The sequence below is a fragment of the Quercus suber genome, unplaced genomic scaffold, assembly GCF_002906115.3.
Source record: "Quercus suber isolate HL8 unplaced genomic scaffold, Cork oak 2.0 scaffold_141, whole genome shotgun sequence".
Taxonomy (NCBI): domain Eukaryota; kingdom Viridiplantae; phylum Streptophyta; class Magnoliopsida; order Fagales; family Fagaceae; genus Quercus; species Quercus suber.
This window is the reverse complement of record NW_027069602.1, coordinates 30,721-102,809: the sequence shown is the minus strand read 5'-3', so window position 1 is coordinate 102,809 and position 72,089 is coordinate 30,721. Positions and strand designations below refer to the sequence as shown.

The following is a 72,089-nucleotide window of genomic DNA, read 5'->3' as shown; positions in this document are numbered from 1 at the left end:
TCTATATTAGATTTTTTCCCATATAGTTCATATATCGCAGTGATTGTGTCAATTTTATTTTTAAATTGTATTTCGTTGGTATACACACACTTTGTAACGTAGAATGAGGTTTGCCATATTTGATCAATAAGGCTAAGATTGCAGACTTTGCATCTAAATTGGATTTTTGTTCCTATTTATTGATAACAGATGAAAACAAATACATATAAGACAGCCCTCAAATCCAATTACAGAGGAAAGAAGAAGCTGAAAACAGAAAGAACAAGAAGCTGAATACAGAGAGAAGTATAGACCAATAGGTATGCTTAGAGAAATTCAGAGCAACAAGTATGCAGATTACAGAAAATACAGACCAACAGGTATGTAGAGAAATACAGACAGTGACAAATATTTTTAGATGTCAAATATTTGAGCTTCAAGTCCCAATATTTATTTATTTCAAATATTTGTTTAATGATGTGCCCCACCTGTTTTTTAAAAGAATTGAATCAATAAAATTTTCAGAAATTGTTGATTCCTTTGAGACATGAGTTTAATAATATGAACAATTTCCCTTTACTCTTTAGCTATGGAATTGTTGTTTTAAATTTTAATGCGTTATCCTTTCTTATTTATTCATTCATATGCATTTAGTTTCTTGCTCTTTTCATGTTTGATGCATCTTAATTTGTTATAATATTTTGCTATCTTGGAGGGTTAGTCATGTTGTTCAAGTGTTTTCCACTAGAGTCACTAAGTACATTCTCATGTTTGTAAGATTTCAATTTAACTTTTCAAAGTACAGAATTTTAAGATCTTTCACTGGGTGAATTTCTAAATGCTGCTCAATGACATTTTGTGTTTGTAAGGGCATTCAAAAATCAAACAAAGAGGTACCTAAGAAGATTTTTGAAGGCGTGAGAAGGTTTATTTACACCAAGGACCGTGAGCAAGTCCAAGGATGAGGCTTTAGGCTTTTTTTTTTTGGAGTAATGTTTGAATTTCATAATTAATTGTTTTGTTTTGATGCTAAGCAAAAAAGTGAAGTTACCATGTCAGCTCTGTTTATATAAATTGATAGTTTTGTTTGATTGAGCTTAGATCATTTGAAGGTTTTTTTTTCCTTTTTTTGACAATTTTCTTTACTGGGATGTGGTACAATTCAAACTTTAATTTCCCTTTATCTCTGTTTTTACTTTTCACTATACTCAATTTTCTTTACTAAATTTGCTGTGAAAAAAATGTGTTTTTTTAAAACTTATATTGACATTGACTTGACTTAATTTCAATTCAATTTATTTTCCATTTTTATAATTATTCAATCTTTGCTGTGAAGTGTCATAGTCATTGGGTTTTTCCCCCCATTAATTTACATGTAAGGGTTTGTTATGGCTTGAGCCACATTGTCTAAGGAAGTTAAAACACTTTAGTGAGAGTTTTGTTTTTGTCTATGTGTCCATATGTATGTTTTATTGTTTGGTTGATTTATTAATTATTTACCTTAATGTGCTATATCATAATAGGTTGATGTGGTATATCATAACAGGTTGGTGGTTGCTTTTTCATCATGATCAGAAGGTGAAGATAGAAATTACCCTCATCAATACTTGCTGTGTCTTCATCATTATCACAATATATAAATAGACTTCTATTTTTTTCCAAACCTCATCTTGCTTGACAAACCTTATATTTATCCATTTGTACCACATATTTATCTATTGATTTTTTATGTATATAATTTTTATGTTAAGTTGTTCTATATAGCTATTTTAGAATTGTTATGAAATATTGTTTCTGTAATTAAAGTTTAACAGTTTAACGTTGGGTTATTTTAACAATCAGTTAACTTATACAACATGCCCTAGAAGAATTTTAATGTATTTCATTGTCTTCTAATAAGTAAAATATGGCATAAATTATTGTATTAGTCACATAACTATTATTGTATAAATTTGTTACAGGCATAGCCAGTTTTGTAGAAATTATTGTCCTGCTACTAAAAGATTTCTTAAAAAATTAGTTTACTCAAACATATAAATTTCAGCTGCTGCATAAAATAAATAAATAAATAAAATTCACAACTCCAAGAAAAACTCAGTGATGACACAATTTTTGCTCTAAGTAAATTGAGTCTAACTAAAATTCTACTACTCTGCTATTTGAGAATGCTAAAATCAATCTAAACTACTGAAGTAAAAAATGAAAGAAAAGACAAAAGAGAGAAAAGAAAAATCCAAGTGCTCACACAAATGAGTTCTATTGAAACTCTCTACTACTCTACTAACAAATAGATGAAAAGGAATTAGAATCAATGTGTTTAGAATATGCAACTACAACCAAAAGGCAAACCACAAAAAAAAAAAAAAAAAAAAAAAAAAAAAGAAAAAAGAAAAAGACATTATTTTAAACAAGGAGATGTCAATAATGTTTAACATGAGTTAAGTAATTACATATTTTGGACCTCAAACACACTAATATGTGTATGTTAGATTACATGTAAATAATATAAACGATGTTTTGAATTATATAAAAACACTTTATAGAAACAATATATTTTTTAATATTCTTTATATTAGACTTTAACTACAAAGATTAATGAAAAGGCTGGGCAATTGAGTTATCTTTAGAAAAATCATGTAAATGAGCAGTTTATCTGTATGTTTAGCTATCTGTTTTCATGAAATTTCAAGCCAATTTAGTCACAAGTGAAAGGAAAAGAGTTGAAAATATATATGATAAATTTAAGAAAAAAAGAAGATGAGAAATAGAAAAATATACCTTTGATTGGAAGTATTTCATCTTTTTGGTTAAAATTAGAGTGACAATTTCTTGAATACAATAATTTTTTTCATAATAGCTACTATTTAAGGATCTATTTTTCATTTTCTCATACATGTGGTGTGAATGTGGGAAAAAGGGATTTACTTTAACTGTGATATCAAATACTTCAGCTTCTTTCTCTTTCAGGTTTGTTTTCTTTTACTAATTTTTTTCCTGTTTTTTATTTTTATTTTTTTATTTCATTTTTTTGCCAGCGTTGTATATTATTGTCATTATTAACATGATGAAGCATCGTATTGAGGTTATCTAATATATGTTTTAGATGAAAATGACATTACCACTTTTATATTTGAGGAGCAATCGGTTATATGATTTTATTCTAAGGTCATAATTAAATTTTATGTCTTTGATTATTAATAAAGTGAAATTTTGCCCAAAAAATATGAAATAAAGGCAAAATAAAGGAAAGTCAAAGAAATTTCAAAAAAAAAATTAGACAAAATAATAGTTGTTATAGCAATTGCAAAAAAGATCTTGAGTTACGTCACATTTCTAGGTCTTGGAAGTATTTTATGTGTGTGGATATTCCTTCTCTAGCAAATGACAATTTAAAGATTATGAGAAATTTTATCATTAGCAGAATCTATATTATATTTTAGTTATTCACTAGCAAAAAAATAAACATATTTAGTGGTAGTTAAACAGTTGTTAGAAGTCACAAAAAATGTTGGCTAGAGTAAAAAATATGAGGAACCTTTGTTTCAACCTATATGCATTGATTTGAAGGATAAGACATACCGTTTCAAGTCTATCTTTTTTTTTGTTCTATACCTTTATGAAATTCTGTGTTTGGTACTTTATGCTTTTGTTAGTACTATAGGTTCAAAATGTGACAACATGAATGTGTAGACCTTTTGAACATTTGGATTTCTATATTAAAACCATGCCAGTTTAATAAGTATTTGAAATTTACGAGACGTGAAATGATTCCTTTTTTTTCTTTCTACACATTGTATAATACATTTGATTAAATCAAATTTATTATTATTCTCCTTTTTCTAATTTTTTTTTAAGGAAAGCATTCAAAGATGAAAAGTAACAAAAAAAAAAATTTGAAAGTGCAATATAAGTTGCTTTGTAAGGATTTTAAAGATAAAACATAACAAATAAATAAAATAAAAAATTCCCGCGCATTGCGCGGGTTAAAAGCTAGTTAACGATAAAGACATAGATTTGCTAGTTGCTTCTAGCGTTTCATCCAAAAAAAAATATTAAACAAATGCTGGGTTCTGTAATGTAATGAAAATGAGAATGGTGAGCTTCTCTTTTCTTCATGAGAATTCAGAGCATGGCTGAGTTTCAGTGAATGAGTTATGAATTACTATGAGATATATGGGAAAATGTTAAACCAAACAGCACCTCAGGTATTATCGTTGCTACGGAGTTTGGGCTATCAGAGATGGTCCGATCTAATAAGGCCCGGCCTTAGCCACAAAAATAAGAACAAAAAAGAGCTCCATATAAATACTGTGATGGTCGCACTGCTCACCTTAACACATAACACAAGACAATGGATTTCAGGTTAAGCTCTCATTTCTTTCCAAGTTTAACCCAAAAAACTTTTTTGTTTTAACTTAGTCGCAACCTTCAATCCACGAGACCACAAGTGATAATTAAAGTATAATTAAAAAATTATTTTGACTTATATACAATGTCCTAACACTTTTACATTTATTTGGTTAGTTTTGTCAAAATATATCAAAATTGAGATGATAAGAAGTTAGATGGAAGCATTTCAAGATGAGTCATCAGATCAAGCAGAGAGGCAGAGTATTGAAGTAAAGCACCTGTGCATTTTATCAGGCAAAGAGGCAGAGTATTGAAGCAGAGCATTTGTGGATGAATTTGCTATTTCACTAAACGACTATTGCATCAGATACGATCTATAGTTTTAGTCTTGGATTAGTCGGTTGTTATGTATGGACACGTGTAATGTGATGATTAGTGGTATAATGTGATGATCAATGGTAGTTGATCCGCATATTTTGGGATTAGTTTAGAATTAGTTATTTTATTTTCTGATTCTGCTATATAAACATTTTGTAATTCATTTTGTTAATTAATGAAATATCTCAGATCTTCTCAATATTGATTCTCCATCTTTCTCTCTCTAGCTTCATCGCACTGAGATACTATGTTCTTATTATATGGTATCAAAGCTTCATGCTTTCATCAATGGCGAATCAAGATGCAAAAAGCAAGCTAGGTTTTGTGGATGGATCTATCACAGCTTCCATGGCTATCACGCCTCTGGAGAAGATTGCTTGGTCAAAGAACAATTCCATGATTTCTTCATGGATCTTAAATTTCGTTTCACCTTATATTACTGCAAGTGTAATCAATAGAAACACTACAATGGAGGTTTGGAATTCACTCAGAAAGCATTTCTCCCAAGCTAATGGTCCACAGATTTCACAACTTCAGAAAATGATCTCAACAATTATGCAAGGAGTTGCAACAGTGACTACTTACTTCACTAATCTTCAAGCTTCTTGGGATCAATTGCTCAATCTCAGGCCTCTACCATCTTGTTCTTGTGGTAGATGTATCTGCGGAGTGAATGATAAAATCACACTCTTCAATCATCAAAATACATTGATGCAATTTCTCAATGGCTTGAATGAAGCATTCTCGCAAGTCAGGACACAGATCCTAATGATGGAGCCAAGTCCTTCAATTGACAAAGCCTTTTCTTTGGTGATACAAGAAGAAAGGCAGAGGGCTTTAGGTTTCAATGGCGGTGCTGTGTCAGTTGATTCAATAGCTCTTGCAGTCAAGACTCAAGGATTCAATCAAGGTCAGAAGAATAAAGGGAAGGGCAGACCCGTGTGCATCCATTGTGGCAAAATTGGTCATTTCATGGAAAAATGTTACAAACTAGTGGGATTTCCACCAGGTTACAAGCAAAAGGGCAAAGTTCCTGTGGCAAATCAAGTGACCTTTGATGGTGAGATTGATCAGTCCGAGGCTGCATCACAATCAGGCTCTTTTTCCTTCACACCTGAACAATGCCAGCAATTATTGTCAATGCTGAGTTCACATGCATCTTCTTCCAACGCTAAAGATGCTATTCATGCAGCCAATTCAGCTCTCTCAGGTATTGCTTGTGCCTCTTTCCAGGATTTTGTTAGCCTTAATTTGAAAATTTCAATTTTTGCTAAGAATCCTTCAAACAAAACAGCCCACAGTGCAGAAACTTGGGTTCTTGACACAGGAGCCATTGATCACATCATTCATTCCATATCCTTATTCACCAATATAACTAGTTCAATATCTTCTTTTGTACATTTACCTAATGGTGAAAAGGTTCTTGTCACACACATAGGCACAGTTTAACTCACTCCAACCTTGATTCTTGAAAATGTGATTTGTGTTCCAGCCTTTTCCTTTAATCTGATTTCAGTAAGCAAATTAACCAAATCCTTGTCCTATTGCTTGGTTTTTCTCTCAACATATTGTTTTATACAGGACCTTACCTATTGGAGAGTGATTGGATTGGGTAAGCTTCACAACAACTTATACCTGTTGCAAACTTTAGAAAATTGCAAGTATGCCTCAGAAGCCAAATCTGTCCTAGAGCCAGTTTTCAAATCTTTTGCTCATTCTGTTTCCAACACTTTTAATGTCAATAAGCCTTACTTATGGCATCTTAGATTAAGACATGTGTCTGATGACAAACTCCCATATTGTGTATCAGATGTATCCTCTTCTCATTCAAATAAAGAATGTGTTATTTGTCCTATTGCAAAGCTTAAAAGACTGCCATTTCCTAATTCTAATCATATATCTGAGCATGCCTTTGATTTAATACATTGTGATATATGGGGACCTTTTGCTAAAGCAACTCATGATGGTTTTAAATACTTTCTTACAATTGTAGATGATACTACAAGGTCCATATGGGTTTACCTCATGAAATCTAAAACAGAAACTAGGCCCATGTTAATCTCATTTTACAAAATGATCTTTACTCAATTTCAAACCAACATCAAAGTAATTAGAACTGACAATGCTCATGAATTTTTTCTCAAAAATTTTTATGCTCAACATGGTATTATCCATCAACACTCATGTGTTGCCACTCCACAACAAAATTCAGTTGTGGAGAGAAAGCATCAACATATTTTAAACATTGCTAGAGCATTAAAATTTCAGTCTAATATACCACTTTGCTATTTGGGGGATTGTGTTTTGACAACTGTCTACATCATTAACAGGCTGCCTAGTATTGTTTTGGACCATAAAACTCCTTTTAAGAAACTTTATTGCAAAATTCCCTCTTAGCATTATTTAAAAGTGTTTGGTTGTCTTTGTTTTGCATCTATACTTGCTCACAATAGGTCTAAGTTTGCTCCTAGACCCATTCCTTGTATCTTTCTTGGTTACCCTTTTGGTGTTAAATACTACAAATTGTTAAACTTGGTCACAAGGCAGATATTCATTTCAAGGGATGTTTCATTTCATGAAAATGTATTTCCCTTTATATCTTCTGTTACTTCACCTCAATCAACTTTTTCCTTTCCTCATATCTGTCCCAATGTGGCAATCCCAGTTGATAACATGTTCCTTGACCCTATTGTTTCCTCTTCAGGACTTCCTTCTCCCACTTGTAATCCTAATACAGTTTCTACCCAAATTTTAGATCCTATCCTACTTATTATTTTCTGATTCTGCAGTACTAGATTCTATCCCAGCAGATTCTACAGTACCCCAATCTGCCTTATCAGATTCTGCTAACATCAATTCTGCAGAACCTGATCCTTTCTCTTTTGATCATAGCCATATCATTGTTCCATATGATTCCATTCCTTCTTTAAGAAGATCATCTAGGCCTTCCAAATCTCCTGCATACTTGCAAGACTATAAGTGCAACATTATCACTTCAACTGAACTTTCACAGTCCACTTCACTCAACAACAAGTCAGGGACTTCCACCATTAACCCAGGTACTAAATATCCTCTTTCTAATTACATTGATTCTTCCCTTTTATCTTCTTTATATGCCAATTTTTGCTCTCTTATCACCTCAATTCCTGAACCAAGATTCTATCATGAGGCTATTAAGGATCCTAAATGGAAAGAGGTCATGAATGCTGAGATTGCAGCTTTGGTTTCCAATCATACTTGGACTCTTACCCCTTTACCTTCTAACGAAAAGGCTATTGGATGCAAATGGATCTATAGAGTAAAATACAAGGCAGATGGGTCTGTGGAGAGATATAAAGCAAGATTAGTTGCAAAGGGGTTCACTCAGCAAGAGGGATTGGATTTTACTGATACATTCTCACCAGTTGCCAAGTTGACTACTGTTAAGACTCTTCTTGCCATATCTACTGTGAAAGGTTGGCATTTAGTCCAATTAGATGTCAACAATGCTTTCTTAAATGGGGATTTACATGAGGAGGTCTATATGCAACTCCCTCAAGGCTTTCACAGCAAAGGGGGGAATGTTGTTTGCAAATTAAATAAGTCTCTATACGGACTTAAACAGGCCTCAAGACAATGTAATGCCAAATTCTGTTCTGTTCTTAAGCAGCTTGGTTTTAAGCAATCAAAGGCTGATTACTCATTGTTTACAAGGAAGTTTAATAATTCTTTCATAGCATTGGCAGTTTATGTTGATGATATACTCATAGCTAGCAACAATGTTTAAGAAGTTGAAGCACTCAAAGTTTCTTTAGATCAACACTTCAAACTTAAAGACCTTGGAGGTTTTAAGTATTTTCTTGGTCTTGAGATAGCCAGATCAATTAAAGGAATTAGCATATGCCAAAGAAAATATGCTTTGGAGATTTTAAAGGATGCAGGAATGTCAGCATGTAAGCCTAGTAAAATACCAATGGAACAAAATTTGAAGTTGAGCAAGCTTCAAGGTGCATTGTTACCTGATCCTGGATTCTACACAAGGTTAGTGGGTAGATTGTTATATCTAACCATCACTAGACCAGATATAGCATACTCGGTTTACAAGCTGAGTCAGTTCATGTCCAAACCTAGGAAACCTCATTTAGATGCAGCTTACAAAGTTTTTCAGTATGTGAGCTGACTTGGTTGCTAGCATTAGTGAAGGATTTGAAGATCTATCATCCTCAACCTGCTCTTTTATTTTGTGACAATCAAGCAGCCATTTATATTGGAGAAAATTCTGTATTCCATGAGCAAACCAAACACATAGAGGTTGACTGCCACGTTGTCAAAGATAAGGTACAAGACAATGTGGTTAGATTGTTCTTCACTCCTACACACACACAATTGGTAGATTTACTTACTAAGGCCCTCAACAGTTCACAGCTGAGATACTTGTTAAGTAAAATGAATGTTATGAACATTCACAGCTCAGCTTCTCATCCAAAGGGGGAATGCAAAAGTTTTGGGGATAAAGGGACAGATGCAAGCAATAGTTCAGATTCTCATCTTGAGGGGGAATATCAAAATTGAGATGATAAGAAGTTAGATGGAAGCATTTCAAGATGAGTCATCAGATCAAGCAGAGAGGCAGAGTATTAAAGCAGAGCATCTGTGCATTGCATCAGGCAGAGAGGCAGAGTATTGAAGCAGAGCATTTGTGGATGAATTTGCTATTTCACTAAACAACTATTGCATCAGATACGACTTATAGTTTTAGTCTTGGATTAGTTGGTTGTTATGTATGGACATGTGTAATGTGATGATTAGTGGTATGATGTGATGATCAATGGTAGTTAGTTAATCCGCATATTTTGGGATTAGTTTAGAATTAGTTATTTTATTTTCTGATTCTACTATATAAACATTTTGTAATTCATTTTGTTAATTAATGAAATATCTCAGATCTTCTCAATATTGATTCTCCATCTTTCTCTCTCTAGCTTCATCGCACTGAGATACTCTGTTCTTCTTATAAAATATTATAATATTATAGCATAAGGGATAATAAAAGTAGTCATTAGTNCCGTGGATTCGGAGCCTGCGCGTGGTCGTGTCAGGAAGTTCTACTGGTGGGTAGCATTAGGAAGTCGAGCGGGGAGCTTGTAGTCCTTTTGTACGAACTTCAATTCTTTCATAGTGAATTCAGGTTAGCCTTGAGGATCGGTGGGTCAAATCCTCCCCAGGTTTTTACCGTGTGGTTTCCTGGGTGATCATATCTTGTGTTATTTATTTTCCGCTGCATTATTATTCTTGATATGATTGTTTGATTGTTTTAACCTAGAATTGCTTAATTTGACTAAGTAACAACTTGGCTAATTAATCTAGGCTACGCAATCTGTGTGTGTTTAAGGGGTCTAAAAAACCGTTCAAGCGTAAATATAGATATTAAATTTATAAAACTAACAAAATTTACTAATATATCTATATATGTGAGTGAAATTTAATGATTTTCAAGTATATATTTAATAATTAAATAAGAAAGTTAATAAAATAAAATAATAACCATGAAAACATAAAAATTTATGATTAATTTTTTAAGTAAAGTTGACTATCTTTAAAGGATTTTAATTATAATTTTTTTTATTTCTTATAAGAGATGGACAATTTAATTAAGTAGAATAAAATTGTGTTAAATTGTTTTTATATAAAAAAAATTATAAAAAAAAATTGTTAAGCAGTTCGACTGCACGATTCTTGCCACCGATTTGTGTGGTACAACTCTGGTTTTAGGGGTTCATGGAATTAACAAAAAAATCCAGAGTTCTAAAAACCTTGATTTCAAGACAAAACCCAATCTCTTGTAGATTTTGTAAGTAAAGTAACATCTGCACACGAGTGCTTCGTTAATATGGGATTTCTCTTGAACTTTAATGTTATAACTTTGATGCTAGGTTTGTTTGCTACTTACTATCGACATGTTGCCTTTCCCTTGGTACACTTTTATGGTTTCTGATGAATCTGATCACACTTCTCTTATATAAGGTTTGACGAATTGATGTTTATCCTGTAATCTGGAAGTCAATTTAGTATGTTGATGCTTCAGCAATGAAAGTTGTATACATACAAGAGCCTATGCATAACCATCATGTGTATTCTACTTTTTTTCCCCTATAGAAAAAATAGAGGTACAATAAAAGAGAGATGGGACAAAAAAAAATAAAAGTTGAAAATTTTACAAAAATTTAGATGAAAGAATATTTTGATTTAACCTAGAAGTTGAAAGAACCAAAAACCCATTTGCCTTCAAAATGGGGTCACCAATGCTGCACAAAAGAGTTTAAAGCATCCCAACAAATTTAGTATTTAATCTTTTCTATTCCATTTGAATATTCTTTATTCTTTTTTTCCGTGGTCATATTTTCTTGTTGAATTTGAAGTTGCTTTTTAGCTCTGCTCAAGCTCTTCAGCACAGCTTTCTTAAGAAAAGAAATTCTACTCATTTAATTCTTTTTCTCTTTCTCTTCCATAATAACATTCAACGTGGTCATAATATTTGTACTCACGCCTTCTTTGCTCTTTTGTTTGTTCAGTTATTTATTTTTGGCCTCACCGTCTTCTACAACACAACACTTTGACCAAAATTAAAGTTCCTGTAAAAAGTTAGCATTGGAATGGTGTCTTTAGGATTATTCTACAATACTAGGAATAAAGTTATTTATTAATCCAACCCAGGGAGAATCATGTAAAAAATGGGTTTAGAACAAAAATATATAGTCAATAGCTTTGTAATTTAATTGACACCTCTCCATGTACAAAGTGTTTGGGAGTCTTGGGGGAGGATTCAAGCTGCGGAATTAACAACATTTTATAACTATCTCAAAAAAGAAAAAACAAAAACAAAAACAAAAATATAGACGTATATATTCTACATATATTTCATAATGGGAAAAATAATATTAACTGGTCCAAGTCCATGCAAAGTCCTAATAAATGATCCTTGATTTTGCATGTAGATTTACATATAGCATAATAGACTTCATAGTGCCATAAGGTCACAACATTCCTTGGTTACCTCCTAAAGCAGCAATTATTCTCTTTTTTCTAAGAATAATTGAAACTACAGAAGCTCAATCAAGTGTAAATGAGACATAATATTTGAGTCAAGTATCAAAATGCATGAAATTAAATCCGGTATAAGAATTGGAGATTAAGATGCACAACTTAAATTAAAGCCTCATTTTTCTTCTTAAATCCTACTTCAATACTTATGGAACCTGCTAAGATCAAATAGGTAACCCATTGCTTTTTATTAAGTCACTAGTGTTCTTCTTAATGTAGCTGCTTCAACCAAGGCCTACGAAATATAAAAATGCAGATTGCACATGTACCTGATGGGACTGCATGCCAAAAATATATGGATAAAACTAAAATATTCAAAGACCAAATTATTCAAAAAAGATCTTGATAAGTGTCAATAACATGCCAATATAGCAACAAAAAACAGATTTTCCAAGTTAGTTGACAACATTATTTAAGAATGCCATTCATTATTTAAGGCATATTGAAAAACAATTTACCTTATGCATTGTGTTAATGATTCATCGTGAAGTGGGGGAAAAAAGTGAGGTCTACTTTGGGTGTAGTGATGCACTGGAAACTAAAGCTATGTTTCATATTGTTATAGCTAGTTTCGATCAATCTTTTATATTTTTCAAAACCTTCACAATTTAGTCTTTAATTTACATTTTTGATGAAATTTTACAAAAGAAATAAGATAGCGAACACATAGGATAGTGTTCATTCTATATAGTATTTCTCTCAAGAACAAAACACCATATTGATCCAATGAGGTGTAATCCAATTTACTAATAAATCCAAATCGCCTACCAATATGCTTACCTAAATAATTCTGTCTACTTTTTGTCATCATTGAATCCATCTAGACCATAGAAAAGACCAACCTTCCAAGATTTTATAAACTCCGTCAAAGAGTGTTGAAGCAAGTAGGAAAATATTGTTTGACATATCATTTATATAGTAAACTCGACAAAGTAAGAAAAAAGAAAATGGAGTTCTTGTACCTCACAATCATCTCACACATAAACTTCCTTGTGCTCAAAAGGAGATATTGTTTTAGCATATCAAGGACAAAATGGGCTTCTGCCCTTTTTTGGAAAATTAAACATGCTTTTGCCCTCTTTCCCAAAGTAAATAGGGAAGTGCCCCTGTTTTATAGCTCGATAATACTAAAGCCGAGTTATAATGAAAAACTCGATATTACTATGATCGAGTTTTTCTGACCGTTGTGCCATGCTGGCGCAGCAGACGTTGGTCAGACGTTGGTTTTCCCCAATAAAAAAAGGAGTGTGTAGTACATTCATAACTCGGGAACCCTAAAATCGAGTTTTGTTTAGCGGTTTGAATCAATAGAACCTTAACGACTCACAACCCTTATTCACTCCCTCTCTCCCTGTACACTCTCTTTCCCTCGCTCTCTGCCATCACGCTCTCCCTCGCTCACTCTGCGATCAAGCTTCCCGACTCTTCCTCACTCTTCCTCACTTTCCTTCACTCTCACTCTCCCTATCCAGTCTCCCTCAGTCGTCGTTGCTTGCCGTCGTCGTTGCTTGCCGCCGCCGTTGAAGATAGGTATAGTCCTCTCCTTTGATATCTTTTCTGATCTTGGTTAATATTAGGTTGTGTTTTATGTGGGATTTTGATTATTTTGTTGAAACTTACTTAGAAAGTAGTAAATTTACTAATCAAGATGAGAATTTTGTTGTCTTTTATATGCTGCAATGATGATGATGTAAAGTATTTCTTGCTATATGGTTATGTCTGTGTGATTTTCTAATTAATGAGAAATTTGTTGTCTTTTAACATGCTACAATGATTATTTTCTCATTAACGAGTTTAAATGTGCTTGGGGTTTTGATGGGGGGTTTTGGCAAATCGAGTGGTGGTGTTTCAGTGATGTCTCTGGGTTTGTGTAAACTGTGTCTTATCGATTGTAGGCATGATTTTGTTATAGTTGTTGTAAATGGTGTTAAACTAATTACGTTTGAGTGTAAATAGTTGTTGTAAATGGTGAAAATGTGTCTGAAACTGAACCCATCTCGTAAAGATTGGTTTGGTTTGGACAAAGATTGGTTGTATTGGTTACGTGTTAAGAAAAAAAATGATGAAAATGATGAGACTCTGGTTAGGCCTAACAAGCAGGGAAATGGGCTGACTGAGTCATGGTATGCTTACATATCTAGTGGTAGAAATGTAGAATAGTTATTATAGGTTTCTAGATATTAAGTTGAGAACTCGAGCCCAAATGACCTATAGCTGTAGGGATTTTAGTGGTCCATCGTAAACGGGCAATTGTGTAGGACATAAAACGGGGAGCTGTCAAGGATGACCTTATAGAGAGTGTTACTTTGTTGAAAAGACCAAGTTTGATTGAACAGGTTTGAGAATAAAATACCTAAACATTAAGTTGTTGCAATTTATATTTATTATGTGACTGCATTGGTCATAAGCCATAGAGTTGAATTTAAATGTCCTTGGGGGAAGATCACATATTGTGTGTCGCATGGTCAAAATTAATATGTCTTCCCTCCTTAAATTTAATATGTCTTCCCTCCATATGCAACTCCTAATAATTGTAATTGATATTTTCCTTGTTAAAATCAATTTCAAAGACATCATACACCAAAAAGAACTCTCACATGTAAATATTGCTTAGATATTGAACATGCAGGTATCAATTAAGTTTCTAGCACATTAATTAGTCATTTGTTTGTTTTTTTACTTCAATTACAGATAATAGAAAAAAAAAAGTGTTTGTATGTAAAATTATGGCAAGTTGTTATTTATTTAAGCTTCATTTTGATTGCTTTTGGATTGCATGTTAAGTGGGGGTAATAAAAAGCAATGTTGACAATCTTGTTATTTATTTAAGCTTCAATTTATGTAAGAAGCGATGTTGACAATCTTGTTGGGATCATAATATGTTTTACTGTATCCATGCTTTTATTTAATATTAATTGTGGTTTATTTGTTAGATAATTGCTAACAATCTATTTGCTGCCATGTCAGATATGCAGGCACTACATAGAGTGCAGCCTAGACCCGACGATCTTACCCAGTTGACCCAACAACCGAATCATCGGTCAACTCCATATGTCTATTTTATAATTACCTCGTGTGCACTACATAACATAATACTTGTCCCTGTGCAGGAGGTGCCTGACATGCTAAAGGCTCGATGCCGTAAATGTGTATTGCCGCAGGGTGGGCTAGACCCACGTATCATGCAATGCATAGATGTCGCAGGTTTGACCGGTTTATTCAAGGTTCCTGATATGAAGGTCAACCACGCCTTGATCACGGCCTTGTTAAGCGGTGGCGTTTGGAGACGCACACATTCCACTTGCCCCATGGAGAAATGAGTATCACCTTGCAAGATATCGAGGTGATACTGGGGATTCTGGTGGATGGGTTGCCTGTTACTGGAAGTACAGCCAAGCAATGGAACGTGGTGTGCCGAGAGTTGTTAGGCCATGAACCTCCGCCCGTGATACCGAACTCAAACAAGTCTACCCTTACTGGGGCAAGGATAAAATACAAGTGGCTTGATGAACAGTTTCCCGCTCCCCCAGCTGCGGATGCCGGTGACGAAGTCGTGCATCAACATGCCCACTACCACATACTTGTACGGATGGGGGCCCTATTGTTCATGGACAAGTCTGCGGACCAGGTCTCACTGTTGCCTTTGCAATTGCTCAACCCAATCAGCAATGCGAGACGGTATAGCTGGGGCAGTGCAGCATTGGCCTGGCTCTATAGGCAACTTTGTAGTGCATCAAAGAAGGAAGTGATGCAGATTGGAGGAGCACTCTTGTTGGTGCAACTATGGGCCTATTCAAGGTTCCCACAACTATGCCCTATTGTGAGGCCGCCTCTACCTCCAGTGCACTCAGGGCCCCTTGCCATTAGGTACGTTCATTGAGTTCTTGTTATTCAAGCTAAGTGTTTCTTAAGAATAATTATTTACGTGTAATAATATATTACGTTTTATTTGTCTGTTTGATATAATTGAAAATATGTGAAACTAACAAACAAAAATAAACTATGTGAAATATAAAGCAAAGTTTGTTAAATGACCAGTTCAATAATGAGCATTTGTTGACACCTGCTAGGTGGAGCGGGCCAAAATGCACCTCAGAGCATGCCACACACGTCTTTGCTGCATAACGGACGTCGCTGGCTACACTACGGGTAGAGCAGGTACCCGGTTAATTTACGTCCTCAATTTGAGGTTTTTATTTTCGTTTTGCTCAAGTATGTTTCCAAGTTTTTATTTTTATTTTAGTTTGAATTCTTGGATTGTTGTAGGAATGAGTTGATTTTAGAATATTGGTTCCATCTTTTATATATAGGGAAGCTTCAAAGTGCGTCTTGTAGATATTAAGATGTTAGATAAGTCCCAAAGCTAATGGGCAAGATTTTTATCAGCGAAGTTGCAACAATTGAAGGATTCACCGCATGAATGTGGTGCATCTCATTGGTTTTGTGCCAGGGACCAAAGCGCTGCCCTTATATATGAATCATGCTAATCGTTCTCTTCGACAAATACATTTTTTACTAGAAGGAAGAATCCCTTAAGTATTGAGAAAATATACGAGATTTCTCTTGGAGTGACTCGTGGGATTGAATATCTACATCGAGGATGTGACATGCAAATTCTGCATTTCGATATCAAGCTTATAACATTCTTCTTGGTGAGAACTTCACCCCAAAGTTTCTGATTTTGGGCTTGCGAAACTTTATTCTGCAAATGATAGCAGTGTCTGACTGCTCCAAGAGGAACACTAGGTTATATTGCTCTAGAGTTGTTCTATAAAAACATTGGAGGCATCTTCTATAAAGCTGATGTTTATAGTTTTGGCATGTTATTGTTGAAAATGGCTAGCAGAAGAAAGAACTTTGATGCATTAGTAGATCATTCAAGCCAAATTTACTTCCCAACTTGGGTCTATGAACAAGTTAGCAAAGGAAATGACATAATAATGGAAGATGCCACAGAGGAGGAGAAGAAACAGTTAATAAGATGATTATAGTCGCATTATGGTGTATACAAATGAAGCTAGTGATGGTTGTTCAATGAACAAAAGTTGTAGAAATGCTTGTAGGAGAAGTTGAATGCTTACAAATGCCTTCTAAGCCTTTCTTATCATCCCTAGGGGATGTAGGAGACAAAAGTGAATCAGCTCAATTTTAAATGCAAACAAGGTGATATGTCAGTTGGTTGATTTACATGGAAGAGTGTAATGTATTTTTGGCATTGCTAATTCCATAACAAATTTGGTTGTAATTTCTACGAAAGTTTACTTGTAATGACAAAAGTTTCAATGCAATTGTTTCTAATTCCATTTGGTGTAATCAAGAATGAAGTCAAATGAAGGCTCACTGTGCAAGTCTAGAGAATTTCGGTTTAGCAAAATAAAAAATAGTTAAGAGAAATCAAGTAGTTTAAAAATTTGTTGAACAAAAAATTCTGCCTGATGTTTGTCTGATTTTTGGTTTATAGGATAGAATTTATAATGCACAAAGTTTGGAAAGGTATTTTTTTTTTTTTTAACAAATACGATAGAATTTATAGTGCATTTTATGATGATTGTTGTTTATTATGAAGACTAAATATAAATTAGTTTTTAGTGTTGGTGAGATTTAGACCCAAGTTCCACAAAAAATTTACTAGTTGGGTTAACTGGAATTTATGAGAAAGTATGAATGTTGGTTTTTTGTTTTGTTTCCTGTTTTGTTTTGGGGCAAGAACGATAAAGTATAAATGTTGATTTTATACATTAGCATGTAAAATTCAAGATGGCGACAGAATTTTATACACTAACATTAATTTTCATGCTCAAGGCGAATCGAAGGAATGCCATTCGCCTTGAGCATTCGACTTGGCCCTTGAACCAAATCCTCTCCATAGCTGCTGGTATGCTGCAGGATCTCTTAAATTCACAAGATGACGTCCCAGTTGCTGTCCAGGTTCCACCCGATCTTCACTGCTGTCCACCGGAGCAGTTTCAGTACAAAGCCAACTTTGATGGTGCAGTTTTCAAGAGCAGCAACTCGGCTGGGCTGGGTGTTGTTATTTGCGTCAACAAAGGTGCTGTCATTGGGGCACTTTCAATGCATATACCTCTCCCTCAGTCCGTAGCAGAAGTGGAAGCTCTGGCATGTGGACGTGCAGTTCAGTTTGCAATTGAGATTGGTCTTCACGAGGGAATCTTTGAAGGTGACGCAGCTGTGGTGATTCAAGCTACAAAAACCTGATCGGCAGACCAGTCCATGTATGGTCATCATTGGTGACATCCTTGAACAAGCATCCCATTTGTCTCAGTTTGATTTTTGTTATGTCAGTTGTGTAAGATTTTAAGAAAACTTTGTGGCCCACATCTAAATGACAAATTGAAAACTCATGTCTTAAGAATTTTATTTGTGAATGACGTTAAGGTGAATAACAATTTTTAAGGAACTCTCAATTGGTATAACCCCTTTGGTTAAAAAACACCTTAAAGTTACAAGTTTTAAACTCTTTGGTGGAATGAGGGTTATGAAACAAATTTTAATTTAAAAGAGTCCATAGTTTAGCCTATATATAGAGTCTATCTCCCATGGTTTTAAAAACCGGTACGGTTAAAGAACCGGAATGGAGAGTGGTTTTCGGTTTTATGGTCAGACCGGGGTCGGACCGATGGTCCAATTGATGATGTCATAAATAATTAATTAATAATTATAAAATATAAATAATTTTATAACTAATATTTTAACTTAAAAATTTAATTAAATAACAGTAAAACATTAAACCTTAACTTTAATTTATAAGAAATGATATGTTTACAATATTTTTACAACAAATCCTAGTGATACTAGTTGTTATTGTTAGAGAAAAAAGTAATAATAGTGTTAAATTCAAATTTAAATCAATAACAACTAATCACTTATGATTTTTTATGAAAATATTGTAAAAATATTGTGAACATAATATCTCTCTTAATTTATATATTGGACAATGAAACACAAGCCCCCTACAAAAATTATTCTAGACCGGATATTCTTTCATTTTTCAAATAACAAAAAGTCACCTGTGAGTGACAATATCATGCCCACTTGATATTTCTTTTCCACCACATATCCTACTCCAACCTTTACACGTTGATGCTCCACCTACCACATATTTTGAAATCTTACATTCACACCTTGGTTAATTAAAAGCTCTGAACTAGTTTCTTCTTATACTTTTCTCTAATATTTCATCTCTTTGCCTTCAATACTGTCTCTCTCTCGTCGATATATGCGCATCAATTCATGTGCAAGTCTACGAGACCAGCAAGAAAAGCTCTTAAACTGAAGCGGACAGATTGTACCTGCATCTCTTTGGTTTGGGCTTCCTCAGTTCCTCGGTTCTTCCTCAACTGTGTCAACTCATAAATAGTAAATCTGATGTTTTTGGTACCAATGTGGGCGTTTTAGGCTTCACAGCTTTAGACTTAACAGCATCTTCAAAGTCAAAATCTCTCCTCTTCTTAAATCTAAAACAAAATCTCTTATCTTTTTTTCTTTTTTTTTTTCAAAAACAGTGTTAATAAACAATGCAGCTTAAAACCGGTTTAACCGTACCGGATTCCGGTTTTCTGGTTAAACCGGCGGTTTTTCCGATCACTAGAAGACACTTTTTATAGATACACTATTATATAGTGAGTCTTTTTTTTCTCTACGCACTTAAACAACTATGGCTAAATGTATGTTTATTTTATTCTACAACTCTAAATTTATCTTACAAATTGGAGATATGGTCATCAGTAACCACAATGACCTCTGAAGTTAGAGATAATGAAAAAAAAAAAAAATCTTATAATGATTATGATAGGCACACGTACAAGAGACTGATTGGTTAGAATTTAGAAAGGACCACCCTCCAAAATGGAAGAGTAAAATTATTTGTTGACTAGAAAATTAAATCAGTACCAACGCATAAGTCAAGAGTAGAACATATGATTTGTGTAAACTGGTACTAGTCCCAAGCCAACTACGAAGATGGTGAGAAATTTCACTTACTAGTTGCTAGTTGATTGAAGAAGATATGGTCCTCGATAACTACAGGTGTGACCTTGATGTTTGAGATAATGAAACCAGAACAAAAATAATAATATTAATAACAATTGTGAAGATGGTGAGATGTTTCACTTGCTAGTTGCTAATTGATTGAAGGAGATATGGTCCTCAGTGATTGCAATGACCTCTGAAGCTGGAGATAATGTAAACTAGAACCAAAAAAAAAAAAAAAATTATGATAGGCACACGTACAAGAGACTGATTGGTTAGAATTTAGAAAGGACCAACCTCCAAAATGGAAGAGTAAAATTATTTGTTGACTAGAAAATTAAATCAGTACCAACGCGTAAGTCAAGAGTAGAACATATGATCTGTGTAAACTGGCACTAGTCCCATGCCAACTACGAAGATGGTGAAAAATTTCACTTACTAGTTGCTAGTTGATTAAAGAAGATATGGTCCTCGATAACCACAGGTTTGACCTTGATGTTTGAGATAATAAAACCGGAAAAAAAAAAAATAATAATAACTGTGAAGATGGTGAGATGTTTCACTTGCTAGTTGCTAATTGATTGAAGGAGATATGGTCCTCAGTGACCGCAATGACCTTTGAAGTTGGAGATAATGAAAACCAAAAAAAAAAAAAAAAAATCTTATAATAATTATGATAGGCACATGTACAAGAGACTGATTGGTTAGAATTTAGAAAGGATCACCCTCCAAAATGGAAGAGTAAAATCATTTGTTGACTAGAAAATTAAATCAGTACCAACGCGTAAGTCAAGAGTAGAACATATGATCCGTGTAAATTGGCAGTAGTCCCATGCCAACTACGAAGATGGTGAGAAATTTCACTTACTAGTTGCTAGTTGATTGAAGAAGATATGGTCTTTGATAACCACAGGAGCGACCTTGACGTTTGAGATAATAAAACCAGAAAAAAAAAAATTATGATAGGCACACGTACAAGAGACTGATTGGTTAGAATTTAGAAAGGACCACCCTCCAAAATGGAAGAGTAAAATTATTTGTTGACTAGAAAGTTAAATCATTACCAACGCGTAAGTCAAGAGCAGAACATATGATCTGTGTAAACTGGCACTAGTCCCAAGCCAACTACGAAGATGGTGAGAAATTTCACTTACTAGTTGCTAGTTGATTGAAGAAGATATGGTCCTCAATAACCACAGGTGTGACCTTGACGTTTGAGATAATAAAACCAGAACAAAATAATAATAATAATAATAACAATAATAATAATAACAACTGTGAAGATGGTGAGATGTTTCACTTGCTAGTTGCTAATTGATTGAAGGAGATATGGTCCAGTGACCGCAATGACCTCTGAAGTTTGAGATAATGTAAACCAGAACAAAAAAAAAAAAAAAAAAAAATCTTATAATAATCATGATAGGAACATGTACAAGAGGATGATTGATTAGAATTTAGAAAGGACCACCCTCCAAAATGGAAGAGTAAAATTATTTGTTGACTAGAAAATTAAATTAGTACTAACACTTGAGTCAAGAATAGAACATATGATCCGTGTAAACTGGCCCTAGTCCCACGCCAACTATGAAGATGGTGAGAAGTTTCACTTATTAGTTGCTAGTTGATTGAAGAAGATATGGTCCCCGATAACCACAGGTGTAACCTTGACATTTGAGATAATGGAACCAGAACAAAATAATAATAATAATAAAAAATAAAAAATAAAACCCCCCTCTTATTCTTAATCAAATATGCAATAATTATGATAAGCTCACACAAAAAGCTGATTGGTTATAATTTTAGAAAGGATCACAGTAGGCAACATGAATTGGTATGCACCACTCATTCCTTTTAGTTTTAGGTTTTATCCAACCTTTCCCTACATATAGCCAAACTCTCTCATCCAATAATTTTATGAGGGCCTTTCAAGTTTTAATATACACCATTGTTCCCTAATTAAAAACGAGGGAAACAATGAGGGATTGTACTTTATCCCTGATAATATGAGTTAAGGATTAAACTTATGAAAAAGTTCCTAAACAAGTATACCTATGCTTTGATACTAATTGAAAATTTCAATTTAGACCCCAAATTATTTAGCTAGTAGATTAATTGCATTAATTTATAATTTACTCCAAACAAATTGCACAAAACGGTATTTCAACCTCCGGAAATATCATCTTAAAAGCAACAATAAAAATTCACACTGATTTTGGTGATGAAGTGAAGTGGAAAACATGTTATAAAAATAAATAAATAAATAAAAACGTCCTCAATAGTAAAAACATTACAAGGATCCAGCCTCTTATAAAAGTCACTATAGAAAAAGCAGTATAAACAATAAAACCCCACTCGGATTTTGGTGATGAAGTGAAGTGGAAAACAAATTACAAAAATAAATAAAGAAATAAAAACCCTCCTCGATAGAAAAAAACATTATAAGAATCCAGCCTCTTGTAAAAGTCACTATAGAAAAAGCAGTTATAACTCAAAAAACCTTTACACAACTAGACTCTTTATGTTAACTTCTGTGAATGCCACATTTGCCTTCGCAGTGGCTCCAAAACCTTTTTAATCTTTCTATACGAATCTCCTCCACCAATGAACCCTATTTGCATCCTGAAGCTCCAGTACTCCAAGGAACTTAAGAACTTACAACAGTGAACTTAGTGTAATAACAATCTCTATGGTTTCAAAGCACCCAAACCATTATAACTTTTGAATTATAACTTTTACTAGGTACAAGAAGAATTTTCCAGTTTTTGTCTCAAGATGAAAAGCTTCAAGATGTGAACAGATATATAGCTCTGGGTAGGACAACCTTTCTACTATCGAAAAGTGAAGTGAAAACACCAATAAATAAATAAAACCATTCTTCCATGAGGAGGAAAAAAAGAAGAGAGAGAAAAAGAAAAAAAAGTGCTGGTATGAAATTGATTGAACTTGACAAGGGGGCCAAGATGTTCCTTATTCCTTTGTCACGATTCGCACCTTAAATTATCATGGACTCTGTGAAGTCTAGTTGATACTATGCACATCATGGGACCTAGTGAGATTTTAAGGTACCATGTATTGTTAAGGAAATTGATAATTATTTGAAAAAGAATGTGACTTTGACGAATGTTAAAAACCATTTCTTTAAATTGATAATTGTCATGGTCAAAGGAGTTTGTTATCCAAATAATTTTTCTTTTTGTAAAATCACACACTCATGTTCAAGTACACCACACACACTAACATACTCTAAAATGCCCATAAATTTTCTAAAATAAAAAGCTTTCTAGAAAACATATGTCCATAAGTTTTCAAAATTACTTTATATTTTCAGAAGACTTTGTAAACTTTCAAGATGAAACCAGTCTTAAAACACAAATTCACACCCCTTCTCACGTAAACAATCTATACAAAATATTTTAACAATTATTACCTGTTAAAAAAAAAAAAAAAACTTAATTAGCCAATGCAGTTGAAGCAGAACATATAGGATGATTCTTTCTTTCTTTTCATGGCTCCTATATATCCTTTTTTTCAATTGCTGAAATTTTGCCCTAGATAACTACGGCATATACAGAGCACTTATAGTTTAATTGGGTATAAAAATTAACAACCAATTTGATAATACTAACGGGTGTCCAATTGCAATATTCAGAGTATAAAGAAGATATACAAGGTGTATGGGACAGAAGATTTATGTTCTACATTACCAAGACTGGTAAATTTTTTAAAACTAGATTTACAAGTTGGCATTTCTTTTATTCTAATAAGCGAAACAAAATTGCAAACAAAGCCATAACTTAGAGTACGTAGAACCTATGATCTGTGTAAACTAGCCGTAGTTCTACGCCAACTATGAAGATGGTGAGATGTTTCACTTGCTAGTTGCTAATTGGTTGAAGGAGATATGGTCCTCGATAACCACGGGTGTGACCTTTATGTTCGAGATAATGAAACCAGAACAAAAAAATAATAATAATAACAACTGTGAAGATGGTGAGATGTTTCACTTGCTAGTTGCTAATTGATTGAAGGAGATATGGTCCTCAGTGACCGCAATGACCTCTGAAGTTTGAGATAACGTAAACCAGGAAAAAAAAAATTATCTTATAATAATCATGATAGACACACGTACAAGAGATTGATTGATTATAATTTAGAAAGGACCACACTCCAAAATGGAAGAGTAAATTATTTATTGACTAGAAAATTAAATCAATACCAATGCGTAAGTCAAGAGTAGAACATATGATCCGTGTAAACTGGCACTAGTCCCGTGCCAACTACGAAGATGGTGAGAAATTTCACTTACTAGTTGCTAGTTGACTGAAGAAGATATGGTCCTCGATAGCCACAGGTGTGACCTTGACGTTTGAGATAATAAAACTAGAACAAAATAATAATAATAATAACTGTGAAGATGGTGAGATGTCTCACTTGCTAGGTTCTAATTGATTGAAGGAGGTATGGTCCTCAGTGACCGCAATGACCTCTGAAGTTTGAGATAATGTAAACCAGAACACCTGTGGGTCCTCGGCGTGGATCCAAAAAAGCTTGTCTCCATAAAACAGCCTCGGACGATCATCACTCCTCGGCATGGGCCTTGGGCCAACTGCAAGATAGGCCAAGGCTACTAGGCCCACGGGCCCCACAATAGCCCCTCAAAATCCTGCTGCACGTTCCCTCGGACAGGGAGGAGGGTTTTGATATCCACGGGCCCTCTAGACGAATCACCCCACTTCGGCCCACGTTAGGGCTGGTGACTTTTCGTCTGCCCAATGTACGTTTTGGCGTTTCGAGACTCAGTGTGCGCTCGCATTAAATTTTGGCGGCTCCACGTTTCCCACTTTCAACGGTGTGATGGTAATCGCTCGGCGGGGATCTCCTGCTTTTATGGGCTGGAGGTTACACTTGGGGAACCTAAATGGGGGGTATAAGTACTTGTTTGAACCGCCTGGCTTCCTTATTTTCGCGCTTACGAACTTTGATGCGTATACTTTGAATCTAGTTCAACTTCCACACTGCCCGAGGAGAATCTCCATATTTCTGTAAGTCTTCTTCTCTCAGTAACACCAAATTGTCTTTAATTCTACTCTTTCCTTCCTTCTTTTGGATCCTTTAGTCGTTGTTAAGGATGGGTAAGTTTAAGAAGTTAGTTGAGTCTGACGAGACGATGAAGAAATTCATTGCCGATTATGGGATACCCAATAATGTGAGTTTGAGGTATTGTGAGGAAGGGGAATGGTATATTAAGAGAAATGAAGGTGAAGTTGTGATCTCCATAGTCACTTTTGTAGAGGGAGGGATGAGAATCCCTATGAGGCCAGTGACTAGTGGTTACCTTAGGCATTTTCGTCTGGCTCCTACCTAGTGTACCGTGAATGTATTTAGGATACTAGAGTGTGTAGACGCCTTGAATGAGAAGATGGGGTTGAGACTGACTCACCATGATGTAAACTGGTGCTACAACTTTCAGCACCTAAGGGGTAAGACATACTATATGAAGACGAGGGACGATAGGGTCCGACTTATCCAGTGCCTTCCTGATTCTAATAAGGGGTTGACTCAAGACTTCCTCATTGTGTCGGGGGAATGGCACAACGGTCTTCACTGCCCAACAGTAGAGGGAGAGCCAGGTAGGGTATCCGAAGTAGGAGACGGTCTAGGTTTTAGTATTTTTTCATTGTTGCATATCTGCTTTGATTGATTAATCACAGGAGTTTTGCTTCTCTTTCCGCAGATCCGCACGCCTTCGCGCGTCATTTCCACCTGGTCAACAAGGAGGATTCGGAAGCCGTTCTTAGGGCGGAACTTTTCCTGAATGAAGCCGATAACCAGGTTAGAGCTGCCCACAAGATCCTCGGATGCGACCCAGCCCAGAAGTCGTTCTCAGTCCCAAAGCACGTCATTAAGGCTCGTGATCCTCGGCTCAGGCAAATCACCATGGTGGAGGACGGTTTTGCATTTTCTGAAGGATCTCATATTCCTGAAGGCATTCCGCTAGCAGGTTCCTCCTCATCCCATCAAGTAATAGAGATCGAGGAAGGGAAACCTAAAAAGGCAGGGGAGGTGGTCGAACTGAGCTCGTCTGAGGACGAATATAGTGTGTTTAACCTAGCTGATCAGTCCGAGGATCCCTCTGGTGATCTAGGGGACCCTCATTTGTCCGAAGCCGATCTTCAGTTCCTAAGAGTTGGTACCCAGGCCGAGATGGGTTTAAAGAGGTAGCCCCAAACCAGTCTTTTTGACTTGCTTGAAGGCAGCTCCAAGAAGGGTGCATCAAAAGAGTCGCAGCCCAAGCCCCCAACACCTCCATCTCAGCCTTTGTTTGTGCACACCAGGTCGTCCTCTGTCCCTCCAGTCTCAGACCCTCAGACCGAGTCTTCCGACCCAAAAAGGAAGAGATCTTCCAAGGGCAAGGACCCAATGGATGGGAGTAAATCCTATTCTTCGCCAGAGGAAGGTGGGATCCACCGACCTCCTAAACAATTAAAGCTCGGTGGTCAATGTAAGGGGAAGGAGGTCGCCCAGCAGTCCGAGGCCCAGGCCTGGCTGCCCGCTGCCATGCTCCATGGTCAACCTCTGATGGATGACGCATCAATTCGGGAATCCCGAGGAGTCGAGGGGGCTCTCATAGCTGACGCCCTGGAGAAGTCTCTTCTCCTTCCCACCGATATGGCCGAGCTTGGGAACATGAGTGGGCCAGAGGTTGCCCTTCACCTTAAGAGATGTCTAGGCATGGTGGGTCCCCTGGTACCCGTTTATTTTATTTGAAATTTATCGCTTAGCCCCTTCCCTTTTCTTTATGATGTACTTGTTCTTGTTGGCAGGCTGTCTAGGCCCTTTTCAGGCTGGATGAGGAGGTCAACGGTCAGAGTAGCGCCTTAGCGCAGGAGCGTGACAAGTTCTTAAAAGCTGCAAGTGCCCTTAAGAGATCTGAGGCAGATCTAAAAAAGGCGGTCGAAAGTCTGGAGGAGATGACCAAGGCCAGAGATGAAACGACCTTTGATTTAGCCGCAGCTACAAAGCAGGCCGAGGATCATATGAAGCGACTGCAAGAGGTTGAGGGCCGACTGCGACCCGCTGAAGAGAACATCTCCAACCTGAAGAAAAAGCTGGCTGAGGCGATTTGGGCGAAGGGTGTTGCCGAACATGCGAGGGATGAGGCCATGAGGGCCAAAGATGAGGCCGTGTTTGCGAAAATAAACGCTGACTGTTCTTTAGAACAAGCGGAGGAGGAGGCTTTCGCCGAGGGGGTGGCTAAGACTGAAGCCACCCTTAAAGCTCAAGTTCCTGAAGTGTGCAAGCGTTTCTATTCTAAGACCTGGCAGGAAGCCCTCAACCAAGCAGGGGTTGATGCCTCGTTTGACCTTAGGAAGGCGGAGAGGGTATATTACCCCTTCGCAATTCGTGAGGTTGCCCCTATTGCTCCCGAGGAGGGGTCGGCATTACCATTGGCGAGTGAAAGTCATAACAAGACCGCCGAGGACACCTCTTCAGCTGACAGACCTCTAGAGGAGGCTGAGCCCCCGAGAGCGTTGGGGGGAGTTAGAACCGAGGGTCAAGAAGTGCCCCAAGATGTGGTGAGACCTCCTACGGACTCCTCAGTTATACCATCGGTCCCTCCGAGACAAGGTCCTTAGGCACTGGTCGTAGCCCTTTGACTAGCTCATCAAAACAATTTGCCCACTGAGTTGGGGGAAAATGGCATATGGCATAGGATATTTCTATTTGCTTTCTTTTTTTATTTTATTATGTTTCTTGCCTCGGTGGCATTGTAATGAAACTATATATTTTCTATTTGAAATGAAAACTCAATATTTTGCTTTTAATTATTGATATTTTCTTTTACTTGCCATACATTGATATTTTGCTTAATACCTGTGTTCTGTTCTGGACTTAGTCTCATGAGACCACTTGTTATCTTTCAAGCATAAATCTGAGGACCGAATCACAACCCGACCCTAAATAGTGCTTTGGTTTTTCTGCAAATAGTTAGTTTAACACTTTAGCTCTTCTGTAAGTAGCTAGTTTCTCCATAGGTTTGAGTCCTTGAACCATGCAATACCTTGGTTCTATCTAGTACTTCTATTTTTCTGTAAGTATCTAGTTTCCCCAAAGGTTTGAGTCCTTGGACCATGCAATACCTTGGTTCTGTCTAGTACCCAGATATAATGTTGTGATTAGTTTTCCCATAGGCTCGAGTCCGAGGACCATGCAACGCCTTGGTTCTGTCTAACACTTCTATTTTTCTGTAAGTATCTAGTTTCCCCATAGGTTTGAGTTCTTGGACCATGCAATACCTTGGTTCTGTCTAGTACCCAGATATAATGGTGTGATTAGTTTTCCCATAGGCTTGAGTCCAAGGACCATGCAGTGCCTTGGTTCTGTCTAACACTTCTATTTTTCTGTAAATAACTAGTTTCCCCATAGGTCTGAGTCCTTGGACCATGCAATACCTTGGTTCTGTCTAGTACCCAGATATAATGGTGTGATTAGTTTTCCCATAGGCTTGAGTCCGAGGACCATGCAATGCCTTGGTTCTATCTAACACTTCTATTTTTCTGTAAGTATCTAGTTTCCCCATAGGTTTAAGTTCTTGGACCGTGCAATACCTTGGTTCTGTCTAGTACCCAGATATAATGGTGTGATTAGTTTTCCCATAGGTTTGAGTCCAAGGACCATGCAATGCCTTGGTTCTGTCTAACACTTCTATCTTTCTATATGAAGGAGCTTGTCCTTGGCTCTTAGAGTCTTACTTTTGGTATGATGATGTCCTCGGACCGCTTTACTGGAAACGGTTCTTCCTCGGGCCAGACTATTAACTCTACGGTGCTCTGGGCAGGGATGGTTCAGACTCTGATCTTACATGTGGCATTGACCTCGCCTTCAGCTCAAGTTCCCATCCTCTTCAATTACGAGGCGTCCCTTGACTGTTCGCGCTCCGCGTTTGACGTTTCGATGCACGAGACACGCCCTCATTAATATTGTTAGGTTCTAAAGATTTAGGATTTTATGTATTTAGAACTCTAATGTGTAGTGTTGGCAAACCATGATCAAAACAGGTTGTTTAGTCTTGTTTAGGCTTGCTCAAAGTATGTTTATTTGTAAAACTGGAATCGAGTGAGTGCAGATTTATTGGACTAAATCTGTAAGGCTTGATCGATCGAAAATTAGACTCGATCGATCGAACCACGTACAGATTTATTTTTCTGCAGAGTTCCAGTTCAGCCCAAACTCTATTTAAACGTCTTGGGGTTCAAGTAAAACACTTCTATATATAAGGAAAACCCTAGAACGTTTTTGGGACTTCGGAGAGAGAGATTAGAGTGCCTCTTGTGCCTCCTTTTATTTTTAGGGTTTTGTACCCAAACCTCTCTAAGTCTTTGTTGCTCATATTTGCTGTTTATGTGAATCTCTTGTGAGATCTTAGAGGAGCTTTCCTTCACATAAATTTGCCTTTCCTCTGACCGTCCGTCCCATCAGAGGCCTTATCAGTACTCAAGTGGTTCACAATAATCAACGTTATCCTGTCAAAGGGTTACATCCCCATTAATGCGGCCAGGGGGGGTTAGATGAGTGCATTAAGTGTGGAGGTGACAACTTGTTCGAGGCTTGTCCCCTACCTGAAATTGATCTCGGTACGCCGAGGACAGGGATGTCCTTGGCGTGGATCCAAAAAAGCTTGTCTCCATAAAACAGCCTCGGACGATCATCACTCCTCAGCATGGGCCTTAGGCCAACTGCAAGATGGGCCGAGGCTACCAGGCCCACGGGCCCCACAATATCATACCATATAAAGGGTCAATTTAGACTAAAATACTCTTTAAAACTCTCTAAAATAATGAGATAGAGCTTTATTCTACAAAATTCTGTAAATTATATAAATAATAAATAATGAATTAATAAAGAGGTACATTTTTATAAGTGTTGCCTTGCTCATACAATCACATTTGATAGAAGAAAACTTGAAGTCCCTAAAGTGAGTACAAGATTAATAATTATAATCCTTGAGTACACCATGATTGCAACCCATATCATCGTCGAGGACCTCTAGTTTAAAAATACTTACTCTAATTCAGGGATGACTTCTAAATCTAGATTTAGATGCCTTGCAAGCGTACTTGCATTGATTCTTGTAGGGCTTGTAGAGGAAAAGGGATTTGGAGGCATTGTTAAGTTATCTCCTTCTCTCTCCAACATTTGAATCACAACTTTCATGGAAGGACGATCCATTGGGTGCCATTGGATGCACCAAAGTCCCACAATTGCTAGTTTCTTTGCAATTTTAGCATCTCCATTATCCTCAACATAGACTCGTAGGTCTTCCTTTTTCTCTAACAAATTGTATATCCATTCTGGAAAATATATTTGGCTAGTGTTCTCCACGGTTACATCAACATTTTTCCTACCTCCAACCATTTCAAGCAACAATATTCCAAAACTGTAAATATCTGATTTGTAAGACACGTTCCCAAAGTTCCTAGAGAACACTTCGGGAGCAATGTAACCAATGGTCCCCCTAGCTGTGGTTATAGATACTGCACTCTGATCCTTTGCACACAACTTGGCTAGACCAAAGTCAGAAATTTTTGGATTGAAATTTTGGTCCAGCAAAATATTATGGGGTTTAATATCAAAATGGAGGATTCGTTGATCACATCCTTGGTGAAGATATTCAATTCCTTTTGCTATGCCGATAGTAATGTCTTGTAACTTTTCCCAACCAAGGAAAAAAAGAAAAAGAAACATTAAATAATTACTTGTCTATTGGTAGCTCATCAGTTAAAACCAAACCTAGGAGTATCAACATAGATTTGGTTCTCCAATAGATTGAACCGCATTAATACCTATAAAGACTAGCAGGAGCGAGGTAATTGACAGATTGAGTAAAAATAACTTGTTATTAAATTAGACCTTTAAGATGCCAAAACTTGGACATAAGGTTTGAATGCAATATAACCTAGCTAGTTAATATGATATTATCTCATCTCATATTAATGATCAATCCCACCATGAATTTAATTCGAGGGATTGACCAATCATATGAGAGGAAGGAATACTATGTTGCTTTACTTTGAAAATACTAAATAATTTTCTTGCTATTAGTGATATAAATACACACAATTATCTTTTATTTCCAAATAGGTGCAATTAGAAGCTAATTATGTTAAAATCTTTTACAGGTACAAAGATAGTGACTACTGGTGAGTTGCCCGTTGATCATTTGAATTTAATAATATATATATATATATATATATATTTGTTTTTCTTGACTCACAAATGTTTAACATGCAGTTTCCATCTTGGGGTCATTTCTTTTGGCACTGGCGGTTTATGTAGTGTACTATGTCTATCACTATGACAAAACAGAAAAAGAAAATCAAGCAAGGGTTGAAAAGTTTTTAGATGATTACAAAGCTCTCAAGCCCACTAGGTACTCATACAACGATGTTAAAAGGATTACAAATCAATTTACTGAGAAGTTAGGTCNATAGACAAGTAATTATTTAATGTTTCTTTTTCTTTTAAAAAAAAAAAAAAAAAAAAACTTATTTAGTGTTTTGAGTGTACAAATAGTATTATGTATTCTCACATTATATAATCTCACTAATTAATTTCTCGAAATACAAGACCAGTTCTAAACTAATATTTTTTTGGTTGGAAATTTAACACTTCAATGAATACAGGATATTACCGTTACAGAGCACATTTATAAACTAAGCTTGGTCAAATCAATACATGTTGGCTTGAAACGTGAAGAACTTGTGTGATTAATGATTATAAAGAGTAATGCTAAAAATACAAATTTTTTTACAAAATTTTTTACAAATGGCTGATTTAGTGAATGGTTATTGATAAATGAAAAAGTTATATTAGTGGTGAATCTAAATAAAAACTAATAAAAAGTTTGACACATCAATATTTTGTAAAAATATTGTAAGATAGTTTGTGACCGTAGCATTACTCGATTATAAAAGTGAAAATTGGGTTGAAAACAATACCTTTATTGTCTTTGTATTTGCAGGGGCTGAGGTTGAAGCACTCAGTTTCGAAAAATTTGGTATTATTCTTAAATCTACATTTCTCGCCTCTCACTTCACAGTCTCTGCACTTAGGTTCGGACCATGTCAATTCAAGAAGAGGATTCTTCCATATATCATATGGAACTGATGAAACGTTATACATCTTTGTACATGATAATATTAACGTGGGAAACTCCTCGATGTTAGCAAACGAAAAAAAAGCATAAACTGGATGGCGACTGCTACTAAGACAATCGACCCGACGGCCATATTCTGAATTTGATTCTGGCGTACAATTGAAAAGGGCAAAGTCAGAAAGATAATTTCTGAATTGGAAACGAGTGGAAGATAAATTGAGTCCCAGAATTTTCTGTGGAAAGCAATCATCTGAGTCTGTTACGCTAATTAACTGAGATTCGTAATCAATGGAATTGACAAAGGCTTTAACTGAAGCAGGCAGCTCGAGCACCGTATGGTTTTCATGAGAGCAGTAGAGATCAAAGCCAGGATAGCCAGAGTGCTGGTCTGGCTGCCTGTCATTGCTGAGTCGGAAAGGAAATCGGATGGGTGGGCCATCTGCTTTACACCGTAATTCGGGACAACTATTGTGGCCTTCTCCAAGGTCTACGATGAAAAGCACAAACAACAGTAAGGATGGGATAACTATTCTAAGGGAAATATCCATAGCTGTGGTTTCAAATCTCCTAGATATCCATATCTGTGGTCTCAAAACTCTTTATATAGAAGTTTTTTATTTTTTATTTTTGGGTACTCTTCTCAATATCCTACGATATATACTCTTTATATCGACGGTTAAAATCCAGACTCTGGCTATTTGCCAAGAGAACCAACGGCTATGTATAAACAGTGTCGTCTCACTCAAAGTTAATGATAAGCCACGCGTCTAATTTTTACTCAGCGTTGTCAGTATTAGTGGGCCATAGTTCAGTTATAATTGGCGGAATAGCGAGTTAACCAACTCCACCTTTCACGGCTAACAAACTCCGCCTTTCACGGATCAATTCCGTATTTCTTGGGAATGTAATTATTCTGCTATGATAGTGTCATTCCTTTGACTGGATCCAAACTGATAGTTTCATTCATATAAATACTTTGACTGGATCAGACTGATAATTAAGCAAGAATAATATCAAGAAATTGTCTAAATTCCCTCTCTATCTAGTTTCCTTTCAATGGTTCTCCCTTCCCCTGTTATCTTGTTAAAGACACAGTTTTCTCTACTGGCTTGAGATTTTATCACACGGCAACCACTTTTTCATACAAAAATATCGGTTGAGACTTTTTAGCGCAATTTTAGGGGAATAGCACAGTGACAGCTTTATCATACAAATAGAGCTTTTCAAAAGTCAACAAATTCGTCTTGAAAAAAGCTAGAGTATGAAATTGATTGAACATGACAAAGTGACCAGAACTGATTTTTTTAGTCGAACAAAGAATCATTCTCCTTCAGTTTGGACTGTGGTCCTTTCAATCTTTTGTGCGTGTACGTAACTTAATTATTGGATACATGATTGCTTATAAGATAGGATTTAAAAAAAAAAAAATGTTTTTGTCATTGCCGTCACTAAGGAGGACCATATATTCTTCAGTCAACTAGCAAGTGAAATTTCTCATCATCTTCGCAGTTTGCAAAGATCATTTGTCCTACTATGAGTTACGCGTTTTGCTACCATTTTGTTTTGGTTTTTAGTGCGAATGAGATGCCAGATTGTATTTCTTGTTTTAACATTTTTACTAGACTTTGTCAACTAGAACATAAATCTTCTTTCCTATAGATGTTATCTTCTTTGAAATCCAAATATTGTAACTCGAAGGGGAAAGAAAAAAATGTATGAGAGAAAATGTTCTAGCGTTGGCAAATGTTGTTGCAAATGTTCTAACGTCGCAACTTGCAAATGATGTGGCATATTTATGTGTTACTAGCGCTGTTTGTGGTACTGTGTGAAATTGACACATGGCTTGAGTGGGCTTCTTTCAACAACAATTCTTCAAGCTCTTCTTAACATAATTTAACCAATTTTACATAAAATAAAATATATTAAGAATTTAATTTGATTACAAGAAAATGTTATAGAATGAGCGAAAAGTTCTAAACACTGTTTGAAAATTTTTATTAAAGAAAAGTATGAATGCCTTAAGGCTACAAGTTGGAAAAAAAAATATAGCCAAAAATTACTCTTAAACAAATCTTAAGGATTTCAAGTTTGACTAAAATACTCTTAAAAACTATCTAAACTAAGGAAAAATAAAGCCTTATTCTACAAAATTCTGAAATTTTATAAGAATAAATATAAAAACATTAATAAACAACAAAAAATTAACGGAATATTTTTTACTACCTCAATTGGAATAAAGAGATACATTTTATAAGCATCATTTCGCTTATACTTGATATAAGAAAACTTGAAGTCCCTACAATAACAGCAACATTAAAAATTTTAATCCCTAAGTACAATATGATTATGACCTATATTATCGTTGGATACTCATAGTTTAAAAATAAATACTTAGATTTTGGGATGATACTTCTAACTCTTGGTTTAGACGCCTTAGAGGCATACTTGCATTGATTCTTGTAGGGCTTTTAGTAGCAAATGGATTAGGAATTTAGGAGGTGTGGTTAACTTATCTCCTTCTCCCTCCAACATTTGAACCACAACTTTCATAGAAGTATCCATTGGATGCACCAGAGTCCCACAATTAATTGCTAGTTTCTTAGCTATTTTAGCATCTCAATTATCCTCAACATAGACTCGTAGATCTTCTTTTTGTTCTAACATATTGTAGATTCATTATGGGAAATATATTTGGCTAGTGTTCTCCACAATTATATCAATATTTTTCCTACCTCCAACCATTTCAAGTAACAATATTCCAAAACTGTAAACATCTTACTTTCAAGGCATGCTCCTAAAGTTTCTAGAGAATACTTCGGGTACAATGTAACACATGGTCCCCTTAGCTGTGGTCATAGACACTGGACTCTGATCCTTTGCACACAACTTGGTCAAACCAAAATCAGAAATTTTTGGATTGAAATTTTGGTCTAGCAAAATATTATCAGGTTTAATATCAAAATGAAGGATTCGTTGATCACATCCTTGGTGAAGATATTCAATTCCTTTTGCTATGCCGAGAGCAACAACTTGTAACTTTTCCCAACCAAGGAAAAAGTAAGAATCTACTAAGGAAATGAACTTCTCTAGTGAATCATTTGGTAAGAACTCATAAACTAAAGCTCTTCTAAATCCATCAGCACAGAAGCCAACCAAGCAAACCACATTAACATGGTTGATTCTACCCATTGTTCCCACTTCATTTATGAATTCTTCTCCATTGCATTTGGAACTATTCAGGATCTTCATGGCAACATGGATTTCATTCAAAAGTTTTCCTTAGAGCTATTGTTTCCAAACATTCCTTGACTAAAATTAAAAGTGATTTTTAATTTTCAATCTTATCCATTGATTTGCTTGCATCAAATCTAGTAACCCAAACAAAATCAAAATCAAAATCAAAATTAAACACAAATCCAATGGTGACAGAGCACTTGAANCAACCACTTTAATATACAAAAGAATGAGTCAAGCCTATTCGAAGATTTATGCCATCTAATATACCCATTACAAAAGTTCAGCCTCCATCAGTAGTTAGCCTAACTACTATTAGCCACCAAAAACTGTCTCAAAAGACTGTTGCCTACTCTGAAAAGTTTATAAAATAATGGGATGAGACAGAGCTCAGTAAGTAGCATATTTAATGGGGTGAGGGAAATGCAGGTTTCATCAATTATAGTAATAATAATATGACAAGAATGATTTAATAATGAAATACAAGTTCCTCAAAGTAAATATCTTGAAACTATACATTATAATCTGTAAGCATCAACAATGTAATTTCCAAAGCCATAATATCTAACATAAGATAAATTATCACAAATCTACCATACTACCATATAAACCGGTCAGGGATCCACCCATTCACAACTGGCATGATATTGTCCTCTCTGGTATGCAGACTCTTGGCCCCATGGACAGCAGCCTCACCCATACCTCAAGGTTTTTCTCTCCCATGGGCAGCAGAGAGAGCGCGTCAAATAGGACCTCTCTTGCAGTGGTCTCTTGGCCCCATGGACAGCAGCCTCACCCACACACAATCAAGGAACCTCTTCCCCCATGGACAGCAGGAAGAACGCGTCATCCAAAGCAAAAGGGCACTGACCTTGATTTGACTCCGTTGTCACAAAGACTACGGAAACCAAATCGGGTGATCACGGGAAATCACACATGGCATGGTATTAAAACAACATAAACTCACAGGTTACATTACTTTGAAACACATAGTTTATATCCAGGTAGTTTCAGAAAACCTAAATAATCTAACTTCTACAAAGTTTGTAAGGTTTTCAACTTCATTCTTGTCAACAAGATTTTCTATCAATTTCCAAGTACTAAGACAAGATAAGCACCTTAAATATTCCAATACACCATAAAATCCAAGATTTTCTTATCAAGATTTAATAAAAGATGCTCATTTATCCATATCAACAAATTCATGCATTTCCCCAAATGCAATACCAAATATGATGCATTTTCATATATATATTCCTATATATATATATATATATATTAAGGTTACGACACAATTGTTTTAGAAAAGTATAATTTCCATAGGTAGTTTCCAAAAGTGTGTCTAACCCAAAAACATTTATATAACATGGTTATTTTTCAAAATCCCATTAAAAAGCTACTTACCTCGCAACCGCAAAATCCTAATTCTCCAAGCTCCAAGGAGATTAGCTAGAACCTAACAATATCAAGTAAACCTATCACAATAAGTATAGAACTTGAAATTGCATCTAGCCACAATTTAGGAATTTGCCAAATAATCACTTAATTAGGCAAGCCTAGTATTTAACCTCATCAATAATAACCACTTCCCTAGTTTCTCAACAATTTGATTCACAAGGTATAAACTCCAATTTACAAAGTTAACCCATTAATATCATCTCCAACATTATAACTAGCTTCCATAAAATTTACACTACATCATTAAGAGACCCATGAAAGCAAAATCAATATATCCTCAAAGATAAGAAATTTAGAACTCCCACTAACTCCAAATAAACCCAATGGCAATGAAAAAATTAAATTTACCAACCATCACATGTTATAACTCAAACCCTAAATTTTTCCATCATACATAAACCTTAAGTAGTCATCAATAGCACAAAATTCATACCCACTCATCAATTAATTCCACCAATACAAAACCCATACATAAAAACACATAAATATCACTTCTATTGCTCATAAATCATATGGGTATCATCATTAATGCTTAGATAAAAATAACCTCAAGCAAAATGCAAAACCCACAAAAAAAGATGAGAATCATTTACCTCAAATAAAATGATGAAGATGCTTTGGGTTTCTAAGTATTTTCTGTGATCTTGTTGGAAAAATGATGGTGAAATGGTGTGGTTTGGAGTGGAGGCTGGCGGATGAGTGTGGAAGTGAGTGTGTGTGTGTGTTTCGGTAAAGAGAAAGAAAGAAGAAAATGAAAGAAGCCGGCCAAAACAAGAGACAAAAGGGAGTGGGTAGTGGGGGTTAGGTGGGGCTTGCACGTGGAACCCAAAATAAAAGTCTGGTCTGACTTTTTTTTTTTTTTTTTTTTGACTGGGACGTTACACCTTCTCTCTCTCTCTCTCTCTCTCTCTCTCTCTTGATAGGCCAAGAATGTATTGACCCCTTGTGATAAATTAACCAATTGATTTAGCCAAGTTAATAATTAATTCATTTAACATGCAAAATGCGTAGTAGCACAAACAAATCACCAATTAACTAAAGTGCAGCGAAAATTAAATTGACACGGTGATTTGTTTACGAATGAGAAAAACCTACACGGCAAAACCCCACCGGGTGATTTTAAGGTCACCACTTCCGAGAATCCACTATTATCAAAACAAGCGGTTACAAGTAAAGGAATCTCAGTACCTTATACCAACCTACAGTTGAACCCTTACCCCAATACCTAATTGGACTTGTTCTGTAGTAACAATCTCTCCTTTTCAATGCAAGACTCCTAGTACGTGACTAACCAATAGATGCGTAGATCCCAGTATGCGACTTTATCACCAACTTGAGAAAGATGTTGGCTGTAAAGTTCTTCAATTCACCACACAATAAAGATCAAGAAACTTCTTGGTCACAAAATCCTAAGGTGTACAAACACAGTAGCTTCTTCAAGAGAAAGATGAACTAAGGCAAATTCTATCTCCGGTCACAATTTGCATGAATAAAACTTTGCTTCACACACTCGTGCTACTATGTGACCTTTTACGGCCCTTAAGATAATCCTTATATATATTTTGGGTTGTGAAAAAAGAAAGTCCAAACATATACCCATGGATTGAATGAAAAACAGCTCTAAAAAACTGAGTTTCATAAACCTTGATAGATAGCCATCTATCGAGCTAGCTGTCAAGCCACGGGCTGAAACAGCTTTTAAACTTAATAGATGCTAGCTGTCGAGATTTAAAATCCAGCATTTTCTAACTTGATTCTTGAGACAGACTTGCATCTTTAACACTTAAACTTGAAACCTTGTTCATTGAAGTATTAAACACATCCTAAATCTACCCAATTACAAGTAAAGTGCGTTTTGTCAAAGAATTAGCCAATTACATGAAATAGTGACATATGTTCCTAACATTGAATCACATATGTCCTAACATCTCTCTCTCGGGTTTGTGAATCTCACATTAGATTTCAAATTGCAAATTGAGTTTTGTTTTGGAACCGAGTTAGGATTAGGATTTGAAATTTGGAACGGGTTTACTTTGTTTCTTAGGTGTAAATTCAATTTGTAATTTTTTAATAAAAAGAAATGCCAGTTATTATTCCATTAGCCAAGTAAGAAAATGACTTATATTGCTCATTTTGAAAACTTAAGAGACCAATTGCACTCATTTGAAACTTAAGTGACTCAATTGTGCTTATAGGGTAAACTTGAGGGACCAATAGTGTAGTTTTGCCTAAAATTAAATATCTCATTGAAACAAAGATTAATTGAATGAGTGCAACTAGAATAGCAAATATAAAATCCTATTTTCTTCAAAGTTTTACAAGAAACCACTCAAAGGTTCTCTGAGCTTGATCTTATGAAGCTGCATTAGTTCATATGACTTTCTGATAGCAATCCTATTTTCATGTTACCTGCCGTGGTCTCAATGGCAGTAAATATTAATAATTCTTAGAGTAATTCTTATTATTATTATAGAAGGTATGATTCGAATCACCAACATGAAACACCACAAAATATTAATGGACTATCACTTCGACCCATACTTCTCACAGATGGGTTTTCAGTTGATGGTTTAATTTTGATTTGATTTTCTATGGATTTTGGGTTGATCGGATTTGAATTTCATTGTATTTTGGGTTTTCCATTTTTTTAACGGGTTTTGGTGGTGGTTATATTGTTTTAAAAGGTTTTGTGGTGGTGGTGGTTGGGTGGTGATGGTTGGACGGTGTTGGTTGGATGGTGGGATCTGCGTTTTGGTGGTGGTGCTCTTGCAGGTTCTACGAGATAGTGAGAGAACAAGAGGAAGAAAGCAGCAAGCAAGCTCTCCATGAGCAAAGAAAGTAGCAAGCTCTCCATGGCAGTGGCTAGGCGGTGTGATGGGTTTGATTTTCCTTTGTTTTTGGTTGATTTTGTGATTGGAATATCATGGATTGTGATGAGTTATGATGGGTTGTGGTGGTGGTGATTGAGTGGTGGTTGGGCGGTGTTGGGTGGATTTGCAACAAACAAGGATGGACACAAACAAAGAAGAGAGAGAGAGAGAGAAAAAGAGAAATTAATAAAATATTATATACAAAGTTATAGTAATTGTGTATATTTACGTGGTTACTGTAGTATTTTTGTATATTTATAAAGGTTTAGAAACACTAATGCAGGTGTTTTTTGTGCTATGTTGTGTAAATTTTTGTACTTTTTGTATTTTGTCGTGACTAATGCAATTGCTCCTACACTTGTGAAGGGGTCAAACAAAGGTTGCTTCAGGGGAACTTCATATACTAAACATTTTCAAAATTGAACTCATCTCGTAAAATGATTTATTTATTTATTTTATTTTTTTTGAGAATCATCTCGTAAAGAGACTAGACCCACTAAACATGCACATTATTGAAAGATTAAAAAAAAAAACATTTTTCAAAATAACTTTTAAATATTATTATTTTACGATATATATTATTAAAAAAAATTATTGAACTAAATTAACGGTTACCATAAAAGCATAAAAATAAGTTTGTTATCTTTATGTACAGCTGTGCTCCTCTCTCACTCCCTTTATAATCTTTGTCTAAATCTGAGGCAGTTGTAACCATTGGAAAAACTCCTCTCTCTCTCATAAAGCCATAATGGTAAGAGGATTAGGCTTCATTGCAGGACTCACGGTCCTTATTGCTCTTGTTCTATTAGTCCCTCCAACTTATTGCAGTAAACCTCCCTGTGCCCATTCTTGTTCCTGTGGCAGTATCCCCAACATAAGCTTTCCTTTCCGATTGTCGACCGACCCAGAAAACTGCGGGGACTCAAGGTATGAACTGTTGTGTGAGAACAATCATCACTGTGCCCCTTCATCCTGTGGCAATATCCCCAACATAAGCTTTCCGTTTCGATTGAAGACCGATCCTAAAAAGTGCGGGTCCTTAAGGTATGAATTGTCGTGTGAGAACAATCGCACGGTTCTGTACTTATTTGAAGGAAAATACTACGTACAGGAAATCAGTTACAGTAACTACACAATCCGGATTGTGGACTCGAGCATACACAAGGACAATTACTTCTTCTTCTCCACCCCGACTTATTCTTTATATCCACACAATTTCAGTCTTGATCCATATTATACGTATACTTACGGGTGTCAATGTTCGATCCAACCCGCGAACTCGACACGAACCCAACACGGATTTTTTCGGGTTAGAGTTGGGCCTTAATGGGTTTGGGTCATAAACGGGTCGACTTGAAAGTGACACGATAAGAAATGTGTCATAAGCGGGTCAACCCGCATAACCCGCAATAGACACGTTTGACACGCCAATTTATTTGTGTCAACCTGAAATGACCTACTTAACACAACTAATTTAACTCGTATAACAAATATATATTTATTTTATTTTACATTTGTCAAATACCTTTTATATCCAACATATATTTTAAATTTAAAAAGAAAAGTGAGTAATTACAAAAATTTATAAGGGATCTAATTGGAAATTGAAACTTTACAGACTCTAGAACTACTAATACTTTTTTTTTAAGCATAGAACTTGCACAAATGAAATTGGATGAGCTTGTAGAAGATATTATGAATTTGGACATCAACAAAGAATCTATGGATGATAATCGTGGTTATAGTCAGGATTAGTCTACTGTTTGCTCAAATTCTTTCAATATTGATACTTAGCATTTGGCGAGTTCCAAGGATATTATATTTTTGTTGAACTATGTTATTTTATTTTTGTTAAACTTTGTTATTTTGAATTTGGGTTGAAGTGTATGCACTTCTTTTGAATGTTATATTTTTGTTGAACTATATTATTTTGAATGTGGGTTGAAGACTTTTTTTTTTTTTTTTTTTTTGGAGAATGAATGTAGGTTGAAGACTTGAAGTGTATGCACTGATGGTGTATGCTGCATGCACCAAGAAGTTTGGTCTTATAGAAGTTCAATAGAAACAATATATACACGAAATGGTTAGTGAATAGTGACAGTGGAAAATGCAAGAGTTCAGAAAAGAAAGAATCTTGCAAAGGGAAAATAATGCACAACATGCATGTAAGGTATTTAATTAGAGAATGTAAAGTGTTATGGCTTATTTACCTTCAGTAAAGACGCGGATGCATTGAATATGGTTCGTGCCATTGAGGAAACAACTACTTTGGAGCCATGAAAGCTCAAAACCATATGCAATTCATTGTGGACGTCTGTACAGGAGATATTTTGGTCATCATTATTTGTTGGCCACGAAGTAAGAAACATCTTCTCTACTTGGCATGAGTCCCACTTGGGATGCGTAGGTTTCACCGACATTAACATATCTATACCTCTTGGAATCAGATATAGAAGAAGACTTGTCATTATAATTGCAAGTAGAAGTGTCCAAATACAATGTAGAATTCACTGGTTTTTCACAGCTCATCAAAACCACACTCCGTGATAGTGACAGATCCTCATCCAACCCCGATACCGTCCTCTTTCGCTGATACGTAGTATACGTAGGGGTGCTAATTCAGGTTAACGTGTCGGTTCATGTCATGTCGAGGTAGGAGTATTCGACGAAATGGCTCAATCCTAACCCGACCCATTTAATAATCGTGTTATGATCCTTCAACCCTAACCGACCTGTTAATAAGGCGGGTTGACCTAACCCAACCCATTTGACACGCTTAATAAACGAGTTGTGCTGGGTTGACATAAATGTAACACAACCCATTTCAACTTGTATAATATTAAATATAACATCCATCTAGAAATAATTTTTTTACATCCCAAAAAGTTGTGCATACACTTCAAGTCTTCAACCCACATTCAAAATAATATAATTCAACAAAAATATAACATTCATCTAGAAATAAGTTCTTAATACTCCAATAGAAGTGCATACACTTCAACTCAAATTCAAAATAACAAAGTTTAACAAAAATAAAATAACATAGTTTAACAAAAATATAATATCCTTGGAACTCACCAAATGCTAAGTATCAATATTGAAAGCATTTGAGCAAATAGTAGACTAATCCTGACTATAATCACGATTATCATCCATAGATTCTTTGTTGATATCCAAATTCATAACATCTTCCACAAGCTCATCCAATTTCATTTGTGCAAGTTCTATGCCAAAAAAAAAAAAAGTATTTGTAGTTCTAAGGTATGTAAAGTTTCAATTTCTGATTATATCTCTTGTAAATTTTTGTAATTACTCACTTTTCTTTTTAAATTTAAAATATATGTTGGATATAAAAGGTATTTGGCTAATCTAAAATAAAATAAATATTTATTTGTTATAAGAATTAAATGGGTTGTGTTAAGTGGGTTATTTCAGGTTGACACAAATAAATTGGCGTGTCAAACGTGTCTATTGCGAGTTACGCGGGTTGACCCACTTATGACACATTTCTTATCGTGTCGCTTTTGGGTTAACCCGTTTATGACCAAAACCCATTAAGACCCAACCCTAACCCGAAAAAACTCGTGTCCGGTTCGTGTCGCGTTCGCAGGTTGGGTCGAACATTTACACCCCTAGTTATATCACATCTCAGTCTTAACTCTTATGAAACATATTTGTGGATTATAAAAAATAAAAAAGGGTAAATTAAAATATTGGTCTCTATCATTTACACCATATTTCAATTTGGTCCCTAACCTTTTAATTTTGTCAATTTGGTCCTTAACATTTTTGTGTCATTTCAATTTAATCCTTACCATTAAGTGTTAGATGAAAAATGCTGATGTGGCTAACGGCCCAAATATATATATATATATATATATTTTTGGATCAACTAACACTTGTATCGTCGCGTCATATTGCATTTATAAAATAAATAAATAAAAAAGTAATTTTCCCTTGCTATTAGGATGGCATTAATCAATTTTTCCTTTATATATATATATATATATATTTTTTTTTTTTTACTACAAATAAAGTTTATCATAGAAGCCCTACAAAAATGTTGGGCTAACCCATTGATTTTGCTTTTCAATTTATAAGAATTTTTTTAAAAGTTGAAAGTATAATTGAAGTACATAGTAAGTGTACTGTTTCCTCTCAAAAGTAATAAATTATAAAGACAAAAGATTAAAAAATTTTCCCAAGGAAGAAGGTATATTGTTGTAGGGTTACAATTTGTAGCCCACACCCTAAGGATATGGGATATAGGCCCAATGAACCTAGTACAATAAATTTGTAGAGAGTGGGTGAAAGAGCTGGACTTTTAGTGGATTAAACAACGGCTAGTAAGGATTTCAAAGATGAACAAGTATGAAACACACGTAAAACTCCATGAACTGGTTGTCCGAGGAGGTGGATTATAAAAATAAACCAATAGGACTGAATGCTAATACAGATTTGGATACTACAGTTGTTCTGTTTTCATCTTTTCCACTCTACCTCTCATGGGAGGTCTTTTACATTATATAGTTCATTTCAGACCATCATGGTCGTACACTTGTTAATCATCTAAGCCTTCACTTGAGTGTCTGTCCCATCAGACATTTTCTTTTGCACTCTGTGAATGGTGGTAGCTAGACTTTGGTGGATTAAATAACGGCTAGTAAGGATTTCAAAGATGAACAAGTATGAAACACACGTAANTGGAGTCCATTATCAATGATCAAATTAAGATGTTTTTCCTCTCCCAGCTAACAATACATGCATTTCCCCTATGCAATATCAAATATGGTGCACTTTTCATAAATAATCATATATTAAAGTTACAACACGAAACTTCTTAGAAAACTATTTTCCAAAATATGTTTGACTTAAAAACAATGTTTTGTGCAATATGATTAGTTTTCAAAAATGATATTAAGAAGCCACTTACCTTGCAATCTGCAAAAAGGCTAGCGTTTGGATCATCTGCCATTGAAGAAGCACATCAATCTGAAGAGGTTGATTGTGCAGGAATTGAAGTATTTTCTTTGGTGGAAGCCATTCATGAGCTTACCAGAGCTCTGATACCATATTAATAACAAATCTCTAAATAGAATGCAAGCTTTATTACTTCTCAAAGTTAAAAATAAAAGACAAAGTGTTTGAATAATAGATTACAATTTACAAGTATGCTAGCTCTGTTATATACACTTGCGGGCAGAAGTGAGAGAGAAGAAACAATGAAATATGTATATGTGTAACTAAAAGAATCTCTAAGTATAACACATAGAGGAGGTGCCCAATGGACTGGTATTAGAGTCACGTGCGTTCCACTCCTTTCATTTAATAGATCCAGTGTGTCGTTCCTTCATAACTGCATTTTTCATTTAAACAATATGGCACCGTCTAAAGAAAGTTCTAACTTCTTTATTTTAAAACGACACTATTTTCTCTGGTTTGTTATCTTCTTTCTTAATAGAAAGGGAAAGATTCAAATATTTAAAGGAGAGTGAGTTTGTTATGTGTTAGAAAGTGAGGAAAAAAAGGTATGTTTATATATTAAGAAAAATGAATTTTAATAGTTTTTTACTTATTTATGCCCCATGGAAGATGTTTGTAATTATGAAGGGAATAATACTGTACGTAGGTGTAGAAATGGCTTGAGAATGGAATGGAAATAATGACCACTTAAATCAAAACTACTAGCACACTTAAATCACCATTGTCTTTAGCTAAAAATGGCTTGTGAATGGAATGGAAATAATGAACTAAACAGAACACATACAAACACGCAATGATATATGTGAAAAACCCCTAGAATAGGGGTAGAAAAACCACGGTGACCCTTGCTCCTGAGAATACTTTTACCAAGAAAACAAAGAAGAACTTTTACAGGTTACTTCCTTACAATATTCTCTGCTGTGTCTTTCTATTCTACTGCTATGGCAATTGTACACGTTTAGGGCTAGGATGGTTCGAGGACGTTGGCCTTTTGAAAAACAACAATACCCTTCTCTAACCCTTGCCACGGTACAAGTAGTTAATTACTACAATTAACCACACCTCCTTTAATTTGTGTGGTAGTTATGAAATGAAAATTACTATCATCCTTGCCTACAAATAGATGATGCATTTTAATAGATAAGGGACTACAAAGACAACACAAACAACACAAAATGTCCTAATTCACTCTGGAGATGTAGGTAAGTCAAGTAGTCCTTAGGTTTATAGTAGATTTTAGGCTTGTAAGTATATTTTATTTCCCTTGTGATTTCTTATTTAATCAAGTAGGTTTTAATCTTTTACATTTCTTGCTTGGTAAGGTAGACTTTATAATCTAGGTATTTTCTCATCTACTTTGTTAACTTGTGCACTTCTCAAAAGGTCCTATTAAGTTAGGCATTTCCAAATCCCAAATTCTAATCCTTGAAGACAAATATTTACTTCGAACTATTTCGAATCACTTTAAGTAACATAAAAACTGGATACTACTAAAACAATGCCATTGGGATTTTAATTTTTTTTTATAAATCATTTTGTTCGTTTCGTCTTTTTTAAAATTGAGGAATTATAACGTTTATTTATTTATTTTTAGTGGATTTAGGCTATTTTTTAACGCCAATTAGTTTATTATTATTATTTTATTAATCATGTCATCTTTTAAGTATGATAGCTGTGGAAGCATTTGACCTCGCAAGTAGTTTCCATCACTGAGATTAAGGACCAAATTAAACAAATTCAAAAGATAAGGATTAAAAATGAAAACAACCCAAAATATAAAGATAAAACACGTATTTTTGTGAAAATTTAAAAAGCTGACAGCAATGCTACAAAAAATTTGTTTTCTCATTGTTATTTTTGTGATGTTCCTGTACAGTATTATTATACCTTGCAACAAAATTTGCCTTGGGGATTGCTTGTGTCGTGGCCTTTTTGATATATAAGTGGCGTAGGAGGCATTTATCAATGTATGATGCTGTTGAAGAATTTTTGCAAAGCCAAATTAACCTCATGCCAATTAGGTATTCTTACTCAGAAATTAGGAAGATGTCCAAAGGTTTTAAGGATAAATTAGGTGAAGGAGGCTATGGAACTGTATATAAAGGAAAGCTTGAAAGTGGTCCCCTTGTCGCTGTAAAGATGTTGGGTAGCTCCAAAGCTAATGGGCAAGAATTTATCAATGAAGTTGCAACAATTGGAAGGATTCACCACGTGAATGTGGTGCAACTCATTGGCTTCTGTGCTGAGGGGCCAAAGCGTGCCCTTATATATGAATTCATGCCTAATGGTTCTCTTGAAAAATACATTTTTTCTCGAGAAGAGAGTATCCCCTTAAGTATTGAGAAAACATATGAGATTTCTCTTGGAGTGGCTCGTGGGATTGAATATCTACATCGAAGATGTGACATGCAAATTCTGCATTTTGATATCAAGCCTCATAACATTCTTCTCGATGAGAACTTCATTCCTAAAGTTTCTGATTTTGGGCTTGCAGAACTTTATCCAGTGAATGATAGCATAGTGTCTTTGACTGCTGCAAGGGGAACACTAGGATATATAGCTCTAGAGTTGTTCTATAAAAACATTGGAAGGGTCTCCTATAAAACTGATGTTTATAGTTTTGGCATGTTATTGTTGGAAATGGCAAACAGAAGAAAGAACGTGAATGCATTTGCAGACCATTCAAGCCAAGTTTACTTCCCAACTTGGGTCTATGGCCAACTTAGTGAAGGAAATGACATAGAAATAGAAGATGCCACAGAGGAGGAGAAGAAAATTGCTAAGAAGATGATCAGGGTTGCATTATGGTGCATACAGATGAAGCCTAGTGATCGTCCTTCAATGAATAAAGTTGTAGAAATGCTTGAAGGAGAAGTTGAATGCTTACAAATTCCTTCCAAGCCTTTCCTATCATCATCACCAAGGAGACCGATAGGGGATGTAGGAGACAACTTAAATTCAACTAGTTCATCATTTCAATCAGGTGAATCAAGTTAATTGGCTAAACTTTAAATGCAAGGGAAAGCTAACACCACCGCGGAACTAGGGCTATTATTCTTCCCACATTTGATAGCATAAAGACACTTCATATTTTTGTGTGACAAATAATCGGTCCCTTGATTTATGATACCTACAACAATATATATATTTTTTTACTTAGTACATGGTATATTTACTTGTTAAAGTCTTTTTAAGAGGGAAAAATTATAACTTTATAATTGCGAATATGTATTTGATTTAAGTTACAAAACAATGCTGAAAAACCAGGCAATAGCTCAGTCATACAAATTGCTTTTCTCCTCTTTATTTATTCAGTATTCATATGCGTGGTTAAGCAATCTATTAGGACATATGTAGAACTTGTTAGAACATATGTCATATAGAATTGGCTAAATCATTTGACAAAACACACTTTACTTGTAATTGGGTAGATCTAAGATGTGTTTAATACTTCAAGGAACAAGAGTTCAAGTTCAAGTATTGAAGCCATGCAAATCTGTCCAAGAATCAAGTAAAGAAGTAATGTTCATTAAAAATTGACAGATACCTCGACAGATATATCTATCGAGGTCTTCACAACTGCTCGACAGATACAGTATCTATCGAGATCTACGAAATCAGAATTTCTAGATCTAATTTTTGGCCCATGCTTATGTATTTGTGTAAGGTTTCTTTTCTCACAACCCTAGACATATATAAGGCTTATGAAAGTTCAATAAGGGTAAGAAACACCCTTGAACGTTTAGACCCCCAAAAACAAAAATACCAATTCAAGCTATTTAACAAACAACGTATGTGCGGAAAATGATAAATAGCTTATACCAGAATTGAGAAACAATCTAAACCATAAATAATCACACACACAGCAGTAATTAAATGGTAAAGATAGAGGGAAGAGAAATGCAAATACAAGGACAACACTCGATGTGTTATCGAAGAGGAAACCGAAGCCCTCGGCGTAAAACCTCTCCGCCGCCCTCCAAGCGGTCAATAATCCACTAGAAAATGTAGTTGGGATACATGAACAGCAATAGACCCTCCAAGCCTAATCTACCCAGGTACCTAAGCCCTTCAAGCTTCCTGCTCCAACGAGGTTGCGCCGAACCTTTTTCGTTTCTAGCTTACCGGATTCTGCTATAGCCCATAGCATCAACCAATCACCATTGGTTTCTTCCCAAACTGCTTCCCTAAACACCAAATAAACCTTCTCACAGACGTGGGTGTGGTGAGATAAGGATTTGGTAAAAGACCTCTCAAGGGTATGACAATGGAGAGGAAGAGAGTAGAGGAATTTGTAGAGTTTCTTAGATGAAGATTGGGGATGAGGCAATCTTGTTTTGCTCTAGGATTTTCTCTCACAAAATTCTCTCTGGAAGCTCTCTCAATATGATGGGTATAAGGGTGTATATATAGTAGGGTGAGAAGAGAATGCAAAACGTCAGTTTTTGCCAAACAGGGCAATTTGGCGACTTGGTCTCGCGGCTTGTCCAAGTCGCGAGTTCCAGTCGCGACGTAACGGCCTGGCCAGCCTGGGACTTTTGTCCTGTAGCGTGATAGCTGGCGCGACCCTTCAGCTTCCTAGTGTGCCTCTCACGTGCCAGCTTTTGGAGGCTTGCCAGTTGCGATCCACCCGCGAGCCCTAGCCGCGAAGCTCTATTTTTCTTGCACACTCTTGAGCTTTTCTTCACATCTTCTCACACACTACCCTTACAAATTTTCCACCTAAATACAGGGTTACTAAGTGCTAAATTACAAGCAAATTGGTCACAAAATAAAGCCAATTAGATGGTTGATTAAATTCAACCTTACAATCTCCCCCTTTGGCTATTCCGTGACAAAACCCTACAACAGACTCTAGACTTAAACGTGAGTTGGGAACAGTTGGAAAACTCACTCACACCTAACTCTAGATTCTGTAAAGCTCTTGAACATATGAATAAGTAACTCCTGAAACACAATAACATATCAATATCATTGTATGCAGAAAACTTAAAATGCATATGGAGCTAAATAAGCATGATCAAGCAAGAATGAACATAAGCATAAAAGCAAGAATTCATGGCAAGATCAACAACAGTAGTCACTTAAGCACAAGTGATTACTATGTTCATTCACACAAGAAATGAACATCCGGACATGCAAAAATGATAAACTCAATTAAAGAGCATCATTTGCAAGTCCAACACTCAACCAATGCATACAAACATATATGCATCTAGGAACAATCCTACAAGGGCACAAGAGTGTTGTACTTAAGATAATGCAAGGCATTAACAAGTACCAAAGCACAAAGCACAAAGGCTGCATATGCAAAGTTTTGCAAATACATGGCACAAACCATAAAAGCCTACAAACAGTGCATAAAAACAAAACAACCCTTAAAGCTTACATAAGCAACATGGGTACAAACCAACAACATAAAGTGTTGAAACTGAATAACATAAGATGGATACAGAAACATGATAAAAACTAAAGATAGATAAAAACAGTAACAAAAATTTGTTAGCTGAGATCTCCCCCTTTCGTTTAGCTCTCCCCCTGCCAACAACATCTCCCCCTTTTTGTCATGGAATAGCTAGTCGTCATTATCTTCTAGCTTTCTTTGAATTTCATCCAATTGAGTTTGAATCGAAGTAAACTTCGTATCCCATCGAAAGTTGAGATGATGCAAGATGGAAGTAAGATCGGACATCTTTGAACTCAGCTCATGAACAGAAGCTACAATAGAGTCTAGCTTCTCGTCAGCGGGGAGTGAACTGGAGCGCGAGCCACTATGGGACGCGGAAGCTTCTGTTTTGATTCCCTTCTTGCTATGACTAATGCTAGCGTTGAAAGTGTGCATGTTGATTGGACATGGTTTTGCGCAGGGACTTTCATTTTCAGACGGATGGATCCCTTTACGCTTCAGAATCCATGAGATGAGACAGCAAAATGGGATGCACATCCTTGATTCTGTTCTTAGAATAGTTTTGCGAAGGATATGAAAGATATGAGCACAGATGTCAATCTCGACATCAGAAATCAGATCATGAAGAAACAGTGCACACCCGAGATTCATATACCCTGTGCTGGATAGAGGATACAGGTTGTGAAACATGACGATCGTGAGCACCCTCAATTTTGGAGGAAGAGATGAAACACTGACTGAGTTTCCATTTGAGGAAAATTCCAGCTTGTCCCCAAGAGCTGCTTTAAGTAATTCTTCATCCGGATGAAGATCATCATAGACCGGTGAGATCCCAAGTATTGGCCTGTTGATGTGCAGAATCTCTGCTAGATATGCGGGAGAGACCGAGAAACTTTTTCCTTGAACCCAGCACTTAAGTTCATCTCCTTCAACAATTGCATTGGCATAAAACTCTTTTACCAGATCTTCATATGCATCACCAAGGTCAGAGAGGAGATAATTCCAGTCCTTGCGAGTAAACCATTGAGGAATGTTGGTGTCAAACAGAGAATGTTGGTCAAAGACTCTTTCAATCAGAGGTGTCACCTTTTTGAAGTAGTTGTCATGAGTCTAAAAGGCAGCATACGATCAAAACTTGTTGGGATCGAACACACCAGATGGGGAACAAGCCCGCTTTGGTCTAGGAGAGAAATCATCAATTTCAATGACATGTTCCTTCCCTTTGCTACTTCCTCCTTTCACAGCTGATCTCTTGAATGGAGACATTTTCACTCTGCACTATGATTTAATACACACACAAACACCAAACAAGACAGCAACCATTATTAGCAATGTGTCAGTGCCATACCATGGATAATGAAGGAAACCCTAAACACTTGAAATTAAGGGTCAAAACATGACAATGAGTGTGTGTAAACAACCAACACCACAATAAGAACACAAGATAGAGATGATCAGTGTATGGACCAGCACAAACATACAGTATAACCCGAAAATCAGAAACCCATGTTCAAACATGATAAATCACAATACACAACAACATCTTCACAAAACGAAAAAACAAATTGCCCAAATCAGGAAGAATGAAGGGTAAGGAAGAAAACCCATACCTTTTTGTTGAAGATTTGAGAGAAAATGATGCAGAAATGGAAGATTTTCAACGAGAAACTCGGAGTGTTTGTGAGAGTAAAGTGAGGAAGACAATGAACAGTCACATAAGTACGAGGGAAAACTGAAAAAAAATTTTAAAATTGTCTTTAAAACGCAAAACACGCGTTTTTCGCGACTGGATCAAGTCGCCAGTAAGTCGCCAGGTTAAGCCGCGAAACACTGTGAAGAAAAGAAACTTGAGAATTTCTCTAAGTGTTTTTCGCGACTGGAAGGCCTACCCGCGAGATAGTCGCGATATGAGCCGCGAAAATCCCTGAGTACCTCTCGCGACTGGACCTTCCACCCGCGAACCAATCGCCACACTGACCCGCGAAAAGTGCAAAACTCAAATTTTGAAAAAATTTTCTAAGTCTTTTTCGCGATTAGAGCATTTACTCGCCAGTTAGCCGCGACAAATCTCTGAATGATCTCACGACTGGGACATGCGACTGGGCCAACCCGCGACTTAGTCGCCAAAACAGGGCAACACTGTTTTTGAAAAAATTGACATTTTTGTAAAAGCAAAGTACTTTCCAAAAACAAAACAAAAACACTCGAAAATCTTTTTGTGTTTGACCAACAAAGATTGAGCATGTGAAAACACATTTAATCAAGTACAATCACACAAATGAATATGGCATTCATTGAACATAGACTTGTGTGTTGTGTGTGGATATCAAAAATGAGATAGTCCTTAGTCCAATGTGAAGCTTCAATGATCAATTCAATCAAAGCATACACAACTAGCACTAGATAATGTGACCTATCTCAATTATAGAAGCATGCATATATGACCTCCCACAAGAACTTGATAACAATTCTTTGAAGCTTTTCATTTGGCTCCATATTCAACATATCATTAGCCATTTTTGAGCAAAGAAAATCTCATTGTGAGATAGATGCCTGAAATTTTAAATATTTCAATTAATGAGTTAGCCTTTGGCTTTTTGGGCATCTTTCATACATTTTATTTTGGTCGCTTTCCCTTTTTCCTAGTCAAATACTAGTATATGCGACAGGCTTTTGCAGCTCTATATCTCTTTTCATTTGGAGATTTACATTTAGAGAGCTCTCTAAAGCAAAAAAATAAAAGTGGGAAGATATATAGGCATGAGTCTATGCATGTCTCAAGATCAACAAAACCATTCACTAATCATTCATGACAAGGTTGAAGATCTATTTACAACAGTCACATAGATTTCAGAATTTCTTCCACAATGATATGAGTGCATGAGAGACAAGCTAAGCTCGTTAAATGCACAAAGCCATAAGTACAAAGGTACAAGGCAAAACATGTTTTGAGACAAAACTCAACAAAGTGAACAAACTTTTTGGATTTTCAATTTTTTATGTGTTTTTTTTTTTTTTTGGATTTTTGACACAAAACAAATTTGACAAAAAATCAATAAAAAGAAGATACACAAAAACAAAACACACAAAGCAACTAAAAACACAATAAGATAACATGGAGGATTGAGTTTAAGGAATGATACCGACACTAATTGTCTTACGCAAGGATTCAAACCTTGGGCCATCAAGAGGTTTGGTGAATATGTCTGCCTTTTGATTGTCAGTATTGATGAATTCTAGACATACTGTCTTGTCTTCTACCAAGTCCCGAATGAAGTGATAGCGGATCTCGATATGCTTTGATTTGGAGTGCTGAACCGGATTCTTTGACAAGTTTATGACACTCGTATTATCACAGAACACACACATAGTGTCTTGAGAAATGCCATAGTCATGCAATAGCTTTCGCATCCATAACAGTTGTGCACAACAACTTCCTACTGCAATGTATTCAGCTTCAGCCGTTGACAGCGATACTGAATTTTGCTTTTTGCTCATCCATGAAACCAAGTTATTTCCAAGATAGAAGCACCCACCAGAAGTACTCTTTCTATCATCTATGCACCCTGCCCAGTCAGCATCTGAATATCCTGACAAACACTTATTCGAATCTTTTGTATACCAAATCCCATAGTCAGATGTGCCATTTACATAGCGAATGATTCGCTTAACTGCTGTTAAGTGGGATTCTTTAGGAGCGGCTTGAAACCTTGCACAGACTCCGACACTGAATGCAATATCCGGCCTACTTGCTGTGAGATAGAGAAAACTGCCAATCATACTCCGATAAAGGGTTGGATTAACGTCAACACCGGCTGCATCTATGCTCAACTTTGCCGAGGAACTCATGGGAGTAGAGGTATGTTTCTTGGAGTCCAGACCAAATCTTTTGACAAGATTTTTGGCATACTTTTCTTGAGAAATAAATATTCCATCTCTCCGTTGTTTCACTTGAAGTCCAAGGAAGTAGTTCAACTCTCCCACCATACTAATTTCAAATTCCCTTTTCATTTCTTCCGAGAACTTATGAGCTAGTTTATCAATTGTGGATCCAAATACGATATCATCCACGTACACTTGAGCGACAAGAAGGGATTTTTCATCTCTTTTAACAAACAATGTGCGATCTGCTTGACCTCTCTTGAACCCACGATCCAATAGGTAGGTCGTGAGACGGTCATACCATGCTCTTGGCACCTGCTTCAACCCATACAAAGCTTTCTTCAATCTTAGTACATGACCCGGAAAGTGAGGATCTTCAAACCCCTTTGGTTGTTCAACGAAAACTTCTTCATTGAGAAAGCCGTTTAAGAAGGCACTCTTTACATCCATTTGGTACAACTTGAAATCCATGATGCATGCTATGGATAAGAGAATCCGAATGGATTCTAATCTTGCTACCGGAGCGAAAGATTCATCAAAATCTATGCCTTCCACCTGAGTATACCCTTGAGCCACCAATTTAGACTTATTTCTAATAACTTCACCATCTTCATCTGTTTTGTTCTTAAAAATCCACTTGGTGCCGATCACATGTGTATCTTCAGGACTTGGAACCAATTCCCATACATCATTTCTAACAAATTGGTGTAGCTCCTGGTGCATAGACTCTACCCAATTCTCATCTTTTAGTGCTTCTTCTACCTTTTTGGGTTCAAATTGAGCAAGATAGCAATTGTATGTTACATGGTTAGCAGTATACTTTAGCCCTTTTCTCAAACGAAGCCCTTCGTTCGCATCTCCAATAATATTACTTGATGGGTGATTAAGTGTCACTCTTGATGAAGGTTTCTTGGAAGTTGAGAGTTCCTCATCACGAGAAATTGGGGTTTGAATTTCTGGAGGAGTGAGTGGACTTGAGACTTCTTGTGTTGATCTAGTCTCTCTTCTTGATACAGGAGGTGTGGTCTCCTTTTCGAGTGTTACTTTCTCAGCATCATCACTTAAAGGCATATCATCATCATCCTCATTCTCCTTGAGTTTGAGCCCCTTTCCATCATCATCAATTTCCTTTTCAGATATGGTGTCGTCTATGACCACATTGATTGACTCCATCACCGTCTTAGTGCGCTTGTTGTACACTCTATAAGCTCGGCTATTTGTGGAGTATCCTAGGAGTATTCCTTCATCACTCTTAGCATCAAATTTTCCCAGATTTTCCCTGTCATTTAGAATATAGCATGTGCTCCCAAATACTCTGAAATACTTCACCTTGGGTTTCTTTTCTCTCCATATTTCATATGACGTCTTCTTTCTCCCTGCTCGGAAATAAATTCTGTTACAAATGTGACAAGATGTGTTCACAGCTTCAGCCCAGAACCTTTGAGGTATGTTTTTGTTGAGTAGCATGACTCTAGCCATCTCTTGGATCACCCGGTTCTTTCTTTCAACCACCCCATTTTGTTGTGGAGTCTTTGGAGCTGAAAATTCCTTCTTGATACCATGCTCTTCACAAAATGATTCAAATTTAGCATTCTCAAATTCCTTCCCATGATCACTTCTGATTTTGACTATGGGAACTCCTTTTTCATTTTGCAATCTCTTGCATAATCTTTGCATTTTATCACATGCTTCAGACTTCTCTCTAAGGAATTCCACCCAAGAGTACTTTGAGAAATCATCAACTATCACCATAATATATCTCTTTCCTCCTAGGCTTTCAGTCCTTGTAGGCCCCATTAGATCAACGTGAAGAAGTTCCAAACACCGTGAGGTAGCAATCACATTCACCTTGGGATGGTTTGCTTTTGTTTGTTTCCCCATTTGACATGCTCCACATATAGTCTTCTCCACCTTTCCAAACTTTGGAAGTCCCTCAACGGCCTCAAGTTTAGAGACTTTACAAACTTGTTTGAAGTTTGCATGTCCAAACCTGTGATGCCAAAGTTTCAGCATATCAACACGAGCACTTCTACACGAAATAGGTGCCGTAGGCACTACTCCATAGCAATTATCAGTAGTCCTATTTCCCTCCAAGACTTGAATCCCTTTCTCATCAATGATTATGCACCCCTTCTTTGAGAATTGAACAAGAAAATCTTCATCACATATTTGAGTAATACTTAGGAGATTTGCCTTCAATCCTTTGATGTATAGTACTTCTTTCAACAAAGGTAATCCCGGTATTTCAACCGTTCTTTTCCCGAGAACTTGAGCATGACTCCCATCACCAAAAGTCACATAATCACATGCTTTCTCTTTAAGAGTCTTAAATAATGATTTATCTCCTGTCATATGACGAGAACATCCATTGTCAAGGTACCATAAACATGAATTAAATACCTTCAATGAGGTGTGCACAAACATACAAGCATGAGACAAGCATTCTTGATCATCAAACAAAAATTCATTGTTATTCTCCATGCTTATTCCAGATTGAATTTTCTTTTTCAGATTATCAACCTTTTCACACAATGATCTATTTCTTCTTTTGTATTTCTCAATCAAAGAGTTAGACTCACATAAACTATTGTGAAGAATGTGGTTCTTGCTTTCAAAATATTTCAGCATGTGAATGAACATCCTAGCATGTTTCCTGGATTTAATTAGCTCTAAGAGTTCATTTTTAGAGTATCCCTCAAATATACTCATAGAGTTATTATCACAAACACTTAAACCACAATTCAGCATGACCCTTTTTACAGCTGCATCCATAGCCAAGGGGTCTAGGATCGCACTCAGGTAATCAAACCACAAAGAGTGCACCGGCTCTGATACCAATTGAAAGTTCAATAAGGGTAAGAAACACCCTTGAACGTTTAGACCCCCAAAAACAAAAATACCAATTCAAGCTACTTAACAAACAACGTATGTGTGGAAAATGATAAATAGCTTATACCAGAATGGAGAAACAATCTAAACCATAAATAATCACACACACAGCAGTAATTAAATGGTAAAGATAGAGGGAAGAGAAATGCAAACACAAGGACAACACTCGATGTGTTATCGAAGAGGAAACCGAAGCCCTCGGCGTAAAACCTCTCCGCCGCCCTCCAAGCAATCAATAATCCACTAGAAAATGTAGTTGGGATACATGAACAGCAATAGACCCTCCAAGCCTAATCTACCCAGGTACCTAAGCCCTCCAAGCTTCCTACTCCAACGAGGTTGCGCCGAACCTTTTTCTTTTCTAGCTTACCGGATTCCACTATAGCCCATAGCATCAACCAATCACCATTGGTTTCTTCCCAAACTACTTCCCTAAGCACCAAATAAACCTTCTCACAGACATGGGTGTGGTGAGATAAGGATTTGGTAAAAGACCTCTCAAGGGTATGACAATGGAGAGGAAGAGAGTAGAGGAATTTGTAGAGTTTCTTAGATGAAGATTGGGGATGAGGCAATCTTGTTTTACTCTAGGGTTTTCTCTCACAAAATTTTCTCTGGAAGCTCTCTCAATATGATGGGTATAATGGTGTATATATAGTAGGGTGAGAAGGGAATGCAAAACGTCAGTTTTTGCCAAACAGGGCAATTTGGCGACTTGGTCTCGCGGCTTGTCCAAGTCGCGAGTTCCAGTCGCGACGTAACGGCCTGGCCAGCCTGGGACTTTTGTCCTGTAGCGTGACAGCTGGCGCGACCCTTCAGCTTCCCAGTGTGCCTCTCACGTGCCAGCTTTTGGAGGCTTGCCAGTCGCGATCCACCCGCGAGCCCTAGCCGCGAAGCTCTGTTTTTCTTGCACACTCTTGAGCTTTTCTTCACATCTTCTCACACACTACCCTTACAAATTTCCCACCTAAATACAGGGTTACTAAGTGCTAAATTACAAGCAAATTGGTCACGGAATAAAGCCAATTAGATGGTTGATTAAATTCAACCTTACAGCTTATTTTAAAGGTTGTCATATAAGAGATTACAAGTAGAATACATGCAAAAGGTGACCGAGTGCCTTATTTTCTCTGAAAGAAGCTATTGCATTTTTGCGCCTTAGGGTTTTGTAACCAAGTGCGTTTTGATTTTCATTGTTAATGAAGTAAAGAACTTTGCAGCCAACATTTTCCTCAAGTTGGTGTGTTAGTCATGTACTGGGAGCCATGTATCATTGGTTAGTCACATACTGGGATCCATGCAAATGGGTGGTGTTCATATATTGAAGATTTCAGAGGTTCTGAAGCGGTAGAAGGTTTCTGCTGTAAGTTCATCTGCAAGGATTGTAGAGTATAGGGACAAAAGTTTTGTACTAGATCTAAAACTTCTCTTTATTATAATGGATTGCTTTTCGGCAAGGTTTTCCCCCAAGGTTTTTTACAGTGAAACTAGTTTGTTTCATTGGTTTTCCTAGGTCATCATATCTTGTCTTATTTACTTTTTCGTTGTGCATGATATTGACATGATATTGATGTTAATTTGTTTTAACAAGGTTTACTTATAATAAATCTAATTAACAAATTGGGTTTAAAACTTGTTAGTTTTATCAACTGGGGTCTAAATTTCCCAACACAATCAATTCATGTTAATATAAAAATAAAATAAAAAAGAAAGAATCAATTCATGTGGCCTACAATAATTGTGCCAATCAATGGCTGCCCTGCCTCCTGCTGAGAAGGAATCCTTCCAAATATCGTTGTGAAGAATCGTTCGACCTTTGGAATAAATCAGGCAGCTAATTCTTTTATGTTTCTAGCACTACAAAAAACGCTAGCTATAGGGACTTTTTTTTAGCCACCTTTACAAAAAACGCGGCTATAGATATCCTATAGTTGACATTAAGGTAGAAATATGTGAGGAAATGACATTAAGGTAGAAATATGCAAGCATGATTGATGGAAAGAGAAATATAGAAGTGATCCATCCACATTAATTACTTTTTCTTTATTTATTTTTACGTATTCGTCTTGTACTAATTTAAGTGCACAAGATGCAGCAAAAATTTAAGTGAACAAGATAATAGGGCATGGCTTTATTTATTTGTGTGTGGGAAATAAAATTGCCTATGAGTATACATCCTCTGCTTTATGAATCACTCCTAACTTGGACTCTGTGTATCATATTGAAATCAAAATGTACCAATCTCTTACTTGCACTAGATGACTAAATATTATAATATAACCAAATGAACGAATGAAATTGGTCGAAATAGATTTCCTATGTATTGACTTGAAGTGACAAGTTTATTAAACAATTTTTTTTTTTTTTTTTTGATAGAGGATAGGTTAATTTACTAACTTTGTGTCGTACGTGTTCACTGGTTACGTCTAATATTATCTCCTAAATATACTAGCCGGTAAAAAGGTGTAACATACTTGTGCAGTACCCGTACGTACATAACAATTAAAAAAACTCATGTTTGCTGTCTAATTTTCAAATGTACAGTAAAAAATACGAAATTTTGGAATGAAAAGTTTCATTACCAATTATTATAGATAAGTGTTATTAGGGATGTGCATGAGTTGGGTTAAGGGGATTTTTTAATCTAACCTACCATGGTGGGTTAAAAAAAATTCAACTTAACCAAACCCATCACATAAGTCCAACCCAACCCACATGGGTCGGGTTGAACCCATGAGTTTGATAATTTTTTTTAATTATTAAATTAAGTAGAAAAAAATATAAATATAAATATAAATATATTTTAAAACGACAAAACGAATCTGTTATTCGCTAAAAAAAAAAAAAAAAAAAAAAACCAAATAAAACTGAGAGAAAGTTGAAGATTATCCATTAATTTCATTCAAGGATAGAGATTGAAAATACCATGCTAGTTATTGGTCAAGTCATTGGTGCACTTTCAGACAGAATTAACCTCCCTGCAACAGTGGATGACGTTGAGGCTTTAGCTTGCAGAAAAGCAATTTCCTTTGCTTTGGAGCTTGCGTAGAGAAAGTGGTACTTGAAGGTGACTCTGAAACAATTATACAGGCTCTCAACGCAGATTCAAACTGTGTCAGCACTTTCGGTCACATTATAGAAGGCATTAGAGCTCTAGCTTTGAATTTTGTCTCTTTTTGTTTTTCACATGTTAAAAGACAGGGGAATGCAGTTACTGATAGATTGGCAAAATTAGCCAAATATTCCCATTGTCCTTGCTATTGGTCTAATGGCATCCCCTGTGATGTCCAAAATCTTGTAGTCACTGACAGAAGATTCTGTTGATCTATAAGAATCATGGTCTTGTTTCTCAACAAAAAAATAAAAAATAAAAAATGTTCCTATTGTCAAAGAGGGTTTGAAACTTTGAATTATTCCAAACATTGCACTATTACAAACAATTATAATTTCGTGACCATGCATCTGTTTGCTTCAAAAGGATATGGAAATCCATACAGTACATTCGATAAGATTCATGGATAGAGGCATGGAGCCCCATATCATATATTGTCATATATACGTATTTATGAAAAGATAAATAATAAGTAAGTAAATAATATATATATATATATATACATACATGTCATTATACAGTTCTCAACATTTGTAGATACACATGCATGTTATGTAAGCCACATTGTATGTAATATTAATACTAAAGAAAAGGAATATACTAATAACTAGTAGAAAATGCTATTGCACTATGTTTCTTTCTAACTATTTTTTTTAGTAGTAGGATGAATATTTATCTTTTAATAAAATAAAGGTAAAATATCGAATTTTTAGTAGTGTGGGATGAATATTTTGGTCATTTTTTGAATTCGGGGGTATTTTGGTCATTTTTTGGGTTGCGGGGGTATTTTGGTCATTTTTTTGGATTCAGGGGTATTTTGGTAATTTTTGGATTCGAGGGGTATTTTGGTACTTTTTTGTTTTATTTTGGTCATTTTTTGGATTCAGGGGAATTTTGGTAATTTTTAGGGTTTCGGGGATATTTTGGTAGTTTTTTTGGGTTCGGGGGTATTTTGGTCATTTTTTGGATTTTATGGGTATTTTGGTCATTTTCTTGGGTCTTGGGGGGGTATTTTGGTCATTTTCAGGTTTTGGGGTATTTTGGTCATTTTTGAATACTTTAGAGTACTTTGGTCATTTTCACTTTAGTGGCATTTTGGTAATTTTGATAATTAGGTAATTGGGTGGGTTGGGATTTACCCATAATAATTGAGTTGGGTTGGATTTGGGTTCAAAGTAATTAGTTAAATGGGTTTTAAATGAGTAAATGGGTTTTATATGCCTAACCCAATTATGTCCACCCCAAACCCACCCAAACCCACCCATTTGCCACCCCTACTCCAAAGTAATTGTGAAAGTTATTGCCCAAAATCCAACCGTTATTTCTGTTAAAGCCAGTACCTTAGACAACACAGCATTCAAACCTGATGAAGAAGAAGAGAAGTGTAACGGCTAGTTTGACTGAAGTGTTCTGTCTCAAGACCAAAACGATGTCGTCTCAACTTAAAGAAAGAGTAAGAAGCAGTGAAACGGTAACGTTTAAAGGGTAACGTGTATTAATGAAAAGAGTAAAACTGAGACGACGTCGTTTTGGCTCTGGTCTTCATCTTCTCTTCTGCTATGCTCTGCTTCGTGCCAAGTTGTGCTCTCATCAAAACTGTCCGTGATTCAAGGACTGGTTGTTAGAAGGGTAGTTAGTTTGTTATTACAGAACGGTTAGAAGATCTAATTAAGCTATTCTAGTGTGTATATATAGATAGAGGTTTGGTAATGTATTGAATTGAACAAGCATTAATCATTTTCTGGAATATAGAAATTTTCTCTCTGTCTTTCTTTCTTTGTTTTTCTCTCTAAGCTTCCGCCATTGTTAACTACAGTTTAAGCTCAAATCCTTACAATTTCCTCAATGACACGAACCATCTTCAATGCGTGTTTACTTCATAAATAAGGCCATAACACTTTACATTCTCTAATTAAATACCTTACATGCATGTTGTGCATTATTTTCCCTTTGCAAGTTTCTTTCTTTTTTGAACTCTTGCATTTTTCCACTGTCACTATTCACTAACCATTCATCTATTTATTCTATTAAACTTCTATAAGACAAAACTTCTTGATGCATACACCATCCATAATTCCATACCAATGTAATAGACATACTAGGATATTTTTATTCAAGTCTCAATATAATGACTAGATTTAATTTTTAAGGTTTCCAAACGCTGATGTTTTTCTTTTATTTGTCATTGCAGGATTGCTTCACCGTATCCGACGTATACTCCAAGGTGAGGTTTCTTTCTCGAAAAGTTGTTGAAGGGTAAAATAGAATGGACGATAAAATAGAATTGTATGATTAATATATTGTGCCTGATGTGATGATGACAAAAGTATAGGAATAACCATGTACTTGGGCAATTGGTTGATCTCAAACTTTTATGTGCACGAGGAAATGAAAAGTAAAAATTATCAATTTTCTTAAGAAGATAGCTTCTTCGTGCGTACGCAATCAATTCTAGTGTAATTGAAATGTTAGGGAATATTGATCGTAGTTTCCATATAATGACTAAATTAATTTTAAGGTTCTCAACGCTGATGTTGTTCTGTTGTTTGTAAAAAATGCTGACTGTTTCAAAGGCTATATACGACAGAGTCAATACTGGTGAAATGTCGTAGTCAAAAATGGAAAATTCACAGGTGAGGTTTCTATCTCAAAAATATTGTTTGAAGGATGATAATTAATATAGAATGGAAATAGAATTGCATCAGTAATTGCGCCTGATGTACTTGGGTAATTGGTTAATCTCAATCTTTTAGGCTTGAGGAAATGGAAAGTAAAAATAATTGAATTTATTAAGAAAATATCTTCTTAAGAAATCAAACCACTCTCTCTCCAACCTCTTCCACCATTTTCATCCTTCACAGAAAAACTCAGTCGCTACCAATAACTCCAATCCAAAGGTCCCCAATTGCAAGCCACTTTTTTGGTGTTACATTGTTTCCGTTCTCCCTTGTTCTTCCCTAATTTTAGATCAACCCATTTAGAAATCAAATCCTTATTATTTCTTTCAAACTCAACCCATTCAGATCAAATACACAAATACAATCAGATCAAACCCATTGAAAAAAAAAAAAAAAACTCAAACAACCCAGTTCAACAGTCATGAGACAGAATTCGATCAGAGAGAGAACGTATCAGAGAAGGAGATTAGAGTGGGTCATGGTCGTCCAAACTCAACTCAGCTTTCTCACGAGTTAGTTGAGAAGCCGTTATTGATGGCAGTTACAGTTTCGGCATCTGGTTCTTAAGATGCAAAGCAATGGTATTGAGAATTAAGAGTTGTTAATGCAGTTTTATTAGGCCTTAGACTTTTCTAGTTATTTTGGTCACTTGTTTCACTAATTAGTAATTCATCATTCATCAATCTCAACAAAAAAAAAAAGAAAAAAAAAAAAAGAAAAAAAAAGGTAATTCATCTTTCGTCGGAAAAAAGTAATTTTACCTTTATGTACCCGTTTGGATTCAACTGAATCCACGTTTACATTTTGCGTTTTTAGATTTTTTTTTTCCTCTGTGAACAGTAACATCACATGGGTTCACTGTGCATGAGACAAAAATCACTGTTCACGCATTGTTTATCACTGTTTACAGCATTGTTCACGCACTAAAAAATATTAAAAATGGGTCCCATAGTACTATTCACACATTTAAAAATTATTTTGCTACAATATTTTCAGTTTTCAGTTTCAACAACAATAAGTTCAATCCAAACAGACCCTATATATGAATTTTTTGCAGAGTATCGGCTCTTTAGGGTCTATACAGTTCTTTATGGTACTGGTAATAACCTGATCTCTTCTTCAACTTTTTTTAGCATGCGATTCACTAACATTGTGCTTAAAAATAGTTAGTTAGTTGTACACCTGCAAGCAAGACGTAAATAGTAGTTGCATTAACATGAAAACAACATATATTGTGCTTTTCTTCTGTCACGCTCCAAACTTAAAAATGGTCCAAAACATGAGACAACTAAAAGGTATATGTAAATTTTTTCAATCCAAAGTGAATGGTTTTAGACCCCTTAAACCAACCGGATTAACTTAGTTAATTAGCCAAGTGATTAACTTAGTCAATTTAAGCAATTCTAGGTTATCATAAACATACAATAATATCAAAAGTATAAAGCAGTGGAAATATAAAAGACACAATGATATGATCACTCAGGAAACCACACAGTAAAAACCTAGGGAGGATTAGACCTAGCTATCCTCAAGGTAAACCTGAATCCACTATAAAAGAATCGAAGTTCATACAAAAGGACTTACAAGCTCCCCGCTTGACTTCCTAATGCTACCCACCAGTAGAACTTACTGATACGACTACGTGCAAACTCCGAATCCATGGACTCCTTCTTTCTTGGATTCTTCAATCAGCTACAAGCACCCACGCTTGTTATTCTTTAAGCTCCAATGGTAGCAACAGAGTTGATCATCAAGATGTTGATACTATCTTTACCTTAAAAACCCTAAGCTTTGTGTAAAGGAAAGCTCATCTAGATCTCACAAGAGATTTACATAAAACAGAAAAGTATAAGCAACAACACAACAGGAGAAACTCTAAAAACGTGGCTAGGGTTTTTCTTTATATACCTAGGGTAAAAACAGAAAAACCAAAACGTTTAATGAGTTAGGGCTGAGCTGAAAAATTCTGCAGAAAAGCATTCTGCCTGAGATTCGCTTTCTTTCGATCGATCGAGCCAGGCCGAAATGCACCAATGCATCTGTAGCCTCTCGATTCCAATTTTACATGAAAGACACAACTTTGAGCAAGCCTAAACAAGACTAAACAACTTTTTTTTATCATGGTTTGCTAACAATACAAATTAGAGTTCTAAATACATAAATTCCTAAATCTTTAGAACCTAACACAAAGATTTCTCACAAACCTCAAGAAATTTTCATAACAATTTCATTAAAGATACTCCCAAAGTAAGTTAGAACTTTATGAATAATTACAAATACCACTTGCCACAAAAGAATTGAGGTCTACATTATAATTACATGTCAATAACTTGTCCTAACGGGGATAAAAGTCATCAACACTATTCTATATAAAAGAATAATTCAAGTCTCCTTTAGGATGTACAACACCTAAGGATCACCATCTCAAAAATCTAGCCTCCATTAGTAGTTGTCTAACTACTACTAGCCACAAAAATCAAATCCATTCGTAGTTGTTTAACTACTAGTAGCCACAAAAATCTATCTCAAAATGATCATTGCCAACTTTAAAAAGTTTGGTAAAAATATGGGATGAGAGACAGAGTTCAGTAAGTAACATAATTAACGAAGGTAAGAGAAATACAAATTTCATGATTATGAATAAATTTCAAACATGCTATAATTTAGGAATTTCAATTTGATTTATGCAAAATCAATTTCAATAATAACATGACAAGAATGATTAAATAATCTAGAACAAAGCTCATTAAAAGAATCACCATAAAACTACTTGATATATATATATATATATATAATGTGAGCTATCAAAACACCATCAAAAAATCAAACCCAAGACCACATTATAATGCCAACACAAAGCTGAAACTAATCCGCTGACACGAAGCCTAACTTAATTTGTCAAAGCGAGAGGATTTGCTGCATATCTATATGCAGCAATTACTACATATAGGATTAGATGGCAGCAAAAAATAGGTGACAAGTGTCCAAAGATCCACTTGGTCATGTGCATTGCATATGACCCTTGGACATTTGTTACTTCATTCTCCTACCAATTGCTGCATACTATGTCACAAATCATCTCCCTTTGTCAAAATAATGTGATAAATCGATGGAGTCCCTTATCAGTGATCAAATTAAGATGCTTTCCTTTCCCAGCCAACAATACATGCATTTTCCCTATGCAATATCAAATATGGTGCACCTTTCATAAATAATCATACATCAAAGTTACAACATGAAACTTTTTAAGAAACTATAGTTTCCACAAACAATTTTCCAAAATTAGTTTAACTTAAAAACAACGTTTTGTGAAATATGATTAGCTTTCAAAAATTATATTCAGAAGTCGCTTACCTTGTAATCTGCAAAAAGGCTAGTGTTTGGATCATCTGCCATTGAAGAAGCAGATCAATCTGAAGAGGTTGATTGTGCAGGAATTGAAGTATTTTCTTTGGTGGAAGCCATTCATGACCTTACCAGAGCTCTAATACCATATTAATAACAAATCTCTTATTAGAATGCAAGCTTTATTACTTCTCAAAGTTAAAAATAAAAAACAAAGAGTTTGAACAATAGATTACAAGTATGCTCTATTATATACACTTGCGGGCAGAAGTGAGAGAAGAAACAATCAAATATGTATATGTGTAACTAAAAGAATCTCTAAGTGTGACATGTAGAGGAGGTGCTTAATGGATGAGTATTAGAGTCATGAGCGTTCCACCCTTTCATTTAATAGATGCGGTGTTGTTCCTTCATAACTGCATTTTTCATTTAAACAATATATGGCACTGTCATAAGAAAAGGTATAACCTCTTTATTTAAAAACGACACTATTCCTTTCAAAAAACTAAAATAAAAACGACACTGTTTTCTCTGGTTGTGTTATCTTCCTTCTTAGTAGAAAGGGAAAGATTCAAACGTGAGGAATTATGTTTTGAGATCTGTTAGTTTGCTAATTGCTAAGAAAATGATGTTGCGAAAGCCTAAAGAAAAGCACACACGATACTCTCTTGATGAAACAGAAACTAAACTGTTAGTTTCTGGTAGTAAACCTTGAATCCACAAGGGGTTTCCCTGAATCCATAAGGAGATAAAAGTGGAATCCACCAGAAAATTTGACAAAATGTCTGTGTTTATTGATCATAGTCTAATTTGCCTCTGACGGCTACAAAACATATAAATACTGAGAAAAAACGTTTAAAACCCTAATTTGCACTAATTAAGGGATTAGGTGACAAAATTACCAAATTTTACCAAAAATGGCAAAATTGAGTTAAATGCAGAATTATAAACTACTAACCTTAAAGGTCATCCCAAAATAGACAGGACCTTATTCTGACTTTTAAATTAAAAGTTATTAAGGAAAAACAAATATTACTATAAATAGCAAAAACATTTTTTTCGGGGCCTTAATAAAGGAATTTGCCTAAATTTTAGCGACATTCATGGCATGACTCTGGATCAGAACATCATTTTCCTTCAACCTGCCAAATTTCATGCAATTCCAACACTGTTACCCCTGATGGCCCCTACTAGCACCCCCCTTTGATCTTGCATTGTGACTTCCTGCGCCCTTGCTGCTCCAGGAAGGCATGTGCTGTCTGTTCTACATCAGTCCCCCCTCCCCCCCCACTTGAAAAGAACTCGACCCCGAGTTCCCACTATCTGATTCATCAGGAGGATGATAATCATACAAGTCAGCAACATTGAAGGTAGAAGAAATGCTCATGTCTAGAGGAAGAGCAACCACATAAGCATTGTTGTTGATCTTCTTAGTAATCTGAAATGGCCCATACTTCTTGTCCTTCAATTTGTTGTAGGTACCAACAGGAAATCTTTCCTTCCTAAGATAGACCAGCACTAAATCCCCAACATTGAAGATCTTCTCACGCCTCTTCTTATCAGCAGCTTCCTTGTACTTAGCATTTGTAGCTTCCAGTTTCTACCTCACCCCCTCTTGCATTGCCTAAATACGATCAGCCATATTCTCTGCTACTTGACTCACTCCTGGAAGCTCAAGTAAAGGTACCAAGTCCAAAGCATGTTTTGGGGGCATGCAATAGACGATGAATGGAGACTTATCAGTACTTCTATTGACTAAGCTATTTTACGCAAACTCTGCTTGGGACAATGCAAGATCCCACTACTTGGGTTTCTCACCTGAGATACACCGGATCAAATTCCCTAAAGTGCGATTAACCACTTCTATCTAGCCATCAGTCTGTGGATGACTAGTACTGCTGTAATTCAAGGAAGTGTCAAAACGCTTCCACAAAGTCCACCAGAAATGACTAATGAACTTGGTATCCCGGTCAGAGGTGATGGACTTTGGCACTCCATGCAAATGCACAACTTCTTTAAAGAACAGATTGGCCACTCGAGTAGCATTTGAAGTCTTCTTGTAGGCTATGAAATGGGACATCTTTGAGTACCTGTCAACCACAACAAAAACAGAATCCATACCTCGCTGGGTTCGAGGAAGACCCAATATAAAGTCCATAGACAGATCTTCCCATGGTGCTTGTGGAACTGGCAAAGGCATATATAAACCAGTGTTCTGAGATTGACCCTTAGCAATTTGGCAGATTGGACACTTCCTCACATGATTGCCAACATCCCTCTTGAGTTGTGGCCAATAATACCTCTCTTCCACCAATACTATTGTCTTATCTCTACCCATATGTCCACCCAAACCTCCACCATGCAACTCCCTAATAATCTGCTCCCTCAATGAACTTTTAGGGATGCATAATTGGTTACCCTAAAAAAGGAAACAATCCTAGATGTACATACTATTGATAGCAGTATGAGTTTGTTGACACTTACCCCAAATATCACCAAAATCCTCGTCATTCTCGTACAACTCCTTAAGGCAATCAAACCCTACAACTTCAATATGTAAGGTGGTCAACAACGATGCTCGCCTACTGAGTGCATCAACCACCTTATTAGTGACACTAGACTTATGCTTCAAAGTGAAATGAAAGCGTTGTATATAAGCTACCCACCAAGCATGCATCTTGTTAATGCTAACTTGACTGTTGATGTGCTTTAATGCCTGATGATCCGTGTATAATACAAACTCCCTCTGAATCAGGTAGTGCTCCCAATGCTTAAGAGTCCGTACTACAACAAAGAACTCTAGTTCATAGGCTGACCATTTACTTCGATCTTCACAAACTTTCTCACTGGAGAATGTTATTGGTTTGTTGTCTTGTGAAAGAATAGCGCCTATCCTGACCACAGATGCATCACACTTCACCTGAAACACCTTATCAAAGTTGGGCAATGCCAAAACCGAGGCTGTGCTTAACTTTTCCTTGATCAAGGCAAAGCTTTGTTCTGCCTCTTTTCCCCATGAGAACCTCCCCTTCTTCAGACACTCAGTGATAGGGGCAACTATGCTACTGAAATCTTGAACAAACCTCCGATAAAAGGTTGCTAGCCCATGGAGACTTCGCACATCACTCACTATCTTTGGGGTTGGCCATTCTCTAACTGCACGAACCTTGTCCTCATCAACATGAATCCTATCTGCACTAACCATATACCCTAAGAACAACAACTTATCAGTCAAGAAGCTGCACTTTTTCAAGTTGATATATAACTCATTGGCCTACAACACCGCTAATACTTCTCGCACATAATTATAGTGGGCTGCTTCTGTCTTACTGTAAATCAGGATATCGTCAAAATAAACTATCACAAAATTTCCAACAAATGGTTTCAATACCTGATTCATAAGCCTCATGAAAGTGCTAGGAGCATTGGATAATCCAAAAGGCATTACCAACCGCTCATACAACCCCTCCTTTGTGTTAAAAGCTGTCTTCCACTCATCTCCAGGTCGGATCCGAATCTAGTGATACCCACTCTTGAGATCCAGCTTGGTGTAACACTTGGACCCACTCAGCATATCAAACATGTCATCTAGTCGAGGAATAGGAAATTGATACCTGACTGTGATCTTGTTGATGGCCTGACTATCCACACACATATGCCAGCTCTCATCCTTCTTTGGTGTTAACAATGCTGGTACTGCACATGGACTCATACTCTCCCTGATATGCTCCTTGCTCAAAAGCTCATCCACCTGCCCCTGTAGAATCTGACCCTCTTGAGGATTCATCCTATAATGTGGCAGTTAGGTAGACTAGCTTCAGGAGCTAAATTAATGCAATGCTGGATGTCACGCATTGGTGGTAAACTTGCAAGCAGCTCTTCTGAAAAAAGCTCTTCAAACTCCTTAAACAATGGTTGAATTGCCTCAGGTATCTCAGTAACCTTCTTTGGCTCACCATCTGTCACCACTACAGCATATACCTCAACTCCTTACACTCCCTGTCAAAGTCATCTTCATTGTTCACTATGAGGAGTGCTGGTTTCCCCTCCACTTTAGAAGCTTTAGGTATACTGCCTTCCTTAATAGGACCAAGGACAATTTTTCTGCCATTCTTAAAAAAACACATACACATTATCCTTACACTTATGAGTAGCATCTACATCATACTGCCAAGGTCTACCCAGTATTAAATGACATGCATTCATTTCAACAATATCACAAACTACTTCATCTACATAACATTTACCCATAGAAAAAGTAACACGACATTGTTGAGTACCAAGAGTTTCTGTACCTTTCTTAATCCAACCTATCTTGTACGGAGATGGATGCTTTTCTGTCTTTAGTCCTAGCTTGGTAACCAAACTCTTCGACGCAATGTTCTCTACACTGCCACTATCAATGATCAAATCACAGACCCTTTTACTGATGGTGCATCGTGCTCAAAAGACCTCATTCTGCTGATTCCCGTATTCCACCCTTGGTGTGAGCAACAACCTCTAAATTACCAAAGACTGCCCTAATGGCATGCCTTCCTCGTCCTCTTAGACCTCATTGGGATCATAGGCATACGGACCTGTATCATTTTACACCTCTTCACCCTCCTATTCACCTTCTACCTCACCTTCTTTTGCCACCACCAGATTCACTGCTGCTCACTTAAGGCAAGTACTAGATCGATGTCCTGGTTTTCCACACCTGTAGCACTTATTCCTAGTTGGCCTAGCATAGGGGTTGGCATTCGCTATCAGCTGGGATGTGGAACCTGCTACTGCCACTGTGGATTGGTTGACACCACTATTCTCCCTAACCACAGGTTGTGATTGTGGTGTAAACATAGGCAGTTTACCTTTGTTGGCAATGGAACTAGAGGACTCCGAACTGCAATTGGAAAACTTCAAACCTGCCCTGAGATGCTAATATTCTATTTTCTTGGATAAGGTTACAGCCTCATTCAAAGTATATAGGGTTTGTAAGGATACTTGATCTTGGATGGAAGCTCTTATCCCATGTACAAATCTGGATATCCGTTGATCTTTAGTTTCCTCCAAATCATTGCAATTCGCCAACCTGTCAAACTCTTCCATGTACTCATTAACTGTCCGAGTACCCTGCCTGCAATCTTGGTACTGTCTAAACAACTCCTGCTGGTAATCTGGTGGTAAGAACCGATCTTGCATTAATCTTTTCATTCTCCTCCATGATCATATTGGAAGCTTTCATTCACGGGTACGATTTAATTGAACACAATCCCACCAGGCAGATGCTCCTCCCTTCAATTTGTAAGCCACCAAACACACCTGTTTGTCATCTGCTGTACCCATATAATCGAAAAACTTTTCCACTTCACTGACCCAATCCAAATACTCTTCAATGGAGACATTACCATTAAAGGATGGTAACTCTACTTTCATCCGATAGTCCCTCTGCTCCTGATAATCTCGGCCAATATCCCTTGCGAGACCATGATGATTTCCAAGGACTCTCTCTGTATACTCCTCGTCTTCACTGTCTCCTTCATTGTAGCCTTGCTGCCTGTTCCGGTTTGGACCACGATAGAGAGGGCCACATGCTCGGTTATCACGATGCTCTCTGTCATCATGATTAGGGTTTCAGTTAAGCAAGGTGGCAAGCGCTCCTTGAATCTGGTCTAGAGTCTACTGGGTTGAATCATGAAATTGTTGATTTTCATCACGAAAATCAAGGAACTCAGCCCCAGTGAGGACTGGGTTGTTGACGTCATCACTGCCGTCATTGTTATGGTGGTCATCGTCTCGCCGGTTAGCCATCAGACCAGGGTAAGTCAAGGCTCTGATACCAATTAATGTCATGGAAGCCTAAAGAAAAGCACACACGATGCTTTCTTGATGAAACAGAAACTAAACTGTTAGTTTCTAGTAGTAAACCTTGAATCCACGAGGGGTTTCCCTGAATCCAAAAGGAGATAAAAGTGGAATCCACCAGAAAATTTGACAAAACGTCTGTGTTTATTGATCATAGTCTAATTTGCCTCTGATGGCTACAAAATATATAAATACTAAGAAAAAACGTTTAAAACCCTAATTCGCACTAATTAAGTGATTAGGTGACAAAATTACCGAATTTTACCAAAAATGGCAAAATTGAGTAAAATGCAGAATCATAAACTATTGACCTTAAGGGTCGTCCAAAACAAACGGGACATTATTCTGACTTTTAAATTAAAATTTATTAAGGAAAAACAAATATTACTATAAATAGCAAAAACATTGTTTTCGGGGCCTTAATGAAGGAATTTGCCTAAATTTTGGCGACGAT

General features: G+C 36.1%; 6 protein-coding genes and 3 long non-coding RNA genes across 11 annotated transcripts in view; 5 read left to right on the top strand and 4 right to left on the bottom strand.

Annotated features, from left to right (window-relative positions):
• The window catches only part of LOC112036722 (uncharacterized), a 6,256-nt gene extending 4,527 nt beyond the window's left edge, over positions 1-1,729 (top strand). The window contains exons 3-4 of one of the 3 annotated variants that reach the window (XR_010630213.1): positions 190-359; positions 1,503-1,729. This is a non-coding gene — a long non-coding RNA (uncharacterized LOC112036722). Of the gene's footprint in view, positions 1-189; positions 360-848; positions 1,075-1,502 lie in introns of those variants that run through there. The other 2 variants (XR_010630211.1, XR_010630212.1) reach the window with 2 other exon arrangements.
• A 3,266-nt stretch (positions 1,730-4,995) lies between these two features.
• On the top strand, positions 4,996-8,473 carry LOC111985884 (uncharacterized). Its single transcript, XM_024017532.2, has 3 exons — positions 4,996-6,126; positions 6,289-6,673; positions 7,497-8,473. Exons 1-3 carry the CDS (start codon positions 4,996-4,998, stop codon positions 8,471-8,473), a joined length of 2,493 nt encoding a protein of 830 aa, XP_023873300.2.
• A 6,630-nt stretch (positions 8,474-15,103) lies between these two features.
• LOC136068903 (serine/threonine-protein phosphatase 7 long form homolog) lies at positions 15,104-15,667 on the top strand. Its single transcript, XM_065776729.1, has one exon. The coding sequence runs from the start codon at positions 15,104-15,106 to the stop codon at positions 15,665-15,667; it is 564 nt and encodes a 187-aa protein (XP_065632801.1).
• A 13,959-nt stretch (positions 15,668-29,626) lies between these two features.
• On the bottom strand, positions 29,627-30,507 carry LOC111997211 (rust resistance kinase Lr10-like; the record flags this gene model as incomplete). The annotated part of the gene is made up of 1 exon (XM_024029279.2): positions 29,627-30,507. A coding segment is annotated over one exon (669 nt), but the record flags the coding sequence as incomplete, so codon positions are not given.
• Positions 30,508-30,515: 8 nt separating this feature from the next.
• Positions 30,516-31,261, top strand: LOC136068915 (uncharacterized). The gene is made up of 2 exons (XR_010630209.1): positions 30,516-30,977; positions 31,069-31,261. It is a non-coding gene; the product is annotated as an uncharacterized LOC136068915 (long non-coding RNA).
• Positions 31,262-31,734: 473 nt separating this feature from the next.
• On the bottom strand, positions 31,735-32,481 carry LOC112027964 (RING-H2 finger protein ATL22). The gene has a single exon (XM_024060603.1). It carries the CDS (start codon positions 32,479-32,481, stop codon positions 31,735-31,737), a length of 747 nt encoding a protein of 248 aa, XP_023916371.1.
• Positions 32,482-34,714: 2,233 nt separating this feature from the next.
• On the bottom strand, positions 34,715-35,182 carry LOC136068902 (rust resistance kinase Lr10-like). The gene has a single exon (XM_065776728.1). It carries the CDS (start codon positions 35,180-35,182, stop codon positions 34,715-34,717), a length of 468 nt encoding a protein of 155 aa, XP_065632800.1.
• Positions 35,183-35,379: 197 nt separating this feature from the next.
• LOC136068916 (uncharacterized) lies at positions 35,380-37,430 on the bottom strand. Its single transcript, XR_010630210.1, has 3 exons — positions 37,219-37,430; positions 36,572-36,623; positions 35,380-35,521 (listed from the first exon to the last, which is right to left on the bottom strand). It is a non-coding gene; the product is annotated as an uncharacterized LOC136068916 (long non-coding RNA).
• An 8,989-nt stretch (positions 37,431-46,419) lies between these two features.
• On the top strand, positions 46,420-47,523 carry LOC111988874 (rust resistance kinase Lr10-like). The gene has a single exon (XM_024020679.2). It carries the CDS (start codon positions 46,444-46,446, stop codon positions 47,473-47,475), a length of 1,032 nt encoding a protein of 343 aa, XP_023876447.1. The 5' UTR covers positions 46,420-46,443; the 3' UTR covers positions 47,476-47,523.
• The last annotated feature ends 24,566 nt before the right edge of the window (positions 47,524-72,089 follow it).

What these genes read in the sequence shown, in the direction of transcription:
- LOC111985884 (XM_024017532.2), top strand. Translation starts at nt 4,996, where the DNA reads ATGGCGAATCAAGATGCAAAAAGCAAGCTAGGTTTTGTGGATGGATCT. An exon ending in ATTTACCTAATGGTGAAAAG is followed by an intron (nt 6,127 to 6,288) that starts GTTCTTGTCACA and finishes TGTTTTATACAG; the next exon opens with GACCTTACCTATTGGAGAGT. An exon ending in TGCTAAAGCAACTCATGATG is followed by an intron (nt 6,674 to 7,496) that starts GTTTTAAATACT and finishes CTGATTCTGCAG; the next exon opens with TACTAGATTCTATCCCAGCA.
- LOC136068903 (XM_065776729.1), top strand. Translation starts at nt 15,104, where the DNA reads ATGAGTATCACCTTGCAAGATATCGAGGTGATACTGGGGATTCTGGTG.
- LOC112027964 (XM_024060603.1), bottom strand. Translation starts at nt 32,481, where the DNA reads ATGGATATTTCCCTTAGAATAGTTATCCCATCCTTACTGTTGTTTGTG.
- LOC136068902 (XM_065776728.1), bottom strand. Translation starts at nt 35,182, where the DNA reads ATGAAGATCCTGAATAGTTCCAAATGCAATGGAGAAGAATTCATAAAT.
- LOC111988874 (XM_024020679.2), top strand. Translation starts at nt 46,444, where the DNA reads ATGTATGATGCTGTTGAAGAATTTTTGCAAAGCCAAATTAACCTCATG.